The sequence below is a fragment of the Ochotona princeps genome, chromosome 4 (assembly GCF_030435755.1).
Source record: "Ochotona princeps isolate mOchPri1 chromosome 4, mOchPri1.hap1, whole genome shotgun sequence".
NCBI lineage: Eukaryota > Metazoa > Chordata > Mammalia > Lagomorpha > Ochotonidae > Ochotona > Ochotona princeps.
The window spans coordinates 10329304-10401392 of NC_080835.1; the positions used below are offsets into that span (position 1 = coordinate 10329304).

Consider the following 72089-nt stretch of genomic DNA (forward strand, 5'->3'; position numbering starts at 1 on the left):
CTTCCTAAAAACATGACTGTATTAAGTCTAGCATCTTTCCTCAAGGTATCTATCACATTCTAAAGGGAAGCCATCTTTGTGAAAAATATTCAATATGTCAACCCAAGATAAAACCTTGCAGACAACCCAAGAAGCCCATGTAGAAGCACATTTAAGAGGAAAGAACTGGGGTTTTCCACAGAAAGGGAAGCCTTAGGGCTTACTGTGGGGGTGTCAGGTTCGGGCAGACCTCTTTCCTCCAAAGTTCCTCCTAAGAGCAAGCAAGAGATGCTCAATGATAACCATGTGTCTTTTTCAGAATACAGCAGGCTTTCTCTTTTGTCAAGGTCTCTTTGTCTTATGCAGCACTCGGGTGGAGTTGGTAAAAATGTTTTACTGAAGACTGCCGATCATGTCTGTATTTGGGGTTTCTCTACAGGTCCTGTTGCTCAGTGATGTTTGGAAACTGACACCAGGAGTAACTGTCTTCCAGCAGTGAATGTGAGTAACCAGGATAAAAGAAAAGAGAAAGTAAAGCAGGCAGTGGGACTAGTACCTGGAAGACAGAGGATGGTGGGGCAATCATGTGTTTTTGTAAAACGTGCCTTTGTACCTCAGATGAATGGTCACCCCGCTCTCCACAGGCTGAAAAACTACTTGTCTAATAAAAAAAAAACTTGTCTAATGTCACAAATTATGACCCATCCTGTACAAGTCACTTGTCAATTTACATAAATTAACTCATTTCATTCTCAACAATAACCCAAGTCCTAGCTACTGTTACTAACATTCAATTTCATGAAAGAACAAACTATCACATAGAAAAGTTTAACCAAAGTTCCTAATATTTAGCGGACTGTGCTGCCAAACCACACTCCCAAACTCCCTGGATGCATTGATGTAGAACCCCAAACTGGGTCCACTCACTAGACAGACTGAAAAACCATCACTGGCATCAGGGTGGCAGGGAAAAAATCATTTTTAAGGCAGATTAACAGAGAAACCACCACTGGCTCATTCCCCAAACGACTGCAATAGCCAGAGCTAAGCAGATCCAGAACCAGGAACTTCTAGCTCTCCCACATGGGTGCAGGGTCCCAAGTCTTTGGGCCATCCTCTGCTGCTTTCCCAGGTCACAATCAGAAGCTGGATGGGAAGCAGAGCTGCCCGGACACAATCCAATGAGTATATGGGAGTCTGGCACTTTCAGGGGGAGGATTACTGATTGAGTCATCATGTTGGGCTGTAGGCATTTACTGCAGAGCTCAGAGCAAGGGTCCAGCAGCTATCACTTAAATCCTGCTTTCTGCTGAAGAGTTAGGAATACAGGTTCTTACAGGTTGAAACTGGGGCTGAGAGGCAGGTGATCAGCTTGTGTCCAAGTGGTCAAGTCCCCTGACCAGTGGACTATATCACCTTTTTTTAGATTAGTCGGTGATGTCACACTCTTTAGGGGTCTTATAATGGCCATCCGGGAGACCTGGAAGCAGCTGTCTCTGGTCTAGCCTAGCCGTAACTACTAAAACTAATTTGGAGTGTGAACCAAATGAATGTGTGATTGATCTCTAACTCAGTCTTTAGTGGGAAAAACCAAAAGAAAAGGATTTAGGAGACATTTCATCACTGAAGTAGGCTAAGAACTAGGGTCAAAATCAAGAGGCCACATTCTGTAAGAAAAAAGTCCCAACTATCCTGGCAATTAAGCTAACAGTTGGAATACCCACATTTTGTATTTGAAATACCTGAGTTGAAGTTCAAGCCTTGAGCTGCATTTCTACTAAAATACGCTCGTGGAGGTAGCAGGTGATGGCTCAAATGGTTGGATTCCTGCCACTCAAGCAGAAGAGCTGGACCGAGTTTCCTGTTGCCAACTTTAATCTGGTTCGGGTCCAGCCATCAACAGTTGGGAAGTGAACTACTGTCCTTCTCTCCTCCACTAGGCAGATGACACCTATCTGAATGGATTCATCAGTGTTTACCTGTTCATCCACATTTGCACCTTTTAGTCATTTTAAGTGGGATTTCTCAAGATTTGCTTGTCTTACTCTGCATTCACTTGCACTTAGTTGATCCCATGTACTCACATGTGTGGATGTACTACACACAGGATGCAGGTTTCTGTGTCTGAACATGTCAACTCTTGAAGTTAATCATCTGACTTGAATTTATTAAACATTTGATTCATAGCTTGTAATTTTATAAATTTAAGGTTTTAAAGTCACTTTTGAATTTCTATAGTGCCAAAAGCGATGCTTGCCGTAATTGTAAAACTAATGTAAAAATCAGAACAGGATTACTACCAAAGAATAAAAATATTGATTCAAATAAATTAAAATTAACAATCCTACTAATCTTGATTCTTTCCTATTCTGAACTTAGACTGTTTTTCAAAGAAAACAGACTTAAGATTTAGAAATTTTAAGAAAGATATCACTTTGTATGGTTTCTCACAAAAATTCATCATGAAATGGGGAAATAAATCATGAAATAATTGGAGAAATACAAGAATACTTTAAAAAGTGAGAAATGAAATTACTGATGTTCATTTTGTTGCAAAAATAATGAAATTCTTCAGTGAGGAGTCTTAAAAGCTCATACATAGAAACATGTATGAGAAGACATGGATTTCAAAAAGTATATACAAACTTATCCTAATATTTATCCATAAATACTTTGAACATTTTTTCCTCATAGCCCAGGTAGGAAAATACCAACAAAGAGTGTACTTTCAGCTACTTAGAACGCTTTGAGGAATTTATAAATTTTACTTCCTCTGAAGTAAACCTAGCATGAACATTTATGGAACAAGGTCCCAGGATAATTCAAATGTGGGGCCAGATTGGGTAAATCACTAAATGTAACAGGAGATCTTTAACATGATATGATTGGAGATGGATATAAATGAACTGCTCCAAGAATAGGGGCCTCACCTATTGAAGTGGCTATCATGCTTTATTGCAGGAGAGAAAATTAAAAATCTTAACTTGGAGTTCAACAGATTTTACTGGCAAACATACAAGTTCATTCCTGTTCCTTTGCGGGACAAGAATAAGATGCACAACTCTTTAATCCTGTCGTTTTCTTCCCTCGCCTTCTCCTTTATTTGCATTCTCCATATCGTACAGTAGCTGCCAGACCCATTTGCATTATCTCTTGCCACGGAATGGAAGAATGTCTTTGCCTATAGCTCTAGTCCCTGCATTGGTTATCAGGAGGTACCTGCTAGCAATGACTAGTGTACATTACAGAAAATAAGTTTTGGGCCTGGCGGCGTGGCCTAGCTGCTAAAGTCCTCGCCTTGAAAGCCCCGGGATCCCATATGGGCGCCGGTTCTAATCCCAGCAGCTCCACTTCCCATCCAGCTCCCTGCTTGTGGCCTGGGAAAGCAGTTGAGGACGGCCCAAAGCTTTGGGACCCTGCACCCGTGTGGGAGACCCGGAAGAGGTTCCTGGTTCCCGGCATCGGATTGGCGCGTACCGGACCGTTGCGGCTCACTTGGGGAGTGAATCATCGGATGGAAGATCTTCCTCTCTGTCTCTCCTCCTCTCTGTACATCCAGCTTTCCAATAATAATAAAATCTTTAAAAAAAAAAAAAAGAAAAGAAGTTTTCTTCATCTTTTCTCAAACTTGATGCATCTCCTCTGTCTTCATCCTTTCTCAAGGCATTAGGTAGGTATTATTTCCAAGCAGTGCTTCATGTGTAGGATCCTCCATCCTAAACTCAAACCCATAGGTGCACAGGCCAATGTATCCAAATTCCTACTACTCGGGGCTGGAATTGTGATTCTTGCTCTCCTACACATAGGGGATCTTCATTTGTGGTTGGTAGCTTGACCTCCTTGTTCAATATTTTGTCAATCAATTTGTTCAGCAACCTCAAGAGAATGAGTAAATGATCTTTTCCATTAAGAAATCTCCAGCAGGCCCGGCGCAATGGTGTAGTGGTTAAGGTCCTCGCCTTGCACACCCGGGATCCCATACGGGTGCCGGTTCTAATCCCGGCAGCCCCACTTCCCATCCAGCTCCCTGCTTGTGGCCTGGGAAAGCAGTCAAGGATGGCCTAAAGCCTTGGGACCCTATACCCATGTGGGAGACCCAGAAGAGCTCCTGGCTCCTGGCTCCTGGCTTTGGATTGGCTCAGCTCCAGTTGTTGCCATCACTTGGGGAGTGAACCATCGGACAGAAGATCTTCCTCTCTGTCTGTCCTCCTCTTTATATCCTCCCTTCCAATAAAAATAAAATAAATCTTAAAAAAAGAAATCTCTAGCAACCCGCTGACTAATGGGTGGAGCTAGGTAGAAAGGGTGCTTATAGTGTGGTTGTGGCTTTCCATGGCCTCAATTTTCTTAGGATTAGGCCAAAAAGCAATTGGAATATTTCTTCCGTATTGTCTCAAAGTAATTGGAAGAACAAATATACAATTTCAAAATGACTTAAAGTAGAAAAATTGTAAGTCAGAGACTGATTTGAAAGTCTCCCAAATGTTAAAAACAACTATATAAATAGTATAGATTATTTTCCCTTTTTCCAGATTCATAAAGTTGAGAGAATATTTAGTTTGGAGGGGATAAATTTTACCATGAGACGCTTAGTTAATAACTAATGGGTAGAAAGTTAGTAGCTGAATCTTGAAAATGGTCCATCATATTAGATCTGTAACAAAAATACATTACATTTGAGCATCTCTCAATGTAGTAGTTTTATTATCTCAATCTCAGAATGGTGATTTCACTTACAATGAATTCACTGAACATTTATATCTACAGTATAAGTTTTCATTGTCAGATTTCAGAAGTTATTTCAACACTGACCGAACAGTGCTACTGAAGCCGGTTCCCAGCTGAGTACATGCCACGTGCTGCTTTGTCTCAGGGAGGAGAAGCCTTGGTACAGGCATTGTCAACACAGTGACCCATCTGCTCCTACAGGAAAGGGGAGAAGGCAGTTAAGAGCTGCGTACATAAAATGCTACACAACAGAGAACTCGGGATGCTTACATAGAAACAGCATGATGAAATAAATTCTTACCCTCAAATGTAATTTATAGAATCACTCAACTAAAATATGTAAGTTAAACAGTATGTTATCAGAAATAACTGGAATCTAAATGTGGATAGATCACTGCTTGTCCAAGATGATTACAGCATCAGGTACTGAGGTCATACATTTCAACCTTCAGTTATCAGAACTCTGGTTGATATTTTGTAGGGAAATCAGCTTTGTTCTTTAGTCTATATGCACAAGCTTTGTGGTGATTTTTAAAATAAACTTAGTGAAAACATCCTTAAATATGGTACTAATATTAGTTGCAAATAGAAAGTATCAGAATCTTAGGTCCTATTTTCATTATTTGGATACTGTAGAATACCCATACGTGTGCATATAATATGCATATACACATTTTTCAGGTTTTTTCAGAAGATCTAAACCTATATCCAGAGACCATCAAACTTTTGGAAGAAATAGTTGGACATACTCTGCAAGGCATAGACAAAATCTTCCTAGGAAAAAAAACACCAAAAGCAAAAGAAGTCAAGACCAAATTAAACAAATGGGACTACATTAAGCTATGAAGTTTCTGCACAGCAAAGGGAACAATCAACAAAATAAGAAACCAACAGAATAGGAGGTTTTTTGCACACTACACAGAAGACAAAGGGCTAATGCCCAGAATTTACAGAGAGCTGCAGAACAATAACATCAAACCAAACAAGTCCAAGAAATGGGCACGGGAAATGGGCAGACACTTTACAAACGAGCAAATTCAAATTGCTAACACACACATGAAAAAATGCTCAAGCTCTCTGGCAATAAGAGAAATCCAAATAAAAAACAATGAGGTTCCACCTAATGCCTGAAAGAATCGCCCATATACAGAAAAATACCAACATCTGCCAGTGAGGTTGTGGAGAAAAGGGAACCCTACTCCACTGCTGGTGGGAATGCAGGCTAGTGCAACCTATGGAAGTCAGTATGGAGAACACTTCGGCAATTAAAACTTCACCTACCATATGATCCAGCAATACCGTTTCTAGGAATATATTCAAAAGACTTGTTGTATGACAAAGCAACATGCAGCACAATCAACAACTGCAAGAACTTGGAAGCAACCTAAATGCCCATCAACAGAGGACTGGATAAAGAAACTGGTTCATCTACACTATGGAATACTACTTGGCGATTAAAAAAATGAAATACATTACTTTGTGGCCAAATGGGCTAAACTAGAGACAGTTATGCTAAGGGAAATGAGCCAGTCCCAAAATGTCAGATATCATATGTTTGTTCTAATATGATATCTCTGGATTTGACATCGTATTATATGAGAATCTTACACTGTCACTCAATGTTACTCCATGCTTACTTGTACCTAATGTAACAAAAACTTGTGATGTAATTGATTAATTAACCATCCATAGGAGCTGGATTTATAACCACCTGTGATTTTCAGTGCCCACATATAACTGTTACTGGTACTGCCCACGAACAATGAAGACCTAATCCTCTCTGTACCTACATTAAGGCCCCAGGATACAAGAATTAACCTACAATGAAAAGTTATTCTACATGGCTGGGAGACACTCTAGTGGAAGCATGATGAACTTGGGAAAATTCACGATGGACACATATTTTGAACTACAGGGGAAAACGGGAGGGAAGGGGAGCAGAGGGAATTTAGGAAGGCAGGGGAAGCCCACCACCAACTAAATTTATCAAAAAATGAAAACAAATGGAAAGTATCACAATCTTATTATTATTATCTTGTTTTTATTTGCATATTGTATAATACCCATACATGTGCATACAATATGCATGTACATTTTTTCAGAAGGTATTGATGTAGAGATCTGCTATATGCCTTCCAAGATAACTTTCACTTTCTCAATTTATATTAAAAATATACAATTTTATATCTGACATAGAAGCAAAGGAAATGGATCAGTATGGAACCTGTTCAAACTTACATTCCAGCCACCAAGAAAACTGTGATTGTACCCAACTACAATTTATGACACTCAAATCTAAATGGTACACATTAAGGTAGAACAATTTGAACAAACTACTGTAAAAGATGGGATCATTATTTTCCCACTAAAATTATATGTGACCACTTACAATTAACCATGAAAAGGAAAACTTGGGTATTCTCACCTTCAGAACACTAACACGCGGTTCATCGTTCTCACTGTGTGGGGGAACAAATAACTGTTGCGCTGCACTTGTTACTTGAACTCTATCACTCAAGAGATTGATTTCATGCCCGTTCATCCCAAAGGGTGCCAGAGACGGAAACTCAAGTCTAAAAGAGAAAGTTAAGGAAATGCACATGATTAATAGGGACAAAAAAATATTTCTATGGGAAAAAATTTTAAATCGTTTTCTTTCATTGTAAGTTATTATCTTCCAAAGTAATTGGGCTGGGGTAACAAGAAGTGTCAACTCAACAACTCTACAGAAGCTTATTACAGAAATCCAAGACTGCCAGTTCACATCCTTCTCATTTCATCTCAAAAAAAAAGTCTTATGTAGCTTATTAATTATGTTGCATTATGTGACACAGATTCATAGGCTCTGGGATGCCTCCACCCCCTCCCCGTGCCCACTCCCCATGGTGGATTCCTCCACCTAGTTGCAGTATTACAGTTCAAATTAAGTATAGATTCTTTCATTGCAATCATATACCAAGCATACAGTCCAGCATCTTATTGTCCAGATAAATTCAACAGTTTCTTAGGGAGACCTTCTCTGGTCTGAAGGTAGAGCTGGCAGAATATCGTCCCAATCAATTAGAAGCCCCAGCACAACATCAACAATTTACAACAGTATAGAATTAATTGACATAGTATTAAGTAATCAATACGTTATAACAGTGCAAGTTCTTAACCATCTCCTGTGATTACTTCATTGACCCTTCAGTTTTTGTTTGTACTCAGCACCAGCTGCTATACACCTTAAAGTGGCTATAGGGTATTATTTAGCTGTCTCGTGTCTGTTTTCATTTTAGTATTTAGCTGTTTATTGTGTTAATACATAATTTTGCTGAACTTAGTAGATTTTAGGATAGTCTTAAACTGGCTTATAAATCTAACCAGGCCTTTGTCTACTGTTGAGGTGTAGAACAGTTTTAGGAGGGGTGTACAGAGAAATCTTCCATAACCTAGTGAGGAGTAACTAATCTTCGTGTCCTATCTAGTAAGGTATATGTGGATCCACTCTGATCGTTTCCTGCTTGGTTCTAGGCTTTCCTTGTATTTCTCTGACTATCCTGTTTTTGGGGGGAGGGTGGCTCTGGGGCGACCCTGATGGTCATTGCAAGAGAGGGTGGGGACCCAAAACTGGAACTAAGGACCAGAAGAAGCTCCTCTCCCTAGTCCCGAAGGAAGTTTGCTGTTCTTCTGTTTCTGCAGATCTCTCAGGGCTCCTGGCTGTTGTTCCGATGACCTTGGGTCCTGTGAGGAAGGATTTGGGCCTCTTCCATCCCATGTGGTAGGTCCAAATGGGGCTGGGCGACCTTGGAGTTCTTGGCCTCCGAAGGCACTCCAATTCCCCGTGTTCTTCTTGTCTGTTGGGATGTAGTCCTTGATGCCCATACTGATAGTCCTTGGTGAGGATCTGCGTCTTCAGGGTTGGGATACGAGTCTCCTCCTGTCCACTTGCTCTACTCTGGGGTCCCCCCCTGCTCTGTGCATATGACCTGGTGTTAAGAGGTTGTCAGGATTGCTCTTGATTCCCCTTACGTCTTTCTCATTTAACTATTGTTTAATGCTGAATTGAGTCTGTTGTACACAAGACTTTTCTAATGACCTTTGACAAGAGCAGAGACTATAACTCATATATTAAACCACGTAGGCAAGAGTGATGTATGATATATATGTTTACATAGATACACACACAAACACATATAGTGACAAATACATACTTCTAACATGAGCGTTCTTAAGAATTTATGAAGAAAAAGGAAAAAAGCATGGGGCTGGCATTGTGGCATAATGGTTAAAAATACCGCCTGTAACTTCAGAATCCCACATGTGTGCTGTTTCAAGTCCTGGCTGCTCCACTTCTGATCAGCAAGTTTTTATGGTCTAGGAAAGCATCGGAGAATGATGTAAGTCTTTGGGCCTGCACCCATGTGGGAGACCCGAAGGAAGTTCATGACTTTAAACCAGCCCAACTCTGATCGTTAAAGCCTTTTGGGGAGTGCGCCAGCAAATGGGAGATCTCTTGTTTTTCCTAACACTGCCTTTCCAACAAAAATGTGTAAAAATTAAGATAAAATATTAAACAAAGAGAAGTATAAACAAAGAGAAGACATGAGTCTTCTATTGTAAATGAACCAAAAAGAATCATTGCATGATGAAATGAGTGGGTGATCAAGTTTAGAAAAATGATATGCTTGACTAGTGTATGAATGTTTACTGAGAAGTGCTTTTAACTTCTATATACTTGAAAATTTTCCTAACAAAAAAAAATAGAGAACTGGAGGAGTTTTAGTTGTGACATAAGCATCTCCTAGGGCACTTTGATAGCTAATTGTGCAGCAGAAACACAATGGATGGACTCAAGAAAATGAAGGGAGTTTTTACTGCACTTACCTCTTTACAAAGCAAACTACAGGGAAGGCATAGGTGGTATCCAGTCTTGGTCTGTAATTGATCTCCGATAGTATGAAAGCATCAATGCCTTGGAATACCTGAGATGATTGAGAGTCTTAATACTAGACACCATTAAATTATTTGAACTGAACACGTCAGTTCTAGGAACAAAAACTCTAAAATGCCATTTAGCATTAGTTCAACAAAAGCAACACAGTAGAAACTTTTTCATCTGACCTTTTACCTTTTTATAATCATCTCGTTCAGAGGAGGAATAGGAGACTTTTGTCTCAGGGACCATTTTAAAGCCAATTTGCCATCTCCAAATTAGCCCTTTATTTGTGCACACAATAACCACAAGGCTGAAAGTGTCGGTCTGACAGCAGGTTGGGTTTTGAAAATTAGAAATCATAATGCTAAACCTCTTTAAATCCTTTTATCTGAAAGACACTATCAAGTGCTGCCCCCAGTCCTTGTGAGAATTGAGATCTGAGTCTTTTAAGGGAAATAATTGTGGTACTTACAAATTTCTTGATTCCACAGTGAGTGACAGAGTAAGAAAACTCATAACTGAATGACAGTATCTTTGTCACAAGACAGTTGTTTCCCAGGTGGATGTCGCCAATTCCAACTTCTGTGTCATTATCAAAGGGTTTCCTTTTGATCCTGGCTATCAACCAGTCATCAGAACATATTGAAGTCACTGCTGCACAAAAATCCAGAAGGGCAACATGTTGGCATGCCAAAGCAAACACTTTCTGCATCACTACTATTTAAAAGAAATGTAACTTCTACCATACACAGCCTTCAGTATTCCAGAAGTCATAATCAAAAATAAGAGGTACAATTTTTAGCTTATTTTATTTAACCTAATATGCTCTACATTGTTTACATGCAGTAAAAAAAGTCCAAAGGTTGGTTTCATACTGATTTCCTAAAGTCTATGTACTGACTACTAGCACAGCCAAAATTAGTCACTTCAAGTGCTCGATAACCTCTTGATGGTGGCAGCTAATTTGCATTTCTATTTTACATTGTTATAGAAAAGCCACCTAGAGATAAATTGGCTATTTCTAACAATTTTCTCATATCTAATCTATAGTAATTATTACCTACCCTTTGGGGTTCAATGATAATTAAATAAGATATAGAAATATTAGAATAAAATCTAAAATGTAAATGTTTAATGTCAATTTAAGGTAAAAGCAATTTAGAAGTCTTTTTGTAAGAGTCTAACCACAACTTCTTCATAGATTTGGATCTCTGATGCTTTGGCAGGACAGCCAATCTAGAACAAACCATTAATATTGGATAGAAGGCTTGTACACACACAGTTCAATTAGCCCAAAGAAGCTATGCTCTATCCCAATGACATTGGGAGTAAGTATCACACACCTTTTGTCATCTCTTCCTAAATTTGGCAGCCTCAAATCTTCATCCCAAACTATATGACATGCATTTGGTCCTCAACATGAATTTAACTAAATAAATGATTTGCTGAATCACAGGGATCAAATATCTGATCTCAGGACACTGCGAAGTCCTCAGTGACCTGCAGTCTTTGTCTTTGGCAAAACATCTGTTACAAAGAGGACTTCATCTGGCATAGAAATCTGAAGTGAGCAACTTCACACTATTGCTTATTTCAATCACTGAAAGAGGGCAGAAGCAAGTGCATGCAAGTATACAGCGCATCATTTAGCTTTTCAGGAAAGTTTTTGCTGTGAGGATTAATGGTACTGGTTTCTGAGGAGCTTCCATTGTGGCACAGCTGCTTAAGCTTCTGCCTGCGAAGCATCCCATGTGAGCTTGAGTTCAAGTCCCAGCTGCTCCACTTCTGATACAGCTCCTGGATATGCACCTGAGAAACCAGAAGATGGCCCAAATACCCCTGCCACCCATGTCAAGACCTGGGTGGAGCTCCTGGCCTCAACCTGACCAAGCCCTGGCTCTTGTGGCCATTGGGAGGACAACCCAGTGAATGGAATATCTTTATCACTGTTTCTCCCTCTGTCAAATAATCTTCTAAAAAAACAGTGCTTTTTTCTCAAGAAAATGTTGACAGATATAACCATGGTGATAGCAACTGTACCAGTGAAGTTTTAGATGAAAATGAGGAATATGCAGTCCTTGGACCACTAATGGTAGTTTCCATGGGACATGTCAAAATGGCAGTCATATTTATTCTTTCAAGCTGAAAAGTCATATATAGACTATGCAACATAATAGACTCAGTCATAAAAACAGAATGTAAAACAAGCTGGCTGTCCTTCATATCTGAATCTTATCTATAATATTTGTCCAATTGGACACACCCAAGTTCACTATTACCATAGTTACTAAGTTTTGCTGCGTATGTACCAACTCCTAGGACAATTGTCACAGCCTGTGTTATTGTTATAGAGCCCAACAAGGAAATTGAGTAGGCTGAGTGATCTATTACTCAGTTCCCAGGTAAGAAATTAAATGTTCAAACCACTAAATTAAGAATCTAAAGTCTTAGCAACTAACACCATGTCAGATCAGATTAGCTATGTTGACCATCACTAGCCAATTCAGCTGTTGCTAGAGTCTCAACAGTATCTCCGGTTTCTGAAGATTTTGATCTTAAATAGATATGAAGCAATGAAGAGGCAAGAATTGGCATAATAATAAATGCCTGATCTGCAGAGGGGCAATACCAATACCACCTGAGCTCCCATCAGAAACACTGAATTCCAGCTTTCATCCCTAACCTGCTGAACCTGTTTCCAGTTTAAATCGACTCAGATGGTTTGTGTTACACATAACCAACTCTGGAGAGTAACTTTTCTAAGGAATACCAGCATTCAGAGATGTGAGGCAGCAAGTGAATGTAACGAAAGCAGATAGACGGGTAAAGAGAACAAGATACAGTCAACATTTCTTATTCATTCTTTTCATATCACTAGCACTTTACACTACAAAGACTAAAGGTCTTATATATGCCAAACATAATGGTAGTATGAACTTGATAGTCAATAAAAAATAGCCTGAAAACTGCTAAAGCAGGAACTAGATTTTTAAAACTAGTTTTATGTTCTAAATTTTCCCTGGCTAATCTAACCTGACTTCAATACGCTTCTCAATCCCAGTTTCAACCACATACTGCAATTTTCCCCCTAAGAAACAGTAATAGCAAAGTTTGCCTCAACAAAATACAACAGAATACTGCATTCTCAAAATGAAAGTAAGATCAAACAAACCCAGGCGTAGCTGGTAGAGCTGAGAGACTAGGTTGATGAACTCTACCGAAGTCAATTCTAATTATGAAATAAAATGATCAGAAAATTGATTTGAGGTTTGATACTGATTATGCTTCCAAAGTCTTTATTCGCTATGAGATTCATTGAAAGAAGAAAGTGATTAGTTTCTGTTATTAGAAGTCAAGGGGCTGGCACTGTGGCACAACAAGTTAAGCTCCCATGTATGATGCCAACATTCCCTGTGAGTGCTGCTTTTGGCTGCTCCACTTCCAAGTCAGCTCCCTGCTAATATACCTGGGAAAGCAGCAAGAAGATAGCCTCAGTGTTTGGGACCCTGCTACCCACATCAGAGTTTGAGATGGAGCTGCAGGGTCTGTCATTCAACCTAGCCCAGCCCTAGCTGGTACATGCATCAAGACAGTTAATCAGTGGAAGAAAGAGCTCTGTGTAACTACCTTTCAAATATGTTTGCAAAAACATCAAAAATTGCATGAAATGTATCAGCGATTTCATGCATGGAACTAGTTCTAGAGAGTGAACAAGTCTCACAAAATACCTCTAAGCAGAAAGGAAACACTCCACGGTTGGATTTCTGCTTAGTCCTGTTGGAGTTTGTTGTTCCTATTGGTTGTACGCTACCGAATGCATAGTAGCCTTCTTAATCATTATCCACTATATACCAGTAGCAACCCCAGTTGTGACAACCAAGTATACCTCTAGATGTTGCCAGATACCCCTTGGAGTGGCACACAACCATGGGGTCCAAGCAACATGCTTAAATAGAGGACACAGTCTGCAGGATTTCCTCGGCAAACCTTTCATACCAATATCAGACACAACAAACATCAGGTGGACCCACTAAGGCAAACAGTAGATAACTTCTCAATTCACTTCACATTTGAGACCTTCACTCCATTGGTTCTCATTGTACTGCAAAGTGCAAATACAATCTATAACTATTAACAGCGGCCAAAATTAAACTCAATGTCTTAAGTAATTCGCCCAACTTCATGCATTAACAAGTACCAGAGTTGGGGTTAAAATATTTCCGAAACTAAGCTTCATAGGAAGTCATTTGAACTTCTACAAGCTCATTTACTAGCTGTCTGTATTTTATTCTGCCTGCCAAGCACTGCAAATAGGCCAAAAATCTTTACCTAGAAACCTGAATAAGACAGCCATTCCTTTCCCTGGTTCTTTCAAATCATATGAGGCCTTGTTACATCATAAACATGTGTCCAGCCATCAAAGATGGCAACTACATCAGATAAACCTGATGAATCTTACAATTTTTTAAATGAAAGAAAATCCCAAGAATAGCTTAACCACAAAATGATTATGGAGATAACACTGTTTTTAAAAAATACAGTCAAGTTGGAAACAGGCAACCCTAACTATTGGTTTACACTTGAGGAGATACAGTTCAACTTATATACAGCAGTGTTCTAGAAAGCAGTCTTGTCGCGCTATTATCACCATCTCTAAAGACATTTCTTGTTCATACCTGGCTCAACTCCTAAAGAACTCCGAAACAGCAGAGGAAGGAGAAAGAGCCCGCCTAAGAGCAGAGAGGACTTCATCACGCCAAACTCCAGGACACAGCACACTCAAGGAAAAGGCACCAGCAAGGGTCCAAACTTCCCTAGGTTTTATAAACCTGTGACCACATTCAGCTGTGTACAGTTACACCCTACTTGGGTAGCGCAGGAGAATCTTTTCTCCTTAAGGCATGGTCCATCTGCCAATTGGAGCGTCATGACCTCACCTGAGAGCTTGTTAGTTACAAACTATGTTCCACTGTAGAGCTATTGCATCAACATATGCACAACACATATGGGTGCAAGAGCCTGACAAGCATTCAAACTGCATCTGAAATTTGAGAGGCATTTCTCTTGACAATTTAGGTCACCTACTATGGTCTTTATTTTTAACTTGTTGAGCTCTTAATTAGTGTAATGCTAAGCCTTAGACTATAGGATAAATTCAAAATATATTATCTCAAAAATAAAAAGATTTTAATGTTAGAGATTATGCTTTAAATAAAAACAGTAATTCCATTGTCGACTTCAAGGTACATGGTATACCTATGGGACAACCCAAATACCTATATGATGCATGTCAATCAACTTATATGAAACAAGAAATTTAGTGTTTAACAAGCATCAGGAGGCACAGACGATGCCTTTGTGACTGAAAGTCTTGCTCATTCTCACATTGTTCATTTTAAGCTTCATGAATTACTCATGAATTTGAACACTCTCTCATGTTGACTGATGTCATGGATGCCTTCCTGTATGAAGCATCTCTGCAGTTTTCCACTTATATGTCCTTAGGTTTTAAAGATTTGTTTGTTTTTACATGAAAGGTAGATTTTTAGAGAGAGAGGAGAGACAGAGAGGTCTTCCATCCACTGGGTCATTCCTCAATGGCCACAAGAGCCTGTGCCTAGCTGATCCATGGCAAGGAGCCAGGAACTTCTTCCCAGCCTACTCATGTGGGCGCAGGCCATAAAGCAAAGAGCTGGGTCCAAAGTGGAGCAGCTGGGACACAAACTGACAACACATGGGATGCTGGCAATTGTAGATGAAGGATTAGCCATTATGCAAGTTCTGTGTTCAGATGTCTTTGTTTTAAACACCAATTTGTAAATGTGTAGGTAGGGACCTTTTGGTTTACACATATGATGTATATCCTCTAACCCAGCTGATGTGCGTGTGATTATAAAAATTTTATGCCAATTTGATTGGGACACTTGATTCCCTGGGATTCAGTTAAACATTATCCTTGTGTATCCAGATAAATTGGCTAGGTTGTTTCTTAGTGAGAATAATATTTGAATCAGGGACACTGGTCTCTTTCAACCAGGACTTGGACCAGACCATACACCACTGGCTTTTCAGGATCTCAAATATACCATCAAATCTGCTGGATCTCCAACTCGCCAACCACAGCTCTTGAGACTTGAGACTCCATAATTACATCACACAATTCCCAACCTATCTATCCATTGATTGCAAATGTGCTGTTTCTCTGGAGAATCCATACATGTTCATTTTATTCATTCTTTTTCATCTTTCCAGTGTATTTTTAATAGTAAACAAAATATTAACATGATCCAGTAGCAAACTTTCCCTTAGTTAATACATTCTAAATCACTCTCAATAACTTTTACCAGTGTAAAATCCAAGAAAGTGTTTTCTAATGTTCTCCCCTAAAAAAATAAGATAATTTTAAAGTATCTTATAAATAAAAAGATACTTTTATACATCATGTGTACAGGTTTTCAATGCAGTTTAAATTGATGTTTGTGGATAGAAAAGCACATATGATCCTATGTTCATCCATGTGGATAGTGAAATGATTCAGCACATTTATTTAAAAGTCTGTATTTCGAAAAATGCATTTTTTAAATGCGCTTGAAATGCAGAAGGCAGAGTCAGAGAAAGAGAGAGAGATATCTTCCTTCATCAGTTCACTCCCAAGTGCCTGTAATGCCTGCAATTGGTTCAAAACCAAATCCAACAGCCAAGAACTCAATCTGAGTCTCCCGTATACATGGCAAAGACCCAACTACTTGAGCTATCACCTGCTGCCTCCCAGGGGACGCATTAAGAAGAACCTGGAATTGTGTTTTCATGTGATTTTTTTTTTCTCTATAGTTCTACAAACTGTCTTTCATAAACCAAGGGTCCGTATCTTATAGACCCAGCTGTATTAGACTCTTGACACTTAGCAGTCTGTTTCTTTTCTAGGATGGCTGACTTGTTGCTGCCTCAAGGAATCCCACCCCACTGGCTATGGTGCCTAAGACCCAGCTGCGTGGCCAAAAGACAACTGAGTGCTTATTAAAGCTGTCTATGACTGTGATTGGTGGTTGAAAGCTGTTGGCCTCCTGATGTTGCCTTGTAAACCCACATGCCTGAGATAAGTGGTGAGCCCTGCTAGCTAAGACAATAAAAATAGGGGAAGACAGAGGAATCAGGATTTGACTCTCGGGACAAGTGTTTGGTTTAGTCCACACACAGAAATAAAAGTGCCAATGCTCACAAAAGTCTCGCGTGCCACTTTGATTTCTTTGACCTCCTGTGTGTAACACATATATGTCCATGGATCTTTCTGAAGTCTGTTTTGTCTATTTCTCTTGTTTTTTTGTCATTGTAGCAATATCCAAGAGTTATCTTAATACTGATAGAGTGAGTTACACTTTATTTTTGATCTTAGCGTTTGGATTTTCTGGATCAATTGTACTTAGGACTAAGTAGACAAGTTCTGTTATTTAAAAAAAAAACACCTTATTTAGAGAATGAAAAGATAAGCCACCAGCTGGGGACTATTATTCAAAAATACATAGCGAACTCTTAAACTGAGCAATTGGAAAACAACTCGGCTTAAAGAAGGACCAAGTACCCGAGCAGACATTCCTTCAAAGATATACATTTAGTAAATAAACAGAGAAGATTTCTACACCAGCAAGTGAAATTCAGATAATGAGATCTACCACACACCTGTGCGTATGGCCAAACTCCAGAACGCTGGCAAAAACCATACATACAGGTAAAGATTTGGAGAAGCAGAAAATCAAATCAATGGCAGTCAAAATGTGAGGTGGTTAGAAAACATTAGAAAACGGGTGGACACTTGTTAATAGTCCTTTGATGAAAAACTTTGTCCTGAATTACCTGTGAAGATGCTGGATTTCATTTTCTAATACTATACATTTCTGGATAACACACAGTTTTTTCCTACATGTATATTTTCATATAGGGGGCAGCAATGTGTGTCTTTATGTAATCCTAGTCATTGAGCACACATTTAAGGCATACTTGCTTTGAGGTGGCATTATGTTTCCGGTGTCCATGCTGGAGCTGCAGTTGGAGTCCTGGTTGCTTCACTTCTGATGTAGCTCCCTGCTCAGGCATCTACAAAAGCAGCAGAAGGTGGCCCAAGTGTCTGGGATCCTGGCAGGATCGAGTCCATCCAGGCCCATTTCCAATAATGCAACCATTTGAGGGATGAACCAGCTGATCAAAATCTCTCTACCACAGACTTCTCTCTTCTCTCCCTACTCAGTGTCTGTCATTCTGCCTTTTAAATAAGTTAGTAAACACATTTTTTAAATATTTTTATTTAAAATATTTTGAGACTTTTTGTAATATATGTCAGTCAATGTCATTTTTTGTACATTTCTAATAACTGTTTTAAGCTTATTTGGATAAAGTGAACAATTTTCGTGTATTTCACAGTGCAGATTTGGGAACACAGTGATACTTCCACCTCTACCCTCCGTCCGGTCTTGTCTACCTGCCCTCCTTACTTCTTGCTTTCTCAGTTTTTACAATAGCATACTTCCACTTCACTTTTCTATCACAAGCTTCACTAATGCATTGGGTAAAGATTTCAACAAATCACAGGCAGTAAAAAAACTACTCTTCTTACAAAGTATTGACTTTTAAGTGGGTCTCTGTCGCTAGACTTTCTGCACCTTGAATTTCCCTGCTAACATCAAGGGATCGTTCATTTCATCCTAATTTTCAAATGTATTGTTTCAAGATCATATGACACTCGTAATTACTATAATTATGAAACTCTTAGGAGGGGTGTGTAAACCATTTGCATATTCTAGAATCGGTGATTTTTACATTATCCTTGCTAGAGGTGTATGTGTTTATTCTGATTTTTCTTTTTAAATTTTAAATTAGATTTTTTTAACTTTCATTTTTAACTGACATGATCTTACTGTTTCATACATTGTAATTTTTTATTTGAAAAACTGTGGCTATCAAGGTAGACAAAAGTGACATATGTGACTCTGGCAGTCAGTGACTCAACGTCTCCACACAAAACGTGAATCATCTATGCATTGTAAAATTAAACCAAAGTAGTAAGCATATCCATAATCTCAAATTATTCATGGTGAAATATGTAAAATTCTATCTTGTAGCTGTTTTGAAATTTGATTTATTATATTAACCTATTGTACAAACCAACCTTATTGCACCTAACTGCAACTTTGCAACTGTTAACCAACCTTGTGTGACCCCTTCTCCTCTTTCCTAAGGCTTATTTTGCTTCCATGACATGGACATTTTTTAAACCCCAAGTAGCTGCAACAGCTACAACTGAGCCTATCTGAAGTCAGGAGCCAGGAACAACTTCTGGGTCTCCCATGTAGGTGCAGAGTCCCAAAGTTTTGGTCCATTCTTTCCCAGGCCACAGGGAGGGCTGGATGGGAAGTGGAGCAGCTGGGACACAAACTGGTGCCCATATGGGAACCCTGCAGATGCAAGCCGAGGATTTAGACTACTGAGCCATAGCGCCTGGACATGATGGTTTATCACACTTCTGTTTAAAAAGGATTTATTTGGGCACGGTGCCATGGCCTAGCAGCTAAAGTCCTCACCTTGCAAGCGCCGGGATTCCAAATGAGCACTGGTTCTAATCCCGGCAGCTCCATTTCCCATCCAGCTCCTTGCTTGTGGCCTGGGAAAGCAGTCGAGGACGGCCCAAAGCCTTGGGACCCTGCACCCGCGTGGGAGACCTGGAGGAGGTTCTTGGCTCCTGGCTTAGGATCAGGGCAGCACGTGCTGTTGCAGTCACTTGGGGAGTGAATCATTGGACGGTGCATCTTCCTCCGACTTTACAATACAAATAAATAAATCTTTAAAAAGAAAGGGGGGATATTTAAAAGCTAAAAGAGAACACTCCCACCCACCTGTTAGGAGCCACAGACTTACGGGCCTTAGACTTGGCCTATCTGATAGCCTGCTGCATTGCAAAGCCTGCCTTGGGCAAGCAGGGCCACAGCAAGCAGGATATTAGGCCAGAACATCCTGTGTACAGCAAGCGGAATGGACCCTCCACCCTGTTCCAGTTCAAATCATTAGTTCCTCCCCTGTTTCAATGAAGATAATTACTTCCAGGAAACCCCTCCCCTTCTCCTCCTCCTCCCCTAGAGAAGAAGGTATATATATGAGGAGTTAAATAAAGAGCAAGAGGCACTCTTTTAACCAAGTACCTGTGTCCGTGTGTTTCTTGGGCCAGCAGCCCGGGAGCTAGCAGCCCAACATTCCCAGCCCACCCTCAAGGTTTGAGCGTCGTGGGCCCGGCGGCGTGGCCTAGCAGCTAAAGTCCTCGCCTTGAACGTGCCGGGATCCCATATGGGCGCTGGTTCTAATCCCAGCAGCTCCACTTCCCATCCAGCTCCCTGCTTGTGGCCTGGGAAAGCAGTCGAGGACGGCCCAAAGCTTTGGGACCCAGCACACGAGTGGGAGACCTGGAGGAGGTTCCTGGTTCCTGGCATCGGATCGGCACTCACCAGCCCGTTGCGGCTCACTTGGGGAGTGAATCATCGGACAGAAGATCTTCCTCTCTGTCTCTCCTCCTCTCTCTGTATATCTGACTTTGTAATAATAAAAAAAAAAAAGGTTTGAGCGTCGTGTCCTGCAGGCCGGGACACCCACCAATTCACAACATCTGGGTCTGGACCAGGCCAAAACCAGTAGCTTTTGTGTCTCCCAAATGGGGGCAGGAGCCCAAATACTTTAGCCATATTTTACTACTTTTCCCAGACCACAAACAGGGAGTTGAGTGAGAAGTACTGCCCATATGGGATGCCAACATGGCAGGTGATAGGCTTTATCTACTATAGCTCATTGGTTGAAATGAAAATCATGTTCTTACAATTATAAAGAGCTTATTGACACAACAGGGATGTATCTTGTTAAAAAGTAGACAGGGTAAAGAAGAAAATGAAAACTGGACAGAAAATTCAGTCCTAACTCCATTTGTGAAGAGGCTGAGGTTTGGCACATTCATTTTGCTTTCTGTCTGCCTTTTTTGCAATCTGCCTGGCTCTTGCAGTATAGAAACTCAAGAAGCGCAGACTTTCCAAAAAAAGAAAAGCTTCGTTTTAGTCTAGGAATTAATCCCTCTTACAAGTTTTATAAGGAGTACATACTGTAGTACAACAGTTAGTTGTTGCTTTTGTCAGTTGGCCCAAAGTATCTAGACTCAAAAGAAATCCAAGTCTGTATAAGTTAGTCCAAAAGATTCATTTTGCAGTTAAAGCTATCAGAAAATCTAAATCAAGTAGATTCTGTGCCCACCACCATTACTACATGTAATGTATATAATATGTATATTGTACATATATGAGCCAGAAGGATGGACCTAAATTCTCAAATTAATGAAGTCATCATTAAACAGAAAAGGAAGAGGATGTAAAATGATGTGTGGGTGGTGGGGAAGGGGTCAGCTACAAATAGGAAATGATCCACTCTGCTTGCAGAGGAAACTCAGGTTGCATTTTACACACATCATTAGAAGGAAGGCAAATCAGGATTGATCAGAGAACTACACCAGAGTAGTAGTCACGCAGCCTCCAGGTTGCTGGGCCGTGAGTATTCCTTTTCCCTTCAGAAACCAACATTTCTTAAATAAAAAAGCAATAGTCATCTAGACATTCAAAACTTTATTTTTAGAACTGCCTTTATTACAAATTTAAAAGTCTCAAAAAGTTTCTTTGCCTCCACATAGAGTTCATGGTGGTATCCAGAAGCACAAATTCACTTTAAAAGGATTAAAAAGGAACACAATGGTCTCCAAAGGCACTCGGCCAGCTTTATAAAAATACAGTCAATCCACAGAGAGTACCCATGTTAGTAAAACTGCCTTAACCACCAGAACATATTACTTCATTTCTTAATGTGAAACAAGCACCATTAGAACTCCCAAGGGAAAAGCTGTTCCTGTAAGGAAGAAAATGAAAGTCAATTGAGATTACTATTGGCAAAATGATGACATTTCTTTAAGATCTTAGATATATATATGAAGAGGGCATCAATTTAAAACTTCAGAAACTATTTTAATGTTGTAAGAATTCAGATATACTTGATTATTCATGTGCGACTATTTGTAGACTTTATATAACAGTACATCAAAGTTTCAAATAAAATGATTAATGGACACCTAAAGTAACAAATAAGTACTTTGGCCCTGCTGGAATGCCGAGTCCAAGGGCTGTGGAGCATTTGAGCATTCTTGAGGTTCTTCCTCACATTTCAGAGGGTTTCTGCTTACAGCCACTGGGTGCTTACAGACCAAAGCTCAGGCATTTAAACACACAGGTCAATCGCTATCCTCATAGAAGTTCTTGGAAACTTCTAGTCCTTTTCTAGAATGTTTTTTCTGGTGCTAGCATCACAGTGTAGCAGGCAGATGCTGGAATCCCATATGGGTGTGAGCCCCGGTTGCTCCATTTCTGATCCAGCTCCCTGCCAACAGCCTAGGGAAAACAATGGAGGGCAGTGCTACAACTCGGGCCCTGCACCCAGGTGGGAGAACAGAAGCAGTTGGCTCCCTGGCTTCAGTCCTTGCCCAGCTCTAGCCCTATGGCCATTTGTGAAGTGAACCAATCAATGGAAAGATTTCTATCTCTCCCTCCTTTCTCTGCAACTCTGCCTTCCAATCCTCTAGTTGTGTTGGGATGGATAACATTAATAGCTACTAAGGCTTCCTCTAAAATCTATTTTATTGAGAAAGTTAGAGAGGCCATGACAAAATATGTCCCCAGTGAACATTAATGCATGGTCACAATGATTTTAAACTGAAATCATAGAGACACCTGGTACACCATGTGCAATATGTGCCATCTTGAATCCTAGCCTTTTGTCATGAATACATTAGAAAACATTCACAATACTCACACCAACGATGGCCCTGGCTGAGCCTCCATACTGCCTGCCTGACACGTTGAAGTGTTGTTTTCCACCAGCTCTTGTGACGCTTCTCCAGATGCACTACTATTAGTTGCTACCTCTTTTGATATAAAGTTAAATGAGAACTTTCTGGAAAGATACAACAGTGTCACATTACTGTTATATCTTTAATGACTGGAAATATGATAAAAACTAAATGAGACAAGTATTTGTATGGAATAAAAGTGTCGGATCAAATGACTCCATGTAAAAATGCAAGTGGCTTTTTGTTTGTTTGCTTTTAATAGATAAGGAAACGTTTCTATCAGAATATCCGTTCAGACTTTGTTACCTTAGAACCAGTGATTGCGATCCAGAAGTGAAATCTGAAGTAATGCCAACTGCCATTGATCTTTAGAGCTATTTCGAGCTGTGATCTACAATCACCTCATTTCATAGCTGGCAAAAGGGATCAGAATTTTGTGTTCCTGGCACAGTGTGTGAGTGGATAGGAAACTGCTTCCTTTTTTATAAGGCAAGCTAAGTGTTCTAAAAGAAACCCTCAATGCAGAGTAGCTCACTGCCAGGTGGCTATCTGCTTAAGCATTAGACTGGCATGTCTAACATAAGCCTCTTTGGTACCTGGATAAAAGGGAAAGGGCCAGCATTGTGGGGCCATGAGCCGAGCTGCAGTTTGTAATACCATTCTACAAAGCACTGATTCAAGTCTGTTGCTCCATTTCCAGTACAGTTTCCTGCTAATGCACTGGGGAAAGCAGCAGAGCCCTTGCTAACCATGCGGAACGGAACAAAGATGCCATTCCTATTTCCTCACTTTGATCTAGACCAGCCCCAGTCATTGCAGTTATTTGAACAATGAAAACAGTAGACAGCCAAGCTTGCTCTTTTTAAAATAAACACATTTTTAAAAATTAATACATTGAGATGACAGATTTTATATATGGATATGCATGTTATTTGATGCTACATCTATTCATGGCTTTTTAATCAAAATCAATCTCAGGGCCCGGCACCACGGCCTAGCAGCTAAAGTCCTTGCCTTGAATGTGCTCTGGGATCCCATATGGGCGCCAGTTCTAATCCCGGCAGCCCCACTTCCCATCCAGCTCCCTGCTGTGGCCTGGGAAAGCAGTCAAGGATGGCCCAAAGCCTTAGGACCCTGCATCCATATGGGAGACCTGGAAGAAGTTCCTGGCTCCTGATTCAGATTGGTGCAGCACGGGCCATTGTGCTCACTTGAGGAATGAATCAATGGACGGAAGATCTTCCTCTCTGTATATCTGATTTTGTAATGAAAATAAAATAAATCTTTACAAAAAAATCAATCTCAGTATATTTTCAAACATCCTTCTCTCATCAGAAATATCTAGCAGCCAAGAAAACTTTAAATAATACCAACCTTTCAATGATGCACCCTATTGGGGTATAACTTCTGATATTTAGAAAGACTGGTTCATATGAAAGTGAACTTTCAATTAGGATACACCAAATGCGGTCCTGAAGAGCAAAAATTAATGTTAATTCTGATGGTTAAGAAAAACATCTTGAAATTAAAATTAGAATGATAGATAAATCTTTTTATATTAAGGAGGGACCAGTGTGCTTAGTGGATTAAGCTATAACCTATGTGATTCCAATTTGAGTCCCTGCTGCTTCACTTTAATTCTAGCTTCTTGCTAATCTGGTTCCAGGCTCCCATCTTCAGCCTAGACCCACCTTAGCCATTACGGCTGTTTGAGGAGTGAACCAGAAGATGAAGTATTTGATTTTCTTCTCTGTGTAACCCTGCTTATTAAACAAGTAAGTCTTTAAAAAAAAACACAGAGGAGAGGGGGGAACAGTGTAGACTATAGGACAGCAGAGCTAAGTGACACAATGTCTACATTTAGACAAAAATCCAAGCACTGCAATACCCCCAAAGGTAAAGTCAGGAATGTTGTATTTGTCTGGCAAGTAGGGCTACAGACACAACTATGATTTTGCTAGATCTGGAGTACATCACAAACTCTGCAGTCTCTTCTGAGTAATAAACTTGGAGGATCTTATCATTTCAGACCAAGTTCTACCTCCCCTAATTGTAAAATGGTGATAGTATAAATCAAAGCTCCCTAAACTTGAAAATCCATCCAGAATATCTAGAAATTATTTCAAGTCTTTATAGAACTATTTTGAAAATAGCTACTTCTGCCATTACACCAGGAGAGCTGCCATAGCCTATCTAAACGAACGTGCTTATCTTTCGGTGAACTCTTGTCCTACACAAGTAGCTGTTGAATTTGGCCAGAATTGCAGAGAGTAGATGTAAGCTATTATTATTCATAAAGGAGTTAATGTTTTGACTGGAAAATTATGCAAAAACTTAAGGCAGAGAAGTCAAAATCATACAATTATCACAATATTAATAAGCAGATCTTCACTTTAAAATAGAAAAGACTAAGTCATTTATTAATAATTGTTCTTACATATTTCCGGATGCCACAGGAAGACAGCGTATAGATGAACTCAAAGAAACTAGGCAACACTCTGCTGACAGGACAGCCAGTCCCAAGGTACAGTTCATACGTCTGGGGTTGCAGCTCATCCACATAAGGTGTCCGTCTAACTTTGACTTGCAGCCAGTGTTCGGTACAGCTTACAAACACTGATCAGAAAGAGAGAAAGATCACAGATTCATCTCCAACCAACACCTTCACAATGTTCCACCCATAGGTGACCTGAACACCACATTAGAGTGTAAGTGCACTGGTTTCTGTATTTTCTTGATAGCTTGGAGGCTTTCTTCACATCTAAATGTGAGTGAAATAACTACTTCCTGGGATTCATGGAGCATGAAATTGGAGGAGGCTGTGATGTACACAGATTCTAGGAACAGTCAAGAACAATTCTTGTTATTACCAGTAAGAAAAAAATAGCCTCTTATCTGACAGTAGTCTTTGTATGTTAAACTCATTCACACATGTACCATCCAGGCTTAAGCCAGTGAATGTCCGTTTGTAAAAAACAGGACAATTCTTTTCTAAGTAGAACACTTACCAGAGGTCTTTCAAAACCTTTTTCCATGAACTTTTGAGAACTATGTATGAATATTGAAAGATTTTTGTACTGAAATGCTCTAAGTCCAGTAATCCATGAACTTTTGAAATACCCTCATCAGACACACTGTGGTGCTTGAATTTTTTTTACACTTTTAAGCAGCACCTCACTCTTCAATGTTACATATATGTATCTTCACATTTATGCAATTTGCCATAGCCATATCTTGATTTGATTACTGGATTACACAAATATTTTTAAAGTACATGGATAATTCCTATTAAAAACTACACAAGGATTTTCAAAAATTCTGGTGCTGATACGCTTATCTCAGTTTTTCAATGAGCTTTTAGAAGCACATTCATCTTCTATTATCTGCTAAGAGAACCTCTATTACAGGTTAAATGTTTACTATGAGATGGCTCAGTATTACTAGAGCTATCTGGCAGTTTATAGGAACCAGGCTTAGCCAGATTCCTTATTCTGTTAAGAGATTTGCCCTGTGTTAATAAAGGAAGCAACCAATAAATACATTAACAGTTCAATAAATATATTCCTTTATGACCATAGACCAGCCATAAAGATTAAGCAGAGGCACAGACACAAATATCTTAATATAATCATATTGTCAGGTTTTACAGGCTGTCACCAGCCAATAATGTTAGAAGTAACAATACTTTGAATCAAAGACAATTTTTAAAATATCACTTAAACTCAAATAGAGCACATGAAAACATTTACTCAAATGAGTTCAATTTCTTCTTTATCCACACAGAATAAATCAAGGAAACATTCCCTACCCCATTTCCTATACAAATAAATACTTAGAATTCCCTTTTTTCTTCATCTACCCATACAGTATGAATACTTAAGTATCCTTTCTTATTTCTGCCTCCTACACTTCCTAGAACTTAGGGTTCCCTACAACTTTGTACTAGTTCAAATTCCTTGAAGCAGAGTACATGATCTCAGTCAGTGGTTCTCACCATGAACCAACAGGCAAACATCATCTAATCATTTCTTAGGAATTCAAACTCCTCAGAACTAGCCTCTTTGTGTATCCAACATCAAAGTTGGGATCCAGAAATAAATGTTGTGAGCGAATCTCCAAGGCAACCGAAAGTTTTGCAACCACTTCTTCAAAGGATTTTTATCATATTTTATCATTAGCCATTATCACATATTTAAATATCTAGTTAGCTTGAAATGAACTATTTATCTAGACATTAATCTCTTCCCTTTTTCTGCCACCATCTTTGTCAACTGCTGATAATGAAGTGACTGTTTAGTATTTCTAGAAATTACCAACATGTCAAACAAATTAATTTTGGGAGTGCTTTTGGTGAAAGTTCTTCCAGGTGTGGCTGAAAGAAAACAAGATGAGAAACCGAAGGGAATGGAGATAAAAGGGAATAGGACGATGAGGCCTAGCTGTAAGAGAAACTGAGGTCAGGAGTGCCGTCCAGGTGGATGGCATGTCACAAAAGGCTGACCTGCCACTTGGGTCAACCATACTCCATGCTGGGATGCTTGTTCAAGTCAGTTTCCACTTTTGACCCTGTCTCCTGCTAGTGCTCAGGAGTCAGCAGGTTACAGCACAGTTGCTTGGGCCTCTGCCTCACACAGGGAGCCTAGAGTGGAGTTCCTGCCTCGTGGCTACAGCCTAAATCAGTCCCAGCAGCTGGGGATTATTGAGGCTTAAATCAGTGGATGTCAGATTGGTCAATCTAGCATTCAAAAACACTAATCTTTTTAAAAGAAAAACATGCATTTGAGGGTGCCTATACAATACTATAGGACTTGTGGTTAACATACCCCTCAGTAAGAGGAAATATTAACCTTTCCCTCACAACGCAAGATGGCTAGCAATTTGGGAGATTCAAGTCATACATGTTTATGACAAGTCCATTATAGGGTGAAGTGTCCAGAATCCTTAGAAATTACTCAGATTTTCCATATAAAATAGCCTGTGAATATTTTGAAAATTTTCCATGCATAACAGATCTGGACTAGCGATGAGGCCATTTTTGAGAAATATGCTTCAGCTGCTATGATTTACGGACTCAAATCTGTTTCACCCGTTAATACTCGCTTGACAGTCTACATCAAAGGAGTTTCTGTAAATAAATCATTTACAATTGAAAGTAGTTGATCATTTTGTCCAACCTAAGTACCATGTTTACAAAATCATTCGAAACTCCCGTAGATAACTGACCAGTTCTCCCGATTGATCCATTCATCAATTATTTCAGTCTTGAAAGGGTGACAAACATGTCTGAGACAGATGAAAATATGAGGTCTTCAAAGAGCTCATGGAAACGCATATTATAAGATAACGCGCACAGATATATATTTTTGCCTCAAAATAAACTTATCTTTTACTTTGATTTTTCATGAGTTTTCTGAAGTAAAGAGCTCAAAAACACTTGCAAGTGAAGAGTAAAAACAGCAGCACCTTAGGATGGGGTAGAGAGAAACACAGTGAAGACGCACCCACAGGTTACCTAACCAAAAACAGAAAGCCGTGAGATAGTACCAGATGATAAAACCCCAACGTGAAAACTAGACAAGCCCTCCATGGCTTGCAGCGCCACCCTCCGCAACTCCCTCTCGTTCTTACAATTTTGTAAACTGTGAACAGGCACAAGCAGCAGGCAGAGCCCTCCCAACACATCAAAGATCTTCATGGTGTCAGGTCTAGAGCCAGAGTACGGCAGGAAGTCAGAGGAGGTGAGCTTCTGCAGAGGGTTATGAGCCCTCCTTGCCTTGTCAGCTGTGGGTGATGAGGTGTCGTTCGGAAAAGCTCTGAGAAACCTTCAACACTATTGCTTTTTCCTTCTCCTGACAAGAGTCCTTATCATCCACAATCAGGTAATCAGAGAGAAAATGTGGAAAAGGTGGTTCTACACTGGCGCTACCTTGCACTCGGGATGTCTCCCTCAAACATATGGTATGACTGACATTATATCTTCTGTGACCTTGGATACATTTCTGTGGGAATGTTAAGAGCAGAGCTATATTTATCACTCTGGGGTTTTGTGGGGGGAACAAAAAAAAAAAAGCCTTCATTCCCTGGCCTCCATTTGTAGGAGATGATTCTAACATAAAGAGCTCATTAATCTGATCTAACCAGCTCCAGGAGACCCTTCTTCTGGTCAACAAATTGGCAAAATTGCCCTCTATGCTCGGAAAAGCTCTGCTTTCTGTTTTATTTGCTTGCCTGGGAGTATTTTATCACAAATATCTTCATCTATAGTTAGCTGAAGAAAAGTTCAGGAGAGAATTTTTGTCATGTAAAACCTAGGTGTGCAAAATCCTGGTGAAGAGAGTAATAGAGGATGAGAAGAATTTTGCCTCATAATGTTTTGGCAGAAAACACACAGAAGCTCCATATAAAACATGAGAATTTGTTAGATTATCTCCAAAAGTACCTGATATATCATACAAATTGCCTCAGCTTGTAAGGGAAGCATACCTGCAGGGATATTATTAAAATCACCTGTCAGAACCTCCAAGATTATGGGGTGATACAGAAAGAAACAAGTAAAAAGACTTACCAATGATTGTCAGAAATCTCAGGTGGAAGTTCTTGCCTTAATATATTGTATTATAATTGAGATGCTGCTTTCAGGGTGAAGGAATGAGACCTAACCAAGGCTCAGTCTCTGCCTTTTTTAGGATTCTTGAGAACAATGCCCCTGTATCATTATTTGCTGGCTTTTTGTTTTACTACATGAATTGTACAAATTTGTCTGGCACAGTGTGATAATTTGTGATCAAATCAGATTAGCAGTTCCATCTTATAGAAACACATTTAAAAGGGTTTTTTCATTAACAATTGTATGTAATTCTGTGGTACAGTGTAACATTTGAATAAATGCATACAGTAAAATGTGTACTCATTAAATCAAGATAATCACCATTTCCCTACCTAGTCATTACTTCTGTGTTTGAAGTCTGCAAGCTCGTCTCTTTTATTTGTTCATAAAACGTGTCATAGATTATGGTGAACTTAGTCACTCCACTGTGCTATACAGCACTAGCACCTCTGCTGACCGTGGTTTTGTATTTACCAGCAGTCCGCTTGTTGCCTCTTACCTTCAACCTTTCCAATCCCCTAGTCATCTTTATTCTTTCAAAGAAACTTTTTATACCATCCACATCATGAAAATATGTATCTATTTAGGGAACAGTGTTATGGTGTATCAGGTGAAGCTGCAATCTACAGCACCAGGATCTGATATGGGCACTAGTTCAAGTTCAAGCTGCTCAGTTTCTGATCCAGGTCCCTGTTAATGTGCCTGGGAAAGCAGCAGGGGATGACCCAAAACCTTGGGTCCCTGCACCCACGTGGAGATCTGGAAGAGGCTTCTGGTTCCTGGTTCCTGGCTTCAGACCAGCTCAACTCTGGCCATTGTGATCATTTGGGGAGTGAACCAGCAGATAGAAAATTCTCTCTCTCTCTCTCTCTCTCTCCCTCTCTCCCGCTCTCTCTCTCCCTCTCTCTCTCTCTCCTCCCCCGCCCTGTGTATGTGTCTGCACCTCTGTCTCTGCCACTCTGCATTTCCTAACATGTATTTATTTATTTGAAAGGCAGAGAGAGAGATTTTCCATTACCTGGTTCATGCCCCAAGTATCCACAACAGCCAGGGAGGGGCCACATTGAAGCCAGGAGCTGGGAAATCTGTGATCTCCCACATGGGTGGCAGGAACTCAAAAGCTTTTACCATCACTCTCTGTCTTCCCATGAAGAAAGGAAGCAGAGGATCCAGGACTTCAACCGACACTCCGATACGGGATGCATGCATTCCAAGTGCTGGCTTTATGCACTGCACTATAACAATTGCCCCGAGAACATCTATCTTTCTGAATCTTAGCACCACTAGTGTTTCAGGCTGATGTGTGATTTCTCTTGCTCATGATTAGTGGCTTTTATGTTTACTTTGATACCCTTATTATTTTGAAGTGATAAAGAGACAATCCTCTATTCTTTTCTGCAAGGTAACAAATATACTCTTTACATTGAAGTTCTTAACCCACTTGGAATTAATAAGCTTTTCTGACTAGGGGAAGGTGATTAACCACATGCATGACTGATGACTACCCAAACAACCCAGATCCATGTTTTAAAAAGTCTAACCTAATCCACCTCTTTCAGTCAGACTCCAAAATATTGTTCATACATATATGTTATGAAAATGTATGTATAGTTTCCAGAGCTGTTTTGCAGCAGAATATACTTCTAACTTTATTTTTCGTGAGCACTTTGAGGAGCTCTCGGGTATGTGCATGTGTGTAAGGACCTGGTGTCTGTGGAACACTTACCCCACTGCAGCCGAACACACACCCTAATCAGTGCATGAAACACTCTCAGGTCTCAAACAAGCCTCAAAACATTAAAAAAAAAGAGTGAAATCATATCAGTACTTCTTTTATGGCCACAATGGAATGAAGTTGAGAATTAACTACCAAATTCTAAAAATAAATAATAAAATAGACACATGGAGACTGACTAATATGTTCCTGAATGAATGGTGAGTCATAGAAGAAATCAAAAAGTAAATGTAAAAACTCCTAGACATGAGTGGATATAACAGCACAACATATCAAGACTAATGAGATATGGGGGTGGGGGGGAAAGTGTTGCTAGGCAAGTGCAGGAGCCAGTGTCACAGTGCAGTAGACCAAACCTTTGACATGCCATATGGGTATCACTCCATGTCCCAGCTGCTCCACTTCTGATCCAGCTCCCTGCTAACATGTCGGAGGATAGCTCTGCACATATGTGCGAGACCAGAAGAAGCTGTTGGCTCTTGGTTTCAGCTCAGCCCGGTTCTGAACATGGCAGTCATTTGGGGAGTAAACCAGCAGGTGAAGGACCTCCCTTTTCTCTCCATCTGTCTCTGTAACTCTTCCTTTCAAATAAAAATTTTAAATAAATCTTTAAAAAGAAGAAAATTTGTAATAATAAACTCCTACACAAAAAGGAAAGACATCAAATAAATGATCTAACAATGCATCTAAAGGACCCCTAAAAACGACATAAAACCAAACAAAAAATTAGTAGAAGGAAAGAAATAATACAATAAACAAAATACACATTTAAAAAACTTAAACAAAAGATCAGTTAAATGAAGAGCTTCTTTTTGGAAAAATAAACCAATTTGATAAACCATTCATCTAATTAACCAGAAATAAAAGAAAGAAGATCCAAGTTAACAACATCAAAGGTGGAAAACATGTCCCAACTATAGATATCCAAAGCATCATTGGAAAATTTCCAATCAATTGGCAAATCTAGAATAGATTGCTGAACACATGATTTACAATTATTGAGGGAAGAGGACATAGCAAACATGAACAGACAAATAACCAAGAATGAGATCAGAACAGTAATAAAAAAAAATAACAAAGAAAAGCCAAGAAATGAATAGCATCACTGTGAAACTAATGTAATCATTACAGAAGTTAATGTGCAGATTCTTCAGAAAATTAAAATCACAACTACCATTTGACTAGTTTTCTAACTTCTAGGGCAATGTATTTAAAGGAAATGAAAGCCATGCATGAGATACCTGCACTCCTGTGTTTATAAAGCTATCAGTTCACCCAGTAATACTGCTCCAACTTGTTTCTCATATCTTTTCCTCTCTGTGTAATGGCCTTTCAAATAAATGAATAAAAATCTTTTTTAAGATGAGCAAAGTCGGGCCCAGTGTGCTGGCCTAGCAGCTAAAGTCCTCGCCTTGAACACGCTGGGATCCCATATGGGTGCTGGTTCTAGTGCCGGCGACCCTGCTTCCCATCCAGCTCCCTGCTTGTGGCCTGGGAAAGCAGTCAAGGACGGCCCAAAGCTTTGGAGCCCTGCACCCACGTGGGAGACCCGTAAGAGGTTCCTGGTTCCCGGCTTCGGATCGGCGCAGCACCAGCCATTGCGCTCACTTGGGGAGTGAATCGTCGGACAGATCTTCCCCTCTGTCTCTCCTCCTCTCTGACTTTGTAATAAAAAATAAATAAATCTTTTTTTAAAAAGATGAGGAGGGGCCCGGCGGCGTGGCCTAGCGGCTAAAGTCCTCGCCTTGAAAGTCCCGGGATCCCATATGGGCGCCGGTTCTAATCCCGGCAGCTCCACTTCCCATCCAGCTCCCTGCTTGTGGCCTGGGAAAGCAGTTGAGGACGGCCCAATGCATTGGGACACTGCACCCGCGTGGGAGACCCGGAAGAGGTTCCAGGTTCCCGGCTTCGGATCGGCGCGCAGCGGCCCGTTGCGGCTCACTTGGGGAGTGAATCATCGGACGGAAGATCTTCCTCTCTGTCTCTCCTCTGTATATATCTGGCTGTAATAAAATGAATAAATCTTTAAAAAAAAAAAAAAGATGAGGAAAGTCATGAAGTGGAGGAAGAGAATTCTCCTTTCCCTTCTAAATCACGTTTTCCTTCCTTTCCCTTAAAGCTTCTACACAAGCAACATAGTTCCTGTATTAGCAAAGTTAGCTCATTTTTACTTTCAATACGGTTACAGCACCTTGGAAATTAAGAGTCTAAATAATTACCATCTCAGTAACACATCTTCTGGAGTTGGTGTGTGACCTGGTAGCTAAGATGCCAGTTGGTATGTCCACATCTCACAGTGATATACTGGGTCCTTTTTTCTGGTTCTTGATTCCAGCTTTCTGCTAATGCATGCTGTGAGGCTCTGGAAATAGATCCAAAGGAATTAAAAGCAGCATAGGGAAGAGTTATCTGAACTTCCATGATTGTAGTAGCTCACTTCATAGCAGCTAAAATATGGCGTCAATCTAGATATACATCAGCTGATAACTGGATAAAATATGATGTATATGTATATGTGTGTGATAGAATGTTACTCAGACAAAAAAGAATGAAATCCTTGCATTTGCAAAAAAAAAGGTGCAATCAGAGGTCATTCTCAGTGTAATAAATCACACACAAAAGATAAATATCACAAGTTGGCTCTTGTTTGTGTTAATTAACATAGAAAGTTTCTTGTTAAGTGCTGGCATTATGATTTTGTGCATCAAGCCATTGCCTGTGATGCTGACGTATGAAGCTGGTTCGTGTCTCAGTTGATTCAAGTCTTATGAATATGGTTCAGGTCTCACTGCTCCACGCCAGTCCCACTACCTGTTCACCTGGAAGGCAATGCAAGACAGTGCAAAGCCTCCACACCTGCCACACACACAGGAAACGGGCGACTTCCAGGCTCCTTCCAACCACCTGGGGAGTGAAGCAGTGGATAGAAGATCTCTATCTCTCCCTTTAATTCTGCCTTTCAAATAAAGTTAACTCTATAAATAGTTTGAAAATAGTTTGAATATCATATAGTTTGGTATATAAGTAGTGCTTTAATCGCATAACATAAATGACAATGTACACTTATTTCACATGTTAAAGAAATGGAGAGGAGGGAATAATGAAGACCCCTAGGGTACTACTTATCAGCATAATTAAATGACCAAAAAACCCCTTTCATCTGTATGCTTCCAAACATTTCTTGGTATGTATAGTGTATTTCAATAGAGTGTTTGTTTAAAAAAATATTCTAGGTTTGTACAATATTGAAAATTGTTCCTTTTTTGAATTTTCTGAAAGGTTTTAGATTGGAGTTATTTTCTTTCTAAAATTTTGGTATAAATACAAAATGAAGCTAGCTAGTCCTGGAATTTGGTTTATGAAAGGCTTTTGATAATTTCTTTAGTGACTACGGGACTAACTTTGGGGGTTTTTTTTTTTCTTGTTTGTTTTTACAAAATAGCTGCAGTCAGCTTTGGTGGGTAACAAACTTATTAGTATTTGTCATTATCACCTAATTTCAGACATGTTGCCACTACATGAGTCTCTCATTTCATCCTTGACATTCAAAGACTGTCTGGTTTGACTAAGCTTTGTGGCTGGTTTTCAGCACGATTAACCTATGTTCTTCGTCTACACAACTGATTGCATTTTTGCTGGTCTCAGAATAGATGTGACCCCATGCCTTACATTATAGAATCTGAGGCAAGGGCGCCTCCCTCTGACTAAGTGAGGGAAGGTTAGGTGTTTGAAGAAAGGTTCCCTTATTCAGGGTACTAGACTGTCAGCAACTTCACCAGGAACAGAGAATACATTGTGATAATGACCCCGTTGTCACTTTCATACATCTGCAAAGATGACTAAAAAGTATTTAAGGTCATGGTCTCTCCTGAAAGTTTTCGTTGAAAAACATAAAATCTGAGGGTTGGTACATGACTTCTCAGGTTAAGCCTCCAGCTGCAGTGCCTGTATTCTATATTGGCACTGGTTCTAATCTCAGTTGTTCTACTTCTGATCCAGCTCCCTGCTTATGGCCTTGGAAAGACCTTTCAAATTATATATATATAACATATATAATATATGTATAATTTGAAGATATATGTAATATACATTGTATATTACATATAATTTGAATATATGTGTAATATATTGTATATATTTTATTTATATATATATGATCTTGCTTCTCTTCTATTTTGCAGCTTTTGAAAGTCATCTTCCTCCAGATTCCTGGTTTTCCCATAAGAACAGCAACGGGGCTGTTTTAGTAGAACCAATTGGAATGTAATTCCACTTCCCTGACTTTGATTTATCATGAAACAAGGAAAATCAGAAATTAGGCCTAGATTACTAGTTGCTGTTCTAGTTTCCCCTCTCCCTTCTCAAAATTGTGCTTAAAAGATGCCAATTTGACCATTTTCTTGCATCTTTCTTCTCTGGAGGAAAGTCCCTTGCTGTCACTAAATGCCAATGTCTCACTAAGTCTTGCTTCACTCACTGAAATGATCCATATGAAAACTTCTATGTAAAAGTCAAGGTTGCCTTCAACTTTTGTATCAAAATTCCTGCAACAAATTGATCCATAACCTATTGGTTACCAATGCAAAGCTTCATAAGATCCCCTGAAAGCTATAGATTTTACAATATTTTTTAAATGTTGCCAGTTAATCCACCACTTAAACAAAAACATTGGAACAAGAATCACTTTTAAAGCAATCCTAATTGAGGTAAAAATTGATACTTTCCAGTAAATTGTATTTTTTATGGAATGAAATGAATGAACTTATTCATGTTTACTTAAAATTACTATGCCAAAGAAAAGGATATTGACGCAGAGCAAAACAAAAGAGAAAAATAGAAATGTGTCATGAAGATTGGCTACAAATGAAGATATTCTTTGGAATGCCCCCATGCTGTAATGTCTGAGTTCAAGTTCAAAAGTGCCTTCATTTCAACTGTCTGCTCATCTGCCCTGGGCAGATCAAGTACTTGGATCAAGTGCTTTGGTCCCTACTACCCACAAAGACCTGGATTAGGCTTTGGGCTCCTGGCTTCTACATAGCCCAGCCCTGGGTGAGGGAGGCATTTGGGCAACAAGACAGAAGACAGGAGCATTCCCTCTTTCTCTGCCTGCGTTTAAAATAAAGAATTGTTTTATAAAGGAACATAATTGTTTATTTTCTGAAACAATTATAACAAAAAATTGATTTTTCTGATTTTATACATCATATCAGTGAAATGGAGATTTTGTGGGAGAATTATATAGTACACTGATTGTGTGTTTGCCACCCAGAACGAACTATGAGGTTTAAGCCTGATAACAAAATATAATTCTCACTCTTTACAATGTCCTGTGATCCCAGACTTAATTCTTATTTCCATTTTTTTAAAGAACTATCAGCAAAGTTTGGTGTGTTCTTTCCTCAGTTTAGTATATAGAAATAAAAAGCCAGAATTGGTTACAGAGGAGAAGTTTTGTTTGAGAAGTGAGCAAGCAAATGTTAAAAGGAAGGGAAAAGCACCTCTTCAGAGAGATCCTGGAGATGTGGTGTCTCCCGAGACAGAGACGGAGAGAGGAACGCAGGAAGGGGGAAAGAGAGAGAAAGAGGAAGAGAGGGAAGGAGAAAAAAAGAGAGCGAGTAGGAGGGACAGGGGGAGAAAGGGAGTGGGGGAGGATTAGAAGTTTCTAGAAATGTCTTGGGTTTTTAAGGGTTCCCTGACTCTCTTGTTCGGGAGGGAACCTGCACAAGACCTGCCCCATTGGTGGTCTCTAACCAATTAGGAAATGGTTGTGTAATTGCTGTGTTTCCCACATGAAGGTGTTATTGGGCAACGGATAAATTGGTTTCCCAACAAACAGAATATGTGCGAATGTGGAGCAATGAGATGGTGACCCAGAGAGTGGTCTTCTAAAAGTCTGCCCATGGACCCCACACAAGATTTTAGTGGGCTTAAGCGATTCAGTAAAAATTATCAAACTATTTCATAAAAGTACCTTTTATTGCAAGTTTATTATCTGTAGAAACTACATTTTGCACCAAGAAAATTCATAAATAGTTAGAATAAGTTTCATTTCTAAAAGATCAAAAGAGCATATTTGAAATAGTAAAAACACAGCGTCCATAAGCTTGCATCTGACTCCTGAAAGGTGCAGGGAAATCCTCACGCAGCCAGAGTCCCAGCGATTGTCAGGCTGCCTCATCCCATACAACTCAGAGCTTCATTTTTAGACTGGACAGGAAGGGATAACAGTTTGTTGGTGCAAGGATTAACTGCTCCTGTGAGGAAGTAAAGACAGTCACGTCATAGCATTGCTTATATCACTGAAAAAGTTCAGAGCATCCACAAAGCAAAAATGTGAGAAGAGAGCACATCAATTTTAAACATAATAATTCAAGTAAATCAATGAGATTCGTTCATAATCTTCATAAATTTTGCATGAGCACATTGTCTCTTTGAGTTGAGAGTCAGTTGACATATGGAAGTCCGTCCCTCTAATCCCAAATCCAAAGGCCATATTCTACTTTAATATTTCTTACAGTTACTTTACAGGTATTTAGTGCTTCTAAAACAAAAAGCTAATATAAGAGTGGGCACAGAAGTCAAGTTACAATTCCCAAGGAAACTCAAAATTCCACTCCATATTTGTATAAGACTCAAGCTTCTTCTTTGGCTGGAGTGGATTGCCAATATAAAATGCAATGGAGGTTCAACATAAAATTAACTACATTTCAGATGAGAAAATAAGAAATGCTAATATTAAATATTGATAATAATCATAGATGGTATTATCATAGACTAAAAATCACATGGGCACATATTCTAAATGTATTTTTATTAATCCATTGCATTATTATTGTACTTTAAACCTCTCATAAGTACACAGTACCAATCCAAAATACACTCACATAATCAATGAGTCTAGGCTGAATCCCAAGACCTCAGGTTTACATGATAGTAAGGACTGTCCCACTGATCTTCTGCATTCTCTTCCAGTATTGTCTCTCATTCTCATCATCACAGCCATTGGAAACTTACTGAAGGAAAGAAAAATTACCTAGAGTTGAGCCTTACATATCTCAAACTTTCGGGAGATAGGAAAGGAATTGAGGTAGGAGGACAACTAACACCCTCTCTCAGTCATAAGCAAAATCAACCACTGTATACAAAATGGAATTTTGCTATGCTATTTCATACACAGTACAGAAAAAAAATGTTAATGAAAGGGTAAATAGTTTTCCATCACATCCAGAAAATTCTACAAACTTCCAAAACTCTTTAATAGAAGTTTAATCTGCAAGAAACATTTGATAAGTGGTTAAAGTTGATATGTTACCTCTAATCAACTTACAAATTTACCGAATTGGACTAGAGACATACAGATTTGGATTATTGGACCCGTAATAGAAGGATCAGGGATTTTAAAAATTCTTCTCCTTATGATGCCAATTAAGGGCATTTTAAATGAATCACTCAAACAGGATGCTTCCCCACAGAAGAGTAAAAGCAAGAGGTAAAGGAGAGCATTTCTTCCAACCCTGTAACATGACAGAGTAATTTTCCCCTAAGTACCAGAGTTGTAGCTATTTTTCTGGGATATAACCCAAGCACATCTATGAAACAGGAGAGATGAACTCAAAATACAAGATACTAGAATGAAAAGCATCAAGATAGGAAACAGAGTTCAGGCGGAGGTCTTTGCTGGGTGAGAGCTGTATGGAAGAAGCAGATCTTACATTAGGATAACTACTTCCTAGGAAAGTCTAAATCATGACCTGGGCATTATATTAGCAAAATGAATCACAGTAACAGCCTGTAATCAGTAGATACTTTAGACTATTGCTTTCATCCTATCAAGAATGAAAACAAAAGAAGCAGGCGGGAACAGTGGACTAGTAGACCATACAGAACCTTCTCGTTAGAATCCTTTGTGCCCAAAGTTACATGTCAAGGAAACCTAAACCTGATCTAACACTGAAGAGATAGATCTAACTTGATTATATATCCATTAGAAGAAAGAAAATGTTAAAGGAAAGCAGATTCCACATAATCCAATTGAAATCAGCGATTACAAGATAACCAGCCATTTAAGTCTCCAGAAGTCAGACTGTTGGAGGAAAAAAAAAAAAGAAAAAAGAAAAATGGGTTAAATGAATACTGCATGTGCAGAGAAAGTACATGGGTAGGTGGATCTCATGACCAGTACACCTGGGGCTGACCACAAGCACAGCTACCTAAGCCTGGAAACATAAAGCTTTCCTCCTTTATTGTCCCATTGAAGGAGTGCTTTTTTTTTTTAAAAAGATTTATTTATTTTTACTATAAAGTCAGATATAGAGAGAGAGGAGGAGAGACAGAGAGGAATATCTTCCATCCGATGATTCACTCCCCAAGTGAGCGCAATGCCCGGTGCTGTGCCAATCCAAAGCCGGGAGCTAGGAACTTCCCACACTGGGGCAGGGTCCCAAAGCCCTGGGCCATCCTCGACTGCTTTCCCAGGCCACAAGCAGGGAGCTGGATGGGAAGTGGAGCACCGGGATTAGAACGGGCACCCATATGGGATCCCGGTGCGTTCAAGGCAAGGACTTTAGCAGCTAGGCCACGCCGCCCGGCACTGAAGGTGAGCTTTCAAATAAGGGAAAACATTGTCCATTAACAAGTCTTGAAATCAATATCCTATAGGCAGTCCTCAGAGGTGGTCTTGGTTCAGGCTTTAATGTTTGGGAGAAACACTTCCATTTTGAATCTCTTGGTTCATCTCAACATTGGCAGATGTGTTGTTACAAATGTTTAAGGGCTTGTCATTTTACGTAAAATGTATGGGCGAGGCCCCATGAGACAGTAGGTGCAGTCAATGCACACTCCAAGAAAGCAGAATCTACCACAAAATCTTCTAATATAATCTTCGCTGAGTCAAATACTTTCATGTACCAACCAAGCTTCAATTACTCAGTTATAAAATACATGGAAAGAACCAATTGATTTTTTTTTAGATCTACATGATTTAACACCAGAGACTAAATTTATTCTAATATTTAATCAAACAGTTTTACTCTCATCGAAACATCTGCAGTCAAAGACAGATAGGTTTATTTCTTGGTAATCGACTGTACTTACCTTTGACTATAACATGATACTGGGATGCGGATAATAAAATCTGCAAACGTTGGCTCATACGTGACTGAAGTTTCAATGACAATACCTAATGGATACTCCTAAAGATATAAATGGTATAAATTATCTTACTTCCATCTCTTTCAAATGGTTTCAACATAGTTTAAATACAGTAAATGAAAACACAATCATCATTTTTACTTTATGACTTAAAACAGACATCCAAATACAATATCTGGAGACAAGTGACAAAATGTGGCTTTAGCATGAATGTCTGGAAGGTACTATCAGGGAAATTGCATTTGACAGTTAAGTCTGATTCGATAATTTCTGATCACTCTATTTGTTTAAGAATTAAAGTTTGACTTCAATGAAGACCCTCATTTATTCAGTGTTAGCTATCACTGATTTTGGCAGTAGAGAAGGCTACATCTTCCCCCCCAAAAATAGAGATAATATAAACGAATAAATTGATAAAACATTTTCTACAAAGGGCCAGAAAGTAAGCATTTTAGGTTTTGCAGACAAGTCTATCTGTTGCAATATCCATTCTCACTTTTTTCTGTGAATATACAATTAAACTGATGTAATTTTGCTTAAGCAATTCACACACTTTTATGGGTGTAAAAATTTTATCTAAAAAAAAGCAGGCTGAATTTTCATCTATTGGTGATAGCTGCCAACAAAGGTACAAATCATGATTGATGGTATTATATTCAATGTAAGTAAGAGCAATTAGCCTAACAATTTTTAAGGGAAAACAACTAAAATAAAAACCTAGCCCAGTAATTTACCTTCAGAATAATGAATTTCACAGAAAGTGAAAACTTTCTGTGAAAACATAGATGTTATTATATAATGTAGAATATTGATAATTCTAGAATTGAAATACGTAAGGCACTATCAAAAGTGACAGTACTTTACTTTCCCAAATAAGCTGCAGTCAGTTCTTGCTCATGAGTTTTCTTTAGGTGTGCCATTTAGCATCTAGAGAATGTGATGTTTTCTTTAGGTGTGCCATTTAGCATCTAGAGAATGTGATATTCAAGAGAGCTTGCTGGTGCCTGAGATAACCAAAAGCAAATAAAAGGACCATGGTAAACACTTTCAGAGTAAAACATTTTACATGACGGTATTACACATTCAAGAATTTCATTACAGGGTTGGTACAATTACATTGTGGCACAATGCCAGCACCCTTCATGAGTGCTGGTTTGAGTCGGCCTACTCTACTTCTGATCCATTTGATTCTGACAAGCCTGGAAAAGCAGATGAGCCAAGTCTTTGTGCCCCTGGGAGACCCAGAAGATGCTCCAGGCTCTTGGCTTTGGACGGGTACAGTTGCGGTCATTGTAGCCATCAGGGGAGTGAATTATAGGATAAAAGATCTCTTTCTATGCCTTTCCTACTCTCTGTGGTCCTGTTTTTCAAATATTTAAAAAAGAAATCAGTAAATCTTTCTTTAAAAATGTCTTAATCTGGAGTTCTCACAAACAGGAATATAGTAACCCGCACCCTGGAGAGTCTCAGAGTCATTTGGAAGAAGTGGATGCAAACCAGATTAATTCTCACACTATGATACCTTTTCCTCCTTATTCCCACCTCCCTTAACAACTTCAAACTTCTCATTCCTTGGTTTCCTCCTTCCTCAATTTCTGCCTTCAGAGGTGACAAAAAGAGACCTCGGTATCTATCTGTTTAACAATTACTTGTTCTTAGTCCCAATGGAAAAGAATGAGCCTCTTTTCTAGAAGTCCTAGCAAAATTCCTACAAACTTTCTGTTTGCACTAGCATAGCTTTCTGAAGTGAAATTTGGCATAGCGTTTCCTCTTAGCTTAGTTCCTTTACCTTACAAACCAGCATCTGAATATGCTGAGTTGGTTACTTGCCATACACTTAACCTTATTTTAGTACTGGAGATAGAACAAGAAACAAATGGAACCAGTAAATTCCAGTTTATCTGTCATTTGTACCAAAAGTGAGGCAAATCTGTTTCCAAACAGGAAAAATAAGTGTGCTTCACCAAAAAAGTTAAAAAAAGGTTTCTAGTTTCAACTAAAATTTATCTCTTTTGGTAGTTAAGAAATAATACAACCTTACACAGGCTATGTCTGTTGAAATTTTAGGCCAAACAACAAAGGAATGGAGGATTGAAGGACAATTTCAAAATGAAACATTTTTCTTTATGTTCTCTGTTGTAAAACCTAACTTAAATCACTGTCATCAAAAGCAAAAGATCTATTGGTAGAATGTAAACAAATGAATGTATAACTTTTAAAACTCCTTCTGTATCTTCTACAGAGAAATAAAAACTTGAATCAATATTATATGAGCTTTAAAACACGCCAACAAAATTTCAACCATTCAGTTTTTATCACTGATGTGTAGCCTTAAAATAATCAAAGGATATATAATGAAATAATTGTTCTTACTTGCACTCTGATGCCACAAAAACTTAGGAGGTAAAGGAATCCGAGGAAATTTGACTCAACTACATTGACAGGGCAGCCATATCCTAGATAGAGTTCGCCTGCATGGAACGGCACGTTATCTATTATAGGTGTTCGTCCGATTAGAACATGGATCCAAGCAATAGTACAGCTTACAGACACTGGCGAAAGAAAATACAAAGGGAAAACAGTTAGTGTACGTGTCCAAACAATAGCTTAGGAAACTTGCTCCCAGCTTAACTGAATTCCCAATTAACAAAGGGAAACTGTTTTGTTTCTAACTGTACATTTTCCTGCTATGAAATCTAGGACAATTATTTCAGCTCTATGTGGCTCTGTTTTTTCATAAGAAAAAAAACATAGGAATTAATGCTCATGAGGTTCTAAGCTAAATATCTTTTTGATGTTTTAGCGATAAGACTTTACCAATAAATTTAATTAATAAATTCACAAAATTTCCAACCATAATAGACATAGATAAAAATAGGAATAGGGAAGCTTTGATATTTTGATTGAGCACAGAAAAATGTATTCTATGTTCTATTTAAAATTTTATCTTGCATCAAAGCATTTGAACCTTTCAATATTACCTGCTATCTGAAGAGCTCAAGAAACTCAACAAAACAAGCAATGGGCAAAAAATATAAGATTTTTTCCTAAGGATGGAATACAAATTAGCCAACAAATACACAAAAAAGTATTCAGCTCACTACCCATCAAAGAAATGCAAATAAAGACAACAATGAGGTTTCACCTCACCCCAGTGAGAGTAGCTAACATACAAAAATAAATATAAAATAGCAGAACAAATGCTGGTGAGAATGTGGAGAAAAAGACCCCCTAACTTGGTAGGAATGTAAACTGGTACACAAAACATAAGGATTCCTCTGAAAACTAAAACTAAAACTAAGATCTACATATGACTGAACTATCCCACTCCCAGAAAAATATCCAAAGAAAATAAAAGACCACATGAAAGAATTATCTGCACTCACAGAAGTGTAGCACTCCAATTCCCAGTACCCAAGTTTGGCACCAACCTAGAGGTCCACCAACTGATGACTAGTTAAAGAAAATATGGTGATTTGCACAATGTAATATTACTCAGCCATTAAGATAGTGAAATCCTGACAATTGCAGTGAAAATGTGTGTTAAGCGAAGATTATTGTGCCAGATCCAAGGCAGAAAAAAGACAAATATCTCATTTTCTCTTATTCATGGTAGTTAATATTGAGAGAGAACATTAAAAGCTTGGATGAGGGGTGATGTCAGATTACCCTCTACACAGTTATAAAAATTGTTTCACTGAATCATACATGTAAATGGAAATATATTCCTTCACAGGTTATAAAAAAACAAAACGGAGAAAGGAAAAATAGTATTGTTGGGCTACTAATACTGTTTTGTTCATAATTTGGGTGTTATAATCACACAAAAAAGCCTCATTTATACACTTAAAATGCATTTGTAGGAATGTATGCTATTGTTTCAAAAATTACCCGATATGCTAGGTAAAACTAAACAAATCTAAAATACCACAGTTACTTAAGTGATAGCTTGTTACAACTGTTAAGAAAGCCAAATTCTTTTATATCTCATTTAGTGTTTACTACATTCCTCTAATATCGATATTACAAGGACTGCCTGCTTACTGATGGATAAACTTAGTTATCACTTAGCTGTTTAGCAGCTGAACAAGATTAAAGCCGAGATAAGACCTGCTTGGATCCCCAGCTCTGAAGACAAATCATCCACAGCTGGATATAGCTCATTGCACTCTGCCCACAATTCATGATTCACCTGACACTACATGTCCTCTCCCGGGTACCTGGAGACTTTCCCAATTTTGAAGTCACTGCAAATAATTTCTATTCTATAAAGTGACAAGAACATAAAAACCTGGAACTATCTTATCAAGAAAAAAGAAACAGCCTTCCTGAAGTCAGCCAATAGCCAATATGACAGACTAAACAGGAAGCAGAGAGGTGAAGATGGTTGGGAAAAAGCTGCATCTCTGAAGCTATGACCCACCAGAGGTTATAAATACGCACACCCCCAGTCAACGTATGTCAGCAAAAGCACCCGCACTGAGTGAAACTGCCATCTCTGCAACTCCCTCCTTTGCTTACACTCAGCAGAACCACGAACAGACACAAGGAGCATGAAGAGCCCTCCTAGCACACCAAAAATCTTCATCCTGACTTCGGATCACAGACCAGGCTTCACAGCAAACAACAGAGTCAGCGGCAGTGGCTTCCGCAGGTGTTTATAAAACCCCCCACCCCCCGCCTTCTCAGCTGGGAGTGAGGATTTCTCAGGCAGGAAAGCCTGCAGCAGCCCTCAGCAGAGGGTTGCATTGTTCTTCCCACAGCTGAAGTTACAATCAAAAAGTTGGTGGAAATTGGAATCATGTGAGGTGAGTTGATTCTGGTGCAGAAAATTGTTTGGAAATCTATGCATAGGTTTTTCAAATGACTCATTTCCCAGGAACTTTTTGAAGATCCCTCAAATACTTAGATCCAAATAAACATCTTCCACCAGCTTTGAAGTATTGCCCATAATTCAGAAAATCACGGGGAGAAAATGTGAAAGGGTCTACACTTGTAGGCCTTCCCCAAACGTTTGTCATCATCAGCATAATGGATATGTGATTATTGGACTGTATAAATTAGGGCTTTGCAGGGCTAGTTGAGGAAGGTATAGAAGACTTGTGCAGCTCTATCAAATGCTATAAATAATTTCTGCTATATATAATTTCTACTATCAAGAACTTTTGGGATCAGGGAGTTGTAGAGAAATCATGTATCTATATTTGACTCTTGTGGATAAGGCCAATTCAAAAAGTTAATGGAAAGCAATATTAAAAAATAAGTTTGTTTTCACACACACACACACAAAAACATCATGAAGATATTATATATCACGTTTATCCTAGATTAATGCCAATGCTGTGCCTGCCAGCCAGTCACTCAGATCTCACAGCCTGGAACAAGGTATACTAGCCTGTGTTGTAACAAACTCCAGGAGCTTCTAGTAGAGATAAATGAATCCACAAATCAGGGTCTAACCTTTGAAAAAAAAATTGGAAAGCCTGCTTCCAGTGCTCTGCTTCCTGGGACCATTTTGGGGTAATTAAACTTAATAGTTGAAAATCTTAAGGGAGCAAGATAATGGGCAAAGATAACAATGCCAACTTTTTCCTATTTGGCACAATTCACTGTTTAAAAGGCCTAATAAGTTATCTTTTAAAATTGCATAGCATGTCATTAAGATTGTCTCAGGTTCTAGGTGCAGGATATTTGTTGGCAAACACTGTCAAGATCAGAGTTTCCTTTTATGTTAAAGAAAAAACGGTAGTTGAGATTTTATTAAGGATTACATTCAATTTGTAGGTTGCTTTAAGAAGTGTCGCAGTCTTAATCTTTTTAAGCCTTCCAATCCATGAACGAAGCACATGTTTACACATATTCTGGCATTTCATTCCTATGTCATGTCAATGGATTTATATTTTAGATTTGCATCAATATCACACTCGGTAGTAATCGTTCTACAGAATACTAATTATATATGATATGGTAAATCCAAAATTTTCTCTGAGAGTGTCTTTATTTGATCAACTGCTATTTAAAATTTCTATTTATTTATCTTTTTCCATATTTTATTTTATTTTTACCCTCTTAGTTTAAAAAAAAAAGCATCTATTTTTATTTGAAAGGAAGACTTGGCAGAGTATTCTATGTGCTATTTTTACTCCCCAAATGCTACAATAGCCAGAGCAGAGCTGATCTGGTTTCCCATGTGGGTGCAGGAGCCCAAAGACTTGGGCCATCTCACCACTGCTTTCCCAGGCCAGATGCAGGGAGCTGCATAATAAGTGAAGCTTCCAGGACTAGAACCAACATCCAAAGGGGAATAGACTGCAATGTCACCACACCAATCCTTATGTTCTTAACTTCTAAAGTGTACAGTACAGTGTTATAAAATATGAGCATAATGTATCTCTAGAATTTCTTAATTTGCCAGCCCATATTTTTTTAAAGATTCATTTATTTTTATTGAAAAGGCAGATTTTTACAGAGGAGAGACAGAAAGATCCATCTACCACTGGTTCACTCCCCAAATGACTGCAATGACCAACACTGTGTCTATCCAAAGCCAGGAGCCAGGAGTTTCTTCTGGGTCTCCCACACAGGTGCAGGGTCCCAAGGTTTGGGCCATCCTCTACTGCTTTCCTAGGCCACAAGCAGGGAGCTGGAAGGGAAGTGGAGCAGCCAGGACATGAACTGGTGTTGTTATGGGATCCTGGAATGTGCAAGGTGAGGATTTAGCCACTAGGCTACCGTGCTAGAGCCAGCCAGGAGCTGGCATGTGAGTTGAGCAACTGAGACACAAACCAGCACCCATATGGGATCCCAGCAGGTTGAGATGGAGGATTTGCCAATTGAGCCAAAGTCCTGGTTCCATATTTTTTTAAGCCAGCTTGACAAGTTTCAGTGATTAAAGTCACTTGACCACAGCCGTAGGCAAAGGCCTAGATTGTTAGGGCATAGACGCCAGCACTCCAACAGACAGGATCTGTGAGCCCACACACGAGTGTGCATGGGCCATAGGTAGACATGCAGGGCCCTAAGCTGGCATAGCATATCACCAGAGGACTGGGCACGGGGAGCTGTGGACTGCTCAGGGAAGTAAGTCTGGAAATGTGTGGGAGGGAGAATGTAACAGGTGAGGAATGACTTCTGGGAGACTTCCATCAAGCTGGCGATTGCACTTACAGATAAATGCGGGGGTTTAAACCAGGTGGTTTAGAGGAGGGAAACCAGAGGAACTTTTGGGGCCAAATAAATACACCCGTCCACATGTGAGACCTGAGTTGGGATTATTGCCACCACCTGCTGGCACACACAAAAGCCATGGCTAGTGAGCCTGCCTGGCAGAACTCAACCCCAGTACCCACCAGTGAGTGTTGGGGCATAGGGTGGACCGTATTAGGCTGGACCGCCATGACAGAACTGGGTCTGGGAGCAGATTCTGTGGGGGATCGTGGTTTCACCCCTGTGGGACTGCCATTCCAACAGGTTTGTTCAGAGGCTGGGAGTGTGACAAGCTAAACTAGTCATGACCATGGAACTCAATCACACTCATGGGTACATGGGTTGGAAAGAAGCCAGGCTGGTACAGGCTGTAGCACTCACAGGCACACCCAAACACACAGAAAGACCAACACTGAGGAGCAAACTGTTGGGTAAGGGCCTAGCACCTGCTGGCAGCATGAGATCTGGATCTGGGAGTGGGCCTGGTGGCGGAACTTAGAGTACTCTGCTGTAGCTCCCTTTGGTGAGCACAAGAGTCTTAGCTGGGTGTTGGTCAGGCTGGGTAGGCTGCTTCATTTGTCAGCAGGTATATGGGTTGGCTCTGTAGTGGGCAGACTGGCCAGGGTCAGGCAAAAGCATAGCACACTGGCATGTATGAGAGCCAAGATGGGGTGCAGACCATGCCAAGCTAAGCTAGGTTATCACACCTACCAGTTTGCATGAAAGCCAAGGCTGGGGGAAGGCTAGGCAGGGCAAGGCTGCAGCCCCACCAGCAAGAGTTGGGCCTGGGTATGGGACAGGTCAGCCAGCTGTAGCATCTAATGACAAAGGCAAAGTTGGGTGATGGGTTATGTTGGGCTGAGTTGGAGCAAACATTGGCATGCACAAAATCTGTGGCTGAGAGCTGGCTTGACTGGGGAGCTAAGAGGATGCCCCTGCTAGGCTATGGTTCCTACTAGTGAGCAAGACTACTAGAATGGAGGTGGTAAACTGGGCTGGACATGACTGGTGGTATACCAGACAGGGCTAGACTCCAGCACCCACTGGTGCTCACAGAACTAAACTTGATATAGGACAGGCTGGACTAGGTCTCTGCACCTGCTGAATCATATGATAGCAGGGTGTGGGGGTGGACCAGGCATGGCTGGGCTGTAGGACTCAACTGTAGGCCACTGTTCCTGCTAGAACAGGAGACAGGTCAAGTCAGGTTGGGCCAAGGACCCAGCAGTTGTGCAAGATCTACCACTGGAAGGTGACCTGATAGAGGAGCTTGGGGAACTCCTCTGTCAGGACACAGTCCCTACAAGTGAGTGCAAGAACCAAGGCTGGGAATAGCCCAGACCCAACCAGGTTACAGTACCTACTGCGCACGTGTGGCTCAGTTCTAGGTGTGGACTAGACTGGGCCAGTTCACAGAACCTACTGGTAGATGTGAAAACCATGACAGGGAGCAGGACAGGCCAGGTTGTGCCACAACATAGCCAATTCACATTAGGGCTGGGACTGGGGGCTGGATGGCCTGGGCTAGGCTTCAGCACCTCCCAGCATGAGCTGGAATGGTGGCAGGCCAGACCAAGCCAGGCTACAGCATCCAGTGGTGGACGCCAAGGTGAGACAAGCCATGCCAGCTTGAGCTGCAGCTCCTACCAGCACACATAAGACCCTGGTGAGGAACAAGCCTAGTAGAGGAGCTATAGGGACTCCCCTACTAGGTTACTGCTCCTGCTGTTGAGTGTAAAATTTGGGACTGGGGGAAGACCATGCTGAACAGGGCTACAACACTCATTGGCCTGCATGTGAGCTGATTAGGGGGAGAACCAGGCTGGGCTAAGCGACCATATCCACTGGCGCATGCATGAGCCAGAGTAAGGGTAGGCTGGTTGGACTTTGCCACAGCATCAGCTGGCAGGTGCCGAGACTGGGGTCAAGTCTGGTCAGACTAGACCACAGAACCTCCTGGAAAGTGCAAAAACTAGGGCTGGGAGTAGGCCCAGGAGCAAAACTGTGGACACCTCTCTGACAGGCTACAACTCCCACTGGAGAGCATAAGAACCAGTTCTGGGAGTGGGCCTGGCTAGACAGGCGGTGGCACCTGAAAGCATGAGTATGTCTGGATAGTGGGGTTGGTTGAGTCAAGCTATACTCCAATGCTCATTGATGTGTATGTGAGTTGAATGGGATGAGGGACAGATTGGACCAGTCTGTTGCACATACTAGCAAGTACAAGAACCAGAATTGGGGGCGGCGAGCCTAGTGGGGTTTATTGCGGGTTGCCCCGCCTGGAATGCAGTTCCCACTGGTGTACATGAGGGCTAAGCATGTGGCAGGTACGGTTGGGCTGGGCTGCAGCATCCATTAGTTTACACAAGAGATGGGGCTGGAGACAGAATTAACCAAATAACCACAACAACCGGTGTGTGTAGGCTGATGCAGGTGATGGACTGAATCAGATGCCACACTGGCTGGCGCAAACAGGAGTCAAGTTGGAGTCATGGAGGTTTCTTGGGGACCCACCCTTCCAACGGGGTCACTGAACTCAGAACTCCAACCACAGTGAAAATCACAGGGTTTGGTGTAGTAGACAACATGCCCAGATGTCCATGGGAACCAAGACAGCCATTTTATTGAGACCTGCAGATGATATCTAGTATCATAGAGAGCAGAACAAGTTGGATGACCCTCCTGGCCAAGGTTTGACAGTATCTGGGCAAACTGAGACTCTGAGGTGGACTATGTCAGCCAACGGATCTTAGAAGGATTTCCTCAACCTTGGGGCAGCAAAATCAACAGCATCTCAGAACTATCAAAACCACTTAAGCAGTATCCTTGGAACATGCTCCACATCGGGGACCCTGGGAAGATATTGGGTGGCTATTCCCAGTTCCTGGGTACTGATGTGGTTGGGTTGCTGTCAGTGCCCCTCTCCTCCTCTCTCTCCATTTTCCCTAGATACCAGAAGAAAAAAGGAGATTGGAGGCAGTTGTCTCATCCACTTTCTTCCATTCCTCAAACCTCCCCACCCTAACTGGCTATCCATATGGGCATGTAACCCTCTCAACTATGTAAATATAATAAAAAATAAAATGAATTGTTAAATTTAAATTAAATGACAAAAATAAAGTGTGTTATGGGACCAGTGTCGTGGCTCAATAGGTTAATTCTCTACCCTATAGTGCCAGCATCCCATATGGGCACCAATTTGTATCCCGACTGCTCCACTTCTGATCTGACTGCTGATGGCATGGAAAAGCAGCAGAGGATAGCCCAAGCCTTTGGGAAGCTGCATCCAGGTATGAGACCTGAAAGAGGCTCCTGTCTCCTGGCTTCAGATGAGCTCAGCTCTGGCCATTGTGGCTATTTGGAGAGTGAATCAGAGATGGAAGACCTCTGTCTGTGTCACATTCTCCATGTAAATCTGTCTTTTAAATAAAAATTAAAATAAATCCTAAAAAGTCATTTAACTAACATTTAAATTGACTTAAATTTCTGGAATATTCAGACCATCATTATAATATTCCTTTATGTCTTCTTTAATGTGCAAACTCAATGCTCTATTATTGGTTTATTTAGTTTGCTTACAGGAATTTTTATGCTTATCCACAGATAACCACTGCATTCATGTTTATTGCAATTAGTTTTCTTACTGTTGATACATTAAACACCACCTGTTTTTATATTGAAAACTTATCTGTCTATAAAGTCTGTATTTTCTGTGTACATTTATTCATCTGTAAACAATGGTGGTATTATTTCTTTCTGGTTAATCTTTTATTCCCAAATGTAACCATATGTTCCATTCAAAACTTCCAACACACAGTTGAGTGAAATAACAATAGTAGGTATCTTTACTTCTGATAATAGAAGAAAAAAATCAATAATTATCATGAAATATTTGATGTAGATTGAATTAAATTTATTTGTATTGTTTTGCGTGTTTTGCATGAGTAACAAGTACATCAATTTTCTCTGCATCAACTAAGATGGTTATATTATTCATTCATGTAATATGGTAAAATATTTTGATAATATTCTAATATTATAAATTTCCTTATATTTGGAAGCTCAGCTTACCATCATATACTACCTTTACTTATGAACATCTGAAAGTGATTTTCCTAACTTTTTAAAGATTTATTTTTACTTGAAAGACAGATTTTACAGAAATAGAAAGATCTTCCATTTGCTGATTCATTCCCAAATGGACACAATGGCTGAAGCTGAGCCAGTCAGAAGCCAGGTGTCTGCTCTGGGTCTTCTACATGGGTTCAGGGTCCCAAGGACTTGAGCCATCCTCCGCTGCTTTCCCAGGCCAATGCAGAGAGCTGGGTCACAGGTGGAGCAGCTGGAACTCAAATCAGCTTCCACATGTGATGCCAGAGCCACAGGGCAGATGATGAGCTTGTTGCCAGTCCTGGTGTATCCAACTTTCTAAAGTAACTTTTGCTTCCATGTATACTAATTAGTGAGAGTACCACTTGGTCTTATTGTCCATTTTGGTTTTGTTGTCAAGATTATCCAAATTTCACAATATGAGATGAAGATTATTATCCCTTTATAAATTCAAACAATTTAAGAATAATTTCTTCTTAAATATTAAGCAGAAATAGATTGGCCATGAAGGATTCATGTTAAACATCCTCCATATCTTTGTGCTGTGAACTCTAAAGTCCACAGCTCTATGTGCTGTTTTTCTCATGGGTCTGGCGCACTTACAGGAAAAGACAAAGGTCTGTTTTTCTTTCAGATATGAAACAAGGATGGCTGTGTGTCCTCACAGGTTCTTGGCCAGTTCCTTGGAAAAGAACCCAGCTAGTCATACAGGAAAGCTTAGGTGAACACTGCCTGTGCTCAGAGTCATTTTGAAGGGAATTTGGGAGGAAGCAGCTGTAGAATCATCCATGAAGAGGTCTCCCTCAATCAAGACCCTCCAGTCGGGACCCTAAGGGAGCCGTTCTTGGATTCCACAAGTGGGATACTTCAGGGAATGGTGTCTTTTCATCAGCTGGTGATGTTTTCAATGTTTGTTCTTCTTAGTAAATAAATGTCTGAATGCTAGATCCTTATGTTGAGAGTGTCTTATTACCTGTGTGTTCCACCCTGGTAATTTTGTGGCCATACCTTAAAATAGCTGTTTAATGTTACAGCCCCTTGGGGGAGGAGGAGCTCTTAGTAGACTGAGCACATAACCATGGCCATGAAATAGCTTTGCGCCAGGCATTCTAAACATGCTGCAGAACCAAATCACCAGAGAGTGAGTTGGGAATCTTCTGGAATGAAGTAGAAAGGGTACAAACACACAAGCTGAGTTTACAACTCCATGGAAAGGCCTCAGAGTAACCCTCTGTCTCCTAGACATATCACAAGCAAGTTTCTGCCTCTGCTTGGCCAATGGGGATCCAGGTAAAAACGCCTCCACGCAATGCACAGGTCCAGTTCATGGAAGGCTGCTCTAGGTCACTTCAAAGGGGTTACTTGGATGAAGCCACATTCTCACTGAAGGTGACCTGCTCTTTCCTGAGCATGGTAAATGAGACTTGATCGAACAGGCAGTTTTGTGCCGGGTGTATAGCTATCCTTACCACACTAAGAAGTAAGCTGTTAATTGTTTCTAATGACTAGTGACTTCATTTTTGGGTCAGGCCAGAAGTGAAACTCAGAGTAACATAAAATAACTTCCTCTCTGGGGATAAGGCAGTTGGATAAAAATGTCTTCTGTTTAGGAACTTTTTGTTTTATTCATCAAAAATCGTTCCATCAATGAAGAAGAACACATCCAATGAGCAGTCCATACTTGTAAATTAAATGTGGAAACTAAAATATTCTATAACAGAGCAAATATACATGAAAACAATTGCCTCCACTTTGGGCTCTGCATCATTACCTTTGCCCATAGTATGGGGCGTATTATCCCTGTCTCAGTTGAGGGAGGTCCCTGGCATGTAAGATATAAACAACTATGGAGGTAAAAGCATAAATATGGAGAAAATGTAGGAATTTTTTTAATGATCAAAACTTCCTCATATGTGGGCCCAGTACAGTAGACTAGTGGCTAAAGTCCTCACCTTGCATGCTCCAGGATCCCATATGGATGCCAGTTCAAACCGCAACAGCCCCACTTCCCATACAGTTACCTGCTTATAGCCTAGGAAAGCAGTCGAGGACGACCTAAAGCCTTGGGACCCTGCACCCATGTGGGAGACGTGGAAGAGGCTCGGGGCTCCTGGCTTCAGATAGGCTCAACTTCAATCATTGTTGCCACTTGGGGAGTGAATCATCAGATGGAAGATTTTCCTCTCTATCTCTCCTCCTCCCTGTATATCTGACTTTCCAATAAAAATAAATCTTAAAAACAAAAACTTTCTCATATGCAACATTTTGAGACTTATTTGTAAACGTGTGATTTATAATTGGTCTCCAATTAGAATGGTGCAGCAGTTACACCATATATAAAAATAATGTAACATAAACAAGACCACTAAGTTTTATTTTATTTGAAAGTCAGATATACAGAGAGGAGGAGAGAGAGGAAGATCTTCCATCCGATGATTCACTCCCCAGTGGCAACAATGGCCAGAGCTGCACTAATCAGAAACCAGAAGCCAGGAACCTCTTCCATGTCTCCCAAGTGGGTTCAGGGTCCCAAGGCTTTGGGCCATCCTCGACTGCTTTCCCAGGCCACAAGCAGGGAGCTGCATGGGAAGTGGAGCTGCTGGAATTAGAACTGGTACCCATATGGGATCCTGGTGTATGCTTTAGCCGCTAGGCTACAGTGCCTGGCCCTACAACATCATTCTTATTATATACATTTTCTGTGGTGACAGATTAAGCATGCTTCAAGGACTTTCCCATAACATACCTTTTTGTAAAACAGCTATGTTGGGCTATTTTCTCAATAGAGCTCTTTTGTATTATTTCATTTTATTCTTGGTTTCCTAAAATGTGATCAATTTAAGTTTAACAAAGAAATGCTTAAGTGGAAATAATTAACATAGAGTACATATAAAAACAAAGTTGTCAATATGAGGAATTATAGCAACATAAACAGATCAATTGTCAGGTTTATTAGAAATCAGTGATACTTTCATTTTTCTTCAGGGGAACCAAACTGTTTCCTCATGAATCTAATGAAAGTAAAAAATCACAAACATGCTAAAAGATTATTTCAAAAGTAGAGTTACTGGGCAGGAGAAAGGGTGAGATCTTTCCACCGGCTGACTCCCAAAATAACCATAATGTCTGGGGCTAAACTGCCAGGAGCTTCTTCTGTGTCTCCCCTGGGAGTGCAGAGACCCAGACACTGGGGCCATTCTCCACTTCTTTCCCAGGCTGTCAGCAGGGAGCTGGCTCAGAAGCAGAGCAGCCAGAACCTACAACAGCTCTTCTGTGGAAGGCCGCAGTCACGGGTGGCAGCGGTGACCACATGGTGTCCTACGCCACAATGCCGGCTCCACAAACACGTTCTTACATGCAGGCCTGAGCATGATTGACATGTTGTCAGTCAAGTTGCTCAGTGCTTTAGTAGAAAGGGAAAGAGGGTACAATTAAAAATTAAAATTAGGAAAATTAAGTTCAACTGACACAGCAGGAATAGGATTAGAAGAGTGTATTTCCTTCTTCATTGCCCAAGTAAGAGCAGCTTTATGAGACACATGCAACTATCTAGACTTTCTCAGCTTTCTCATGAAATAGAAAGTTTTCAATCCATGGCTAAGAATAGTGACTCAACAGGCTAAACTTCCTACAGCATTGGCATCCCCTATGAGCACTGGTTCTAGTCCTAGCTGCTCCTTGTGGAGAGCGGGACTTTGCTCCAAGATGGCGCTTGTTATTGTCTTCTCACGGCACAAAGGCAGTAAACAAGTTTTAGGAAGTTGTAGAGGATTGGTTCAAGGTCTCATGCAGTCTGCATGGTGTGCGCGTGATCAGAGTTGTGATTGGTGTGTGTGTGCGTGATCAAGGCTGTGATTGGTGTGTTTGATGCGCGGCCAAGCAGCCCTGTTGCAATTGGCTGTTGATAGGGTTTTAACCTAAGTTTGAGAGAGAACAAAGGAGAACAAAGAGGAGTAGTGGTAGAGTAGTAGCAGTAGTAGTAGAAGAGGAAGTCTGTAAATATGCTGTAGTTACTGCCCTTCTGTGTTATACTTGGATTTCTTGTTTTGTTATGTTATGTAATTAGTTTGTCCTTCAATAAATCCTCATAAGAGCAAGCACCTGTGTCGGAGCTTCACTCGCTGGACGAGGGACCCCGTTAGCTCCTCTTCCAATCCAGCAGTCTGCCTACGGCCTGGGAAAGCAGCAGAGGATAGCTCAACTCCTTAGGTCCCTGTGCCCACATGCGAGACCCAGAAGAAACTCCTGGCTTCAATCAGCTCAGCTCCAGCCATTGTGGCCTTTTGGGGAGTGAACCAACAGATGGAAGACTGTCTTTAATAAAATTACGGTAAATCTTAGAAAAAAAAAAGGATCAGAAGAAAAAAAAGGTAAAAGTAACCTTCCAGACAGTTATTGGAAGAACTTTCGATTTCATCTTATATGACATGTATCACAAGAAGGAAGTGATATGAGCATGTAATAAGAGAATTGGATTACAATAAAACAGTAAATTGTCACCCAGAGTATTCACATATGATAGAATGCAGTCACATACTAATTAAACAACAATACTACATAAGCAGCGCTTAGCTTTTTCAAAGACTGAAAATAACTGTTGGACTCGGCGTAGTAGCCTAGTGGTTAAGGTCCTCGCCTTGCACTTGCCAGGATCCCATATGGGCGTGGTTCTGATCCTGGTAGCTCCGCTTCCCTGCCTGTCGCCTGGGAAAGCAGTTGAGGATGGCCCTATAGCTTTGGGACCCTGCACCCACGTGGGAGACCCAGAGGAGGCTCCTGGCTTGGGATTGGCTCAGCTCCAACTGTTGTGGCCGCTTGGGGAGTGAACCATCAAATGGAGGATCTTCCTCTCTGTCTCTCTTCTCTGTATATCTGCCTTTCTGATAAAAATAAATAAATCTTTAAAAAAGGAAAAAGAAAATAACTTAAGAATTATAAAACTTTATTATTTCTTAAAATGCCTTCACTTAAGTTTTAAAATACAAGGAAGTTCCTTTCTCTGCACTTCACCCCAACTGAAAGATTAAATAAAGCTTTTTTTGAAATACAGATAAAAGAGGACATCTGTCAGCATGAGCCCAGCTTCCAATGAGTCGTGCAATCTTCCGTAGCAATTCCAGAATTAACTAAAAAGACTGCCTCTGTGTCCAGAATTTATACCTTTATTTCTACCACTAGTTGGCTGGAATATAGTTTGTGTGGAATAACAGGTAAAAAATGATTCCTGTAAAGAAAGAAAAGAACCAGTTATACAGCAGGGTAGTTTGGGAGCTATCATATAACTACAGCATCATTGAGACTCAAGGAGATGGAAGCATGGGTGGAGCAGCAAGACCCCTGAACTCATTACACTTACTCCAATAGAACAAACGCATTATCCATGTCGTTATTAATGTTTCTAATATCACAAGAATAATTTTGTTTTGATGAAAAATCATTGATAAAGAGGAAGAATAAAAGGTCTGTCCATCCATGATACTGAAATCCAAAATCTGTGAGCCATTTTTATGGTTCAATTAAGAAGGATTGTTCTCTTGGGCACCCAGCTACAATTTTTAGGATTTTTAGGATTTTTAGCATAGGTATCAATTACTGCAATTATGGAAATTCCCAGTCCCATCTACATGTGACGATAGATTTTTCTCAGGCTATTTTGACATTGATAGAAAGAAAAGCCATTGAAGTATGATTTTTTTTAAACATTTCTTTTTATTGCATTTCCTTTTTTCTTTAAAACTAATTACATTGCATTATGTGATACATTTTTTTATGCACTGGGATTCCCCCCGCCCCTCCCCAAACCCTCCCCCCATGGTGGATTGCTCCACCTTGTTGCATTTCCATAGTTCAAATTCAGTTGACATTCTTTCATTGGAGGTATTTACCAAGCATAAAGTCCAGCATCTTATTGTCCTGGTAAGTTCAATGGTTTCTTGGTGAGACCATCTCTGGTCTGAAGGTAGAGCTGGCAGAGTATCATTCCAATCAATTAAAAGTCCCAACATAATATTTCCAACCATTTACAACATTATGGCATTAATTGACATGGTATTGATAACCAATATGTTAATAGGAAAATGCAGGTTCTCAACCACAACCTGTGACTTCCTCATAGACATTTCAATTTTGGTTTACATTCAACCACATTCTATACACCTTAAAATGGCTTAAATTGCTATTCAGCTGTCTCATGCCTATTTTAATTTTAGTCTTTAGCAGTTTATAACATTGAAGCATGATTTTGCTGAACCTGGCTGTTTTTCAGGTGGTCTAACTCTATAATTCTAACAGGATATATGTCAACAGTTTAGGTGAGCATGTTTAGGAGGGGTGTGCAGAGAAATCTTCCATACCCCAGTGAGGAGTAGCTAATCTTTGTGTCCCACCCAGTGAGGTATAGGTGCATCCCCGCTGACCGTTTCCTGTCTGGTTCTAAGCTTTCCTTGTTGTTCTCTATCTATTCTCATTTTGTTTGTTTGTTTGTTTTGAGGGGTTTCTGTTGTTGTGCTCGATGTGGCTGTTATGAAATGATGTCAATCCGAAAAACAGTAATATTATTTCAACCCCAAACAGCCTGTATCTCATGCAATAAGATATTGTGAAGTAACCAATGATATGAGGCAGATTGCTTATGATCTACATCAAAGAATTGTAAAACCTAATGTACTTGTAAGGCCCCATGATACTTGGAAATGGGGAGGGAGAGCAGAGAAATCTTACATCACCCTAGAAGGTATGAGGAAGATGGGAAATATAACCTATCCAGATCATAACTGGTAACTCATAGGCAACAGACTCGAATTAGCATTAGACAATAGCAAAACTACAAAGGCATATGGGGGAATCAGGAGTAATCCTAACATCCTTTTAACAGGAGGTCATACGCATAGAGCAGGGGGGGACCCCAGAGTGGAGCAGGCAGGAAGGAGGAGGCTTTTATCCCAATCCTGAAGACTCCCAGATCCTCACCAAGGAGCACCGAGGACTACATCCCTACTGCCAAGGAGACCACGGGGAAATGGAGTGCCTTTGGAGACCAAGAACTCTGAGGTCAACCACCCCCATTTGGATCTACCACATGGGATGGAAGAAGCCTAAATCCTGCCTAGCAGGTTCCAAGGTCATCGTAACAACAACCAGGATCCTTGAGCGGTCCGCAGAAACAGAAGAACAGTAAACTTCCTTCGGGACTAGGGAGAGGAGCTTTCTCTGGTCCTTGCCTGCTTTCAACTTTGGGTCCCCACCCCCTCTCGTAATAACCATCAGGAAAGTATGATTTTAAAACTACTAGATTTTGCCTGAGCTAACAATAAAAACTTAGGTTAATTGTATGCCTAACAACCCCAAGACATCACAGTGGTTATGCTCCAATGAATTAAAAAGCAGATCTTCACTGTTAGCATTCTCCTGTTCTATACTGTCGCCACCCAGCAGGCATACTCTGACGGTCTGGGAAAAGCCGGAACCACAATATGACCCCTCGTTGCCAAAAGCAGCTGCGTTTAAACCCTTCTTCCCCATTGGCCTTAGCTTTCCTCCCCACTTCTCCAGCCCTCTCTATGCCACCCTTCTTTCCACCGGTCCTTCTCCATGTCCCATCTTTCTCCATAGTCCCTCTCCTCTTGCTCCAGCCTTCGTTCCTTTCCCCGTCCGTCTTCCCCTGCCCTATTCTTATTCCTGCCCTCATTCTCCTCCCTGTCTTCCTCTATCGTCGTCCCTTTCTCCTTCGTCCCAGTCTTTCTCCGTGGTAGTCTCTCCGTCTTTCTCGTCATTGTCCCCATCTTTCACCAGCTACTTTTATATCGTTCTCCAGCAATCACTTCTCCCCGTGGGTCCACTTGGTGCTACCTGATAGGCAGTAGCAATGACATAATCGCAGTGAGGGCATTAGCCTATCACTGTGACTTCCTGTTTACCTGATGCTGAGACCAACTCCACCTCCTGGCCCTGGGCCAGCTGCCATCTTGCAACCGCCCCTCCCAATCCCAGGAGCGGCTTTAGACATCCCCCACTCCCCACAATTTACATCAATATACACACAGGTAAGATATGGAAATAGGTCATGTATTTATCTACAGATGACTGGATAAATAAACTGAGACAAATAGACATACAGATAGTATAACAATACTGGCCACTTTTTTGAAAAAAATAAAATCTTGCAACGTGTGTTAACATGAAAGAAACTTGGAGACACAATGCAATGGGAAATAAAACAGACACAGGAAGACAAATATTGCATGATTCCACTCATGAGAATTATTAAGATTGTGAAATCCATAGACTTAAGGAGTGGAATGGTGGTTTCCAGATGCAATGAGGAGTTACTATCATTATAAAGAGTAGATTAATAAAAATAGCTATCAGTAATCATTTAAGCAAGATAAGTAAGTTCTAAAGATGTGCTGGACGTTGTGCTGATAGGTAATGATCTATTAAAATTTGTTAACAAGATAAATCTCATTTTCCACAATAAAATAAAATTTAAAATAAATAATTCTTGGTTAAAATGATCATTAATTTTGTGTATAAACTAAAATTGAAATGTCAATGAAGTAGTTACAGGACATGGTTAAGAACTTGCAGTTTCTAACATATTGGTCACTCAATGTCATGTCAATGAACTCCATGATGTTGTAAATTGTTGATGTTCTGTTGTGGGTTTTCATTGGAAGGGATGATATTCTGCCAGCTCTACTTTCATACCAGGGATAGTCTCCCAGTGAAACTGTTGAATTTAGCTGGACAATAAGATGCTGGACTATATGCATGGTACATGCCTGCAATGAAGGAATCATGACTGGTTATGAACTGTACCACTGTAACAATATGGAGGAATCCAACACGGGGGAAGAATTTGGGGAGGGGTTGATGGAATCCCAGAGCCTATAAAACTATGTCATAAATAAAATTTTAAAAATGATCATGAAGTAAAATTATATCGGTAGAAGATACATAATATGTACTGTATGGCATCATTTTATTAAATTTCACAATTGTATTGGAAAATGCTTGCAGAATTGCTCCAACTACTCACCCAGCTGTTGTGTCTGATTGGGTCCTTGAGTCTTCCATTTGGCATGAAGACGAGTTTTCCTTTTCTATTGAGTTTTCAGATTCATGGTCCTTACTACTCCCTTTCACTTTTTTTGTATATGTGAATGAGGAATTTCTGAAAAAGAGTCACATACAGATTAGAGACACATCTGTACTATTTGGAGTGAAGATTGTGATGTGAAAGAATCTACAATATAAAGATGGATTTGAGTTTAAAGTCACAGAATGGCAACCAGTTGGGGTGTGGGGAATGGAACCTTGTACTTTAAAATTTATTAAAGAAATACTGAATAGAATCTCCCATTACCATGGGAATATAGGATCAAAGTGATTTAATAGAAATCTCAAACTCTTGATTCATGTTACATCCCAAATCACTTCACCTTTACAGAAAATTACTAAAGACTATTTTCTTGGCCTGTAATGAAAGATGGTGGATCGAATATCACTAAATTTCTTTGTCTTCAAAAAGATACAGAGTTTTAAGTGAATAACTTAAACATTGAGAATGTGTATAGTAGTTTTATGCCCAACTTTATACAGTAGGCTCAGAGGGGTTATATGAAAGACACGGAAGAGTAAAAGATTAGAATAATGGGAAGGGCATCCTCATTAACCCTTGTTACAACATGGTTAGGGGGTTTTTTCCTCAAATATTCTGAATAAGGAGCTGGAAATACGACATTACTCCACAATATTTATCAACTAGAGATTTTCACAAAACAAGAAGCAGATAAGTGAATGACCACCAAGACAGGGTAATAGGAAAGTAAGATGAAAATTGTATAAAATGTACATACTTTACCTAGATTGTCATGAATTTTGCTGTCAAAAGTATCTTTCAAACAGGGCTCTCAGAAAGTTCATCCATCCACAATTTAAAAATATATTTAAACATCAATGCATACGGCATATTATACATTCATAATTGTACATGTAATTCAGAAACACAAATTTCCATCTCCTTACTAGGGGATGAGTAGAAAATATCAAACATCTGTGACATATGAAAGAAGCATCTATCTTGTTGCCTGTTGACTTTATGATTATTATTCAAGATTCACTGAAATTTATAAGCCAATTTGTTCATCAAGATTACCGGCATCTGGAATTTTATAGAGGGAATTTATGATGGATTCAAGAACAAGAAAACTGACTTCTCACACAGAAATACTGTCAGCTACCAGGGAATGCATACGCAGGTAAACCTCAACTCACTTAGAAGATTCATTCACTCAGATGAGTGGTTTGTTTTTTTTAATCTCCATATATGACTAACAAAACTCTATAAAACACACTGAGTCCAGTACTCCATCTCAAACTACCCAACAGTTTTAGCCTCATAAGAATAGCTGGCAACCAATGTTCCTGTTAGGTAACCTTAATCTCAGAGGTCTTTATACTTACTTCTGAATATAGCATGATATTGGGAGGTAACCTGTGATATTTAAATTTTCCGGTTGATAAGTGATTGAACTTTCAATGAGAATACCCCATGGTCGCATCTAAAGAGACAAAGAGTATAATAATCCGTCATTTTAGTTAGACCTGGTAGTTACAGACTGAACACAAATTTAGGAAGAGAAAGCTATATAAAACCACATTTTTAGATGAGTATATCCATTGGATATAAGTAAAAGATACAAAACTGTCTCTGATACATCTAGGATATTTTTTGTTGTTGTTCAGCAGTTGAGTCAACATAGACAACTTTTTAATCATCTCTGGCTGGCTTAGCACTAAGAATCTCATTGAAGAAAGTAAGAATTACAGGACAGGCTATACACATTGTTCTGGGCATGAACATTGAAAGCATCTGATAGCGTTATGTTTGTAAAGTGAGAATAATCTGAGTAAAACAGAAATGGTCACACCTTTTTCTGAAATGGACCATGGAATAAATCTTTCCAATCTTTCCAAACCAGATCTCCACTGCAAATGCTCCTTGCATCAAGTACTATAAATTTGAATGATTCATGATTAAGGATTGCTTCTAAAGCTGACTGGTATGAAAGGAAGATGATTGTAAAAAACAGTTTGTAAGCATAGTAAACTAGCTGGAATCAACACAAATAATAGCAACAAGTGCATAGATATTTCTAAAGGAAAAAACAAACTAATATTTTCATCCTCTTGTATATCTTCAGGGTAATAGAAATAACCTGCAGTGCATGCCAATCGGTATGCAAGTAGTTATATGCTACAATTTAAAATATTTACAAATTAGAGTTGAAACGCATAATGTAGTACCAACATTGGAGGCACTCAAACACATTCATACAGAACAGTGTGAACATTTGCATATAATTCACCTGCAATCACTATCTCACACATAAAAAATATGATGTTCAACGGTGTGTTAGCACTGAAGGTTGCCCAAGGCCAATGCTATCTTTAGCATTTACTCTTTGTGTCACAAGAGGGAATAATAAAATCCAACATTTTTTAAATCCAAAAAAAAATTACTTTGTAATAATTTACATTGGACATTACATAGGGCATATGTATCACATATTAAAGAACATTGTTTTGTTTGAATTTCAAAATAGTTTAGCCTGGGGAACTCAGAACCACAGCATACATATACACTTGTCATAGCTGGATAAAAGAATTCCACTTCATCGGCACACAATTCATATTTTCTTTTCTATGGGCTGGCGTTTATTTCAGGCAGTTTGTTCACTCTGAGGCAGCAAAGCTTTAGCATCCACCAGCTCGTGCATTTCTTATTTACAATTCCAACAAAAATTAGTGATTCTCACAAAGTTTGTTATATGCAAGCCATTATATTCAGTACTGGGGGGGGTCAGTTACAATCAAATTCCTTGTTCAGGAATCTGAATTCAGGGGCAGAATTAGTCCAACTAAGCATGTACTTAAAATGTGGTGAGAGGTGGGTAGCAGCTTGGAATTCCCATATTCCATTCAGAGTCCCTGGGTTCAAGTCCCACCTTCCATTAATGCGCCATGTGGAAGGCACCAGTTTCCTGCTGTAGCACAACCTGGAGGGCAGCAGGCAATGGCTCAAGTATTTGAGATCCCATTTGGGAAACCTGGATAGAGCTCCAAGCTCCTGCTTTCAGCTGGGCCAAGCCCTGGTTGTGGCAGACATTTGGGAAGTGAATCAGGAGAGGAGATATTTTCTTTTTCCATCTCTCTCATAAGAAGAAAGAAAATTGGTAGTATGGGACCGAAAGAAAACCAACTTACCAGTACCAAATACAGCAAAATTAACAACAACAACAAATATCAATAGGCATGAGAGAGAGGCAGCAGAACTAATACTAATACCATGTTCAAATTCAGCTGTTTAGGGTAGGCAGTGAGCCTGAGGGTGAAGACACTCACATTGGTGAGCCCACATTGGTGTGCCTGGGCTCAGGGTCCCAGCCCAGCTCTTCATTCCAGCTTCCTGTTAATGAAGACTCCGGGACATAACAATGATGGCTACAATAATTGGGTTCTTACCACCCACACTAATAAGAGTTCTCAGCTTCGAGATTTGGCCCCACCCAGGCATTTGAAGAGCAAATGAGATGAAAGTTAGCGTGCTCTTTCTCTCTTGCCCTCTCTCCTTCCTTTCACAGAAATATCCTTTCAAAAGTGTCTTCACCTACTGTGTGGCAATAGGCAAGTTATTTGTATGGATATTTACCTTTACAATGACATAATTCTAGTGAACTTGATCACTATGAAGATTATTTACGGCACCTGGTGCTAAGGTCTAGTTCCTAAAATAAACATAACCTGAGGTCCAGTAGCTCTGAAGCCCCTAAAATGCTCATCAGCACAAAAGGCACACAATTGTTTCATGAATGTTACTTTCATTTTCTCTTAATTATCTATCATGACCCACTCACTCATAATAGTTACTGAATATAACTTTAATCTCAGAGAAAGTTCATCTCACTTTTAACTCTGCAGCAGCTAGGATAACCTTCCATGCCATATTTCAGCTAGAATTTTTAGACAAAACAACAGAGTTGGGAGTCATTGAGATGTTTCCAAATACGATGCTTCCCTCAAGTTAGTGGTTACTGCAGAGAACATAAAATCTTTCCAGAAAAAGCCAAGAAAGGTGGCAGAAAGTGGACCAACAAATGCATCATCTTTAACGAGACCCACAGCTTACCCTCTATCAATTCTATCGTTTGAATTCTCAAAGACTTGAGAATTTGATATTCTATTCGCTGTAACAATAAATTTTAATGCCAGTTGTAATTCATTTGCCTCTTTAAGGAGAACACATTATTTACTGACAGAGTTGTTCTTACTTCAGTTTTGATCCCACAAAAGCTGACAGGATAAGCGAACTCGAAGAAGTCCAATAGCTGTCCTGTTACTGTGCAGCCAGTTCCTAGAAAGAGTTCATGGGGCTGAAGCTGCTGGCCATGCAAATAAAGATTTTGTTTAATCCTGACCTGCAGCCAGTATTCACTGCAGATTACAGACACTGGGGGAAGAAAGGGACAATGTTAGGAAGCGTGCCCGTTACCTTGTTGGTAGTTAAGTTGATAAGTGACGCTAAAGATTTCCTGAAGTTTACACCAATAGTCAGTTTTGTGGAGTTACTCTCCTTACTCTTCATTACCTCTGCAGAAAGTCAGTGCCACTATTCCACATAAACCTAAGGGAGCATAGCTGTTCAGTGGGAGAATGGAACAAGCACAGATGTAGAACCTGGACACCAGCAGTCCCTCCCCAGTCCCTGCAGTCAGCCATGTGCCCCAGACTGCCAAGCGACAAGCCCATCTCCGGACGAAGGAAAATCGGAGCATCAGGCCACCACACCTTGAGGCCACTTCCTTGTGGACTCAAGAGGAAATACAGTATTGAGGCTACTTGAACTACACTGTGGACCTGCAGTCACTGCAAAAAAAGAAGGTGACCAGCAGTCACCTTCAATGCAAACGTTCAATGTACATAAGAAAGCATGCTGTGTCAGGAAAGGTGGCCCTCTAGAATTCCTTTTCTTACCATCCTCAAAACCATCAATCAATACAAGGAGCAAAGAGAGCCCAAACACTCCAGAGAGCTTCATCCTTCGGCTGGTAGTTCAAGATACCACAGGAAATAGGAAACCACACGTAGGCGGCCTTCCCAGGTGTTTATAGACCCGTGGTCCCCTCACCTGCAAGCAATGACCTATCATCCTGGAAGCTTTGCTCAAGCCCTCAGCATAACTGGCTTTTCTGCTTCAAGGCCGAGATTATTATAAGAAAAATCAGGAGAAGAAAATGCATAAAGTGGCTCTAGGCTATAGTTCCCCAGAAAGTTTCTTCCCAAAAAAGTCTATGGGTCAGTAACTGTGTCTTATGTAACACTCTTGTCTATTGGACTATGAAGAGCAGGTATTTGCAGGATGATATAAGAATCTGCAAATGAACAATACAGAAGAATCATTTCTAAATTGGTGATGTTGATGCAACAGCCACCATGGGCTCTGAGGAAAATCAGCAATTCCCTGGACCCAGGGCTCGCACTGCTGGACCAGGAAGGCAGACTTGAGACGTATTTCATGTCTCTCTAACAAGGGCCAGGAGATTTTGATTCCGATGCGCAGATCCACACAGCTGTAACCAAAGCTTGAGAAAATACTGCTACTTTTTGGTTTAATTTTGCTTTCCTGAAAACTGTTTTACCATAAATGCATATATTCACAGGGGAATTGAAAAAAAATTTTCCAAGACCAATTTGTCTAGTAAAGTCTAATAATGTAAAATCCTGGAAAAGAGAAATTATGCTAAAAATCAATTAACTTAGCTCCCGACTTTGGCAGAAATTAACCTTTTATCGTCCCTCAGCCTTTTGGCTAAGATCATGTGTAGAAATTAAGCTTTGTAAAAGCACCATCTCAAAAGCAAGAGCTTAATGAATCAGAAATTATGTCTGCTAGATCACCTGAATTTTAAAATACAGAGTAATTTCCTGTGACTATCATCAAACAGCTATAGTAATCACCAGGTTTTTATTTAACTGACATAAAAATTGTACATATTCATGGGGGACTTGTTTTGCTTCAACACACATATATTTTGTGTGATATTCAAATCAGGGCATATGTCAATCTCAAACATTGAACATTTTATTATCAAGTGTTCAAAATTCCTCTGGCTTTTGAAATAAATATGTATACACACACCCACATATACACACATATGTGATAAATAACTTGTATTTTTATATATGTATATTCAAGAATTAAAAGAATTAAATCCCTAGGCAATTCTACAGTAAAGTATCAGTTGTTTCAGCAAGTAGGTGTAAAATATGTAAGATTATAAGGAGATAGGGACTTGTTATTTTTATCTATTTTAATACAAATGAACTGTTCATTTATTTAAAATAATGTGATTGTTGATAGTGAAAAGTATTGCCAGTTAATATCCATTAATTTGTCTTTGTAAATATAAATCTTCAAGGCCTTCGTTTTCAATTAGGATTTATAAAATATGATCCTACAATAAGAACTTGTTGATTTTCAAAATTCACATAATGTAATAAAACATTTAGTAGGAAGAACTTTCTGTTGAAATTTCTGATGCATTTTTGCTTATTATTATATTCATGGGAATTCTGGAGATTTGACACAGAAGGACATACTACATGATCCCTCTCAAGTACAGATCAAGTGCAACGTCTACAAAGTTGACCCGATAGTAGTTGTTGGAGAGAGATTGTGAACGTTTGGTTCAGGGAACACTAAGTAATACTCAGGAGAAATAAGTTCTGGTGTTCTATTGTGCGGTAGGATGACTATAGGTACATAACGTGCTACTGAATGACTAATGCGTCACTGAAGAAATGAAAAAGAACATCTTCACCATGACACATGCTCATCAAGCTCTCTTCAACCAAACATAAGGAAAAGATCCTGAAATGTGCATGTGAAAAAAAAACCAACTGACATATAAAGGAATGCCAATTAAACTCACAGGAAACTCTAACAGGAAACTCTACAGGCAAGAAGAGAATGGAGCAAAATATTCCAGATTTTAAAAAGGAAAAATTTCTGCCCATAATAATGTACCCAGCAAAACTTGCCTTTGCCTTTGGAAATGAAATAAAATTCTTCCACAGTAAAGAAAAGTTAAAAGAATATGCATCTTCCAAACCTGCCCTACAAATGATAATACAGATGTTCTCTTGACAGAGAAAAGGAATAGCGCCCACCAAAACCAAAGGCAAATAAATGCAAAGAACATCTCAGGAAAATAACAACAGAAGACTAAATCAGTGCTAAAATGACAGAACCAAATTACCGCCCATTCATATTAACCCTAAATGCAAATGGATTAAACTCATCAATCAACCATCATAGTATTGTGGTTTTTCATATAAGGGATATATAGTAACTGTGTAATGGAGACTATCATATCCAGATGTGAGGGTAAAATACAGTATGCATCTCTACTTCCAGACTAAAGATTTACTCCCAATAAAACTATTTCCTATATCTTGACCACAGGATGCTGGACTCTGCCATTGTCCATGCCCGCAATGATGGACATATGACTATTTATGGGGCACTGTACTATGGTAATGATATAGGGGAACTCAGTGAGAGGGGAGGGAATTGGGAAGGGATAAGAGAGATCCCATGGCCTGTGGAACTGTATCATACAATGATAAAAATAAAAAGCAGCAAAATTTCAAAATATAATGTTCAACATTTTACTATAGTTAACTCTTTTATTCACTATCCCAGAGTTACACTAGGGTCTCTTCCTTGTCCACCCTATGTAAAACAGCACCCACCCCTTGTCCAGGGGTAGGTGTTGTGCCAGTCCAGTCTCAGCTCCTACACTTCCAATCCAGCTTCTGGTTAATGCACCTATGAAGACAAATGATAATAAAGATGCTTGGCTCCCCGCTACTCACGTAGGAGACCAGGATGGAGCCTCTAGCTTCTGGCATTGGCCTGGTCAGTCCAGGCTATTGCAACCATTTTGGGAGTGAGCCAGCAGATGGGCAATTTTCCTCTCTCATCACCCTGCTTTCTAAATAAATCTTTAAAAAGAAATCAATATCCCATCAAATCTTTGCTATTATCCTCTGTACATCACATACCTTCACAGCAAGGAATTTAATGTATTTTATTTCATCTCCACATTTCTGCTAGAAAGGTTTGTTTTAAATCACACATAAATGAAGTTTTAAGATTTTCAGTGAACACTATAATTTCTTGCATTAAAAAATACAAATTACACCAAACTGTACAACCCAGTTATTAAATATTTACATCTAAACACTCCATAAATTGATCATTGTTATTCTACTACTCTTAAGTTTCTACTTCTTTATCTTGAAAATTTCAGAAACTTCTAGTTGGCAGACAGCATTCTTTCTAAACTAACCAGTATGTTCACGTAAGAATCTTGCTTACCTGAGCTACAATTGTGAGTTAAATACCTGGTCATCTGTCAAATCAGTGCCTTGAAGAACTCCTTTTCTCTCCAAAGTTACAGCTTGTCCTGCACTCATATAAGCAACTGAGTATATAGGTGACTTGTCTTTTGTGAGATTTTTTCTGTTTGTCCTCATGAGTCTGAAGCAGTTTCAGGTAACACTTTCTTGGGGGGTTTCCTGCCACAGGTCCTGAGACCGCTGAGAAGGTGAGGCAATGGTGTTCTTTGTAAGAACTGGGGACAGTCTGATGGAGCAGGTCTGTTTATTGTAAAGTGAGCACAACTTTATAGACTAGGACAGGGGCAGACAGAAGTGTGTTCCCCAACAGTCCTGCCAGCTAGCAATGACACTGTAACTGGATGGAAGACATGTCTATCTCTCTGGACCCTCCAACCAAGTCACAGGTCACGTTCCTCCCACATGGCTAGAAGCTGTGCCTGCAGGTCACAGGCTGGTAGGCCGTGAGTCACACACAGCACATAGACTGGAAGCTGTGTCTCAGGTCACGTTCACCATGGGAGACTGTCAGATAAGCAACTCTAAGAAGTCAAATGTGACACACAGCTTATCAAGGAAGTCCCAGCACAGTTCATATTTGGACAAAGAGGAGTCTGATGTGCAGCGTCACTGCTCTTGCCAGCATGAAGACTGAATAGGCCAGATGGAGATCTCTGTTGGGAGTTCCCCTGGGGACACGGTGTGCCACGTGCTAGGACCTCCCGCACAGGGGAACAGGCAATCTTCTACAACACTTGGTTTTAAGTGTTTATTTGTTCAAGGTGTTTGTTAGTCTGACCCAGCGAGTTTACCCTGGAGTACTACATTAGGCCAAAACTTCAGTGGCTTTACAAAAGAAATGTGTTCTTGTTCAGGAAACTTATCGAGTGAAGAAGCAGCCCTGCACCACACAGTCGATAAAGGCCCCTGTCAGGTGGAGGCTCTTCCTCCTTAACAGTCACTCCAATGGTTTAGCCATCAGTGCCACACGCAACTTCAGCTTGCCTTGGCCTGTGAGAGTTTTCAGACCCCCTCCCTGGGAGGGAATGTGATGGACAGACCAACAACATGAACAGTGCCCGATAGATGTGCCCATCTCAGAATTACAAGGCATGTTTTAACAGCCATTTAATCATTACTGCATATTTAACATTTGTTTGAGTTAATAAGTATTCGGCTAAGGATCTGCTTTGAGAAGGGCATTCTGAAAGCTTATATTTCAAATATTGTGACAAGTTTCACGTTATTTAAAACGAGACAATCAGGTGGGCATTTGAGCCAGCTGTTAAATATACCTCTTGGAATATTATGTATAATGTAATAAAAATGAATTGAGATTGTTTTTAATGTTTAAATGAAATGCGTAAGTATTAAATAGGGAAACATATTACACTCTTTGTTTTAAATGATTAATAGATTTAGAAGATTTTATATGATGATTTAAGCTAATAATCCTTAAATCTTTCCTCCATATATGACAGACTACTTGTTAACCACATATTCTTCCATGCTTGGGGGCCCAAACCCCTTTATGATGGAACTCTTATACTCCTCGCACAAGGCACCCAACCTCTCCTCGTCCTACGACTTTTGTTGATTCATGGAATATGGTGGTAATGATGTGTGAGTTCTAGAACAGAAGGCTCTGGAAGCATCACACCTCCTCCTGACTCCCATCCCTTGGAATGCTGTTCTGAGGTTATCATGTGGTAACACCAGTGGAACTACAGGGGGGTGGGGGAACAGGAGAGCAAGTGCAGACCTAGGGCCCCAGTTGATGCCTAACAGCAGGTGTCCAATTTATGAGTCCATCTTAGACCTTCCACCCCAACCAAACCTGCAGTAGAATGCAGCCATTGCCTCTGTGAAATCAGAAAAATCAGCCTGAAAAATTATGAAAAATATAGACTGTTGCAGTTTTAATTCACTCATGCTAATTTATTACAATGAAATAGTTAACTATTCAGATAATTTCTTATAATTCTATGTTGATGATCAATAAGCAGAAATCATTTTTCCAAATCTTAATGTATCATAGTTATGCCTTATTAAACAAAGATGGTATCAGTAAGAACTTTGACATCTTCAGGTTACTACAGCTTAGACGTCTTATTTCTTAAGTCCTCAGATATCAGTAGTCATTCCAATGTAATGGGACATGCCAATGATCTAATAATGTTAGACACTTCCTATAAAAAAAGAGAAAATAGCAAGTAAATAAGTGGCTTGGTGAGCAAATGGTTTTATTATAACAGAGCTATCAGGTGGAAAGAGACTTTTCTTATGAAGATATAAAAAGAAAAGAAAGTGATCTGTAGACTTTATTTTAACCCACAAGGAGAAAATACTGTTCTATAAATACTAAAATTCAATGTGTGAATACATTCTGCATCTATATATCAAAAGGGAATAACACTAAGTTCTAATGGCTTTATCTCTTTTCTAGTTTTAAAAGTAATTCCGGGAACAAATCCATTTTCCTTCAATAATACCATACCCTAAAATGTCTTAGCTCCATAACATACATTTCCATCATTTTCCTTTCACTACATATTCAGTGGGAAATTCTTGTGAATCAAGAATCTCTTTTCCTGCAGATATTTGGTTTTAAGGAAGTGTGTTTTTTTCTAAGAAAATACAGATTTGGGCCCCAGCACAATGGCTCAGTGGCTAAATCCTTGCTTAGCAAGCACCAGCGTTCTGTATCCGCATCAGTTTATGTGCCAGTTGCCCCACTTCCCATCCAGCTCCTTGCTTGTGGCCTGGGAAAGCAGTAGAGCACCACCCAAACCCTTGGGACTCTGAACCCACATGGGAGACCTGGAAGAAGCTCCTTGCTCCTGGCTTCCGACTGAGACAGTCCCAGCAGTTGCAGCCACTTGGGGAGTGAACCAGGGGGCAGATCTGTCTCTCTGTATCTCCTTTTCTCTATAGAAATCTGCCTTTCCAATTTAAAAAAAGCTTTAAAAAATAGAGAAAATATAGCTTTCACATCTCCATTGACTCGTTAGTCATCTTTGGCCTTGATGTCCAATGAAAGTGCTTTCTCATTACCACAGTATTAAAACTGATAAATACTTCATATCAGCACTAAGATTAGACTATCATGACGCCGTCAGTTGAGACAATACCATAAAGACACCCACCAGCAGAAATGCACAAACTTTCCACTAATGGTTTGGATGCTTGTAAGTATATACTGTATCAACATGTGTTTATGTAATTTCCTCTTCTGAAAAGGAATTACTGTGATCTGCCACAGAACATACTGTAATAG

At 39.8% G+C, this 72089-nt stretch overlaps 2 protein-coding genes across 2 annotated transcripts; both read right to left on the reverse strand.

Moving 5' to 3' along the window:
• Nucleotides 1-4848: 4848 nt before the first annotated feature.
• OOSP4B (oocyte secreted protein family member 4B) lies at nucleotides 4849-14377 on the reverse strand. The gene is made up of 5 exons (XM_058662242.1): nucleotides 14356-14377; nucleotides 10098-10279; nucleotides 9574-9671; nucleotides 7133-7280; nucleotides 4849-4902 (listed from the first exon to the last, which is right to left on the reverse strand). Exons 1-5 carry the CDS (start codon nucleotides 14375-14377, stop codon nucleotides 4849-4851), a joined length of 504 nt encoding a protein of 167 aa, XP_058518225.1.
• A 22676-nt stretch (nucleotides 14378-37053) lies between these two features.
• On the reverse strand, nucleotides 37054-58870 carry OOSP4A (oocyte secreted protein family member 4A). The gene is made up of 5 exons (XM_058662243.1): nucleotides 58768-58870; nucleotides 42407-42585; nucleotides 39977-40074; nucleotides 37768-37896; nucleotides 37054-37137 (listed from the first exon to the last, which is right to left on the reverse strand). Exons 1-5 carry the CDS (start codon nucleotides 58868-58870, stop codon nucleotides 37128-37130), a joined length of 519 nt encoding a protein of 172 aa, XP_058518226.1. The 3' UTR covers nucleotides 37054-37127.
• Between the last annotated feature and the right edge of the window lie 13219 nt (nucleotides 58871-72089).

Excerpts from the sequence above, each read along its gene's own strand:
- OOSP4B (XM_058662242.1), bottom strand. The coding sequence starts at position 14,377 with ATGAAGTCCTCTCTGCTCTTAG. Across the intron at positions 10,280-14,355 it reads GAAGTCCTCTCTGCTCTTAG|CAGTGACTTCAATATGTTCT; the intron begins GCGGGCTCTTTC and ends ATTTTTGTGCAG. Across the intron at positions 4,903-7,132 it reads CGCGTGTTAGTGTTCTGAAG|GAGCAGATGGGTCACTGTGT; the intron begins GTGAGAATACCC and ends CCTTTCCTGTAG.
- OOSP4A (XM_058662243.1), bottom strand. The coding sequence starts at position 58,870 with ATGGGGAAGAAGGGTTTAAACGCAGCTGCTTTTGGCAACGAGGGGTCA. Across the intron at positions 42,586-58,767 it reads ATGCCTGCTGGGTGGCGACA|TGTCTGTAAGCTGTACTATT; the intron begins GTATAGAACAGG and ends TTCTTTCGCCAG. Across the intron at positions 37,897-39,976 it reads GTATCATGTTATAGTCAAAG|TAAGTTTCCAATGGCTGTGA; the intron begins GTAAGTACAGTC and ends TCTTTCCTTCAG.